The 72,089-nt window shown below is 36.9% G+C and overlaps 1 protein-coding gene across 1 annotated transcript; it reads left to right on the plus strand.

Annotated features, from left to right (window-relative positions):
* The first annotated feature begins 43,224 nt into the window (after positions 1-43,224).
* LOC131073802 (DNA replication licensing factor MCM4) lies at positions 43,225-52,242 on the plus strand. The gene is made up of 22 exons (XM_058010314.2): positions 43,225-43,381; positions 43,545-43,665; positions 46,546-46,645; positions 46,833-46,997; positions 47,120-47,293; positions 47,434-47,488; positions 47,593-47,721; positions 48,376-48,457; positions 48,549-48,681; positions 48,770-48,841; positions 48,946-49,086; positions 49,167-49,280; positions 49,369-49,581; positions 49,692-49,790; positions 49,915-50,075; positions 50,149-50,245; positions 50,341-50,502; positions 50,648-50,728; positions 50,835-50,913; positions 51,396-51,532; positions 51,618-51,668; positions 51,768-52,242. Exons 1-22 carry the CDS (start codon positions 43,345-43,347, stop codon positions 51,840-51,842), a joined length of 2,478 nt encoding a protein of 825 aa, XP_057866297.2. The 5' UTR covers positions 43,225-43,344; the 3' UTR covers positions 51,843-52,242.
* Positions 52,243-72,089: the final 19,847 nt, after the last annotated feature.

Consider the following 72,089-nt stretch of genomic DNA (forward strand, 5'->3'; position numbering starts at 1 on the left):
AAAGACAGAAGATATGAAAGTGAAAGAGCTTCTTGTGCGTTATCATCATTGAGCTTTATTATGGCAAGTAGGTTATGACAATCGAGGCATATGTTCGACCCAATAAGTCATTGTACCTATTTGCATGGAGATAAGACAGTCACAAACAAGGAATGCCCCAGTTCACACTAGACTCACAGTGTCCTCATATCCTTGGACAAGTCATAGCATTACTAAGAGACAATCCACAGACAGCAAATACAAATAGGTGACGATACCCCATCCTCGCCTTTCTAGTCAAAGACATCCTGGAGATAGAAGCTCTAGTTAGAGACATCCCAGAAAAGCTAAAAGACATGTCACCAAAAAAGATGAAACCAAAAGAAAACCAAGACTCGACACCAACATCCACTGTAGTCCTCAAGTTTAGTGTCTCTTGTCACTTGTATAAGTCTTATTTGATTGTGGTCACAATGTTTACTTTCACAGAAAGAATAGATAGCACTGAACCATAATGTTGTCTGAGTCTATTGAAAGATTTGATTTGTTGAAGCCCATTGTTGCTGCTGTGTCTCATCTAAAACTGACTGAATCCATGAAACTGATACTTTATTGCGGAGAAGATGAAACTTTATTGTGGATCTGTGATGCAAATGTTGCTTTATTACGGATTGTGTGTGGATAGACTGAAGGAAGCTGGAAGAAACTGTACTCCTTGAAACATGTGATGTTCTCAGTTCCACACCCATCACTAGACGTAGGATTTTGCCTTAGCCACAGATAAGATCTAATTTATTATGGATGGAAAGGGAGGTTTATTATGAATGGCTAACCAATCTTGGGTAGATCAATAACAAGCCATGATGGGAATGGGTAAGTTTGTTATGAACGAATAGGTTGTGAGTGTGTGCAAAGTGAAATGATGAAAGAGAATCCTGAAGGAGGGAGGAACAATGTCTCTACGCATGGCGCTGGTGACCCAGTTTTCACCATGGTACTTGCCCAGGGCGCCACCGAAGTGGTTTTCACCATTGGACGAAATTATTTCTCTTTACTTTTTTCAATTTTTCAATGTTTTTTGTGTCACAAGGCGCCTGTTTGCCAGGTTTTCACCAAGTAACAATTTTTTTGTTTTATAATTTTTTTTTTGTATTTTTGAATTTTTTGATTTTTTTTTTTTTGTATTTTTTAATTTTTTGGATATTCTGAAGAGCTATGTGTAGAACCTGCGAAGGTGCATGCTGTTGATAGGATCCTCCAAAGGTTCACCTTCTGTAGTTGAGAGCTGATATGCCCCAGATCCATATGCTATTGTAATGATGTAAGGACCAAGCCAATTTGGTTCGAACTTGCCCTTCTTCTCTCTGTCTTGCTGATTTTTGGGATTTTCTCTGAGAACCAAGTCACCTACCTCAAATGTGTGAGGCTTAACCTTATGATTGTAACTGCAACATTCCTTGACTGCATGATGTGTAGCTTGAGTGTCTGTCTTCCTTGATAAAGGAAATGAGATAGAATTACTAGTGTGTGGACTACACAAGCCCGTATGCGTGTCACCTGAAGAAGTTTGGGCAACACTGATAGCAAAGTCCTTCGAGGAAGCTCCATTAAAGGTCCGTGATGTATCACCAAAAGGGGATGGATGTGTGGAACAAGTGGATGAGTGATGAAGGCTTATGATTGTGAAAAGAAGTGAAAGTAGGATAGCATGATGGAGACTTAAGATCAACAAGTGTGCTTTTTGACTTGAAATTTTAGAACTTTTGCCCCCAATTATTTTGATATTAGGGGAGATCAACTCTTTCTCTTTTTGCTTCATAGGATTTTTATCCTTGACCTTGTTTTTTTCAGAGTCCAATAGCTTTTGATTTTGATTTGGACTAAAGGACTTTTCTTTATTATTGACTTTTAGATTTTTCTTTTCAACGCTTGATTTTTGATCCCCAATGAGTAAGGGCTTTTGTAATTCTTGTTGATCCAAGTCTAGAAGTGGAGTGGAAATGGAAGAAGTGGATGAAATGGTAAGGCTATGTGAGTTCTCCAGAGGGTTGGCGATACACTCAATAGATTCTTCGCTGGAACCACTCTTAGGACTATTGATATCAAGAGATGCTTGCACCACTAGAGGAGATTTGCATTCAAACTTAGTAGCCACAACACTAGGTGGTTCACACCCAATTCCTTGGCATTGCAAATTGCTTGTAGATTGTTCCTGTTGACAAAATGTGTTAGGATATAGTGGGAGTTGATTAACATGAAAGATATACTCACCACATCCCATGTCTTTAATCTTGAATTTTTCTTTTAGCTCTGTTTGTTTTGATGTAGAAGCTGTTAATGATTCTGGATCCACATATGTTGAAGATGGAACAACTTCTCGATTGGCTGGAATTGTTATTTCTGATCTAGGTTGCAAATTATTGCAATATATAAATGGATTTGGATCTGCTTTGATGGTCACTTCAACTCCATTGTGTGGAAACTTGATACATCGATGATATGTAGATGGGACTGCACTCATCTCATGAATCCATGGACGTCCCAAGAGTATGTTGTATGTGAGATCCAGATCAAGTACTTGACAAACCACATCCTTTGTAACTGGCCCAACTCTGAGAGGTAAGGTGACTGTGCCCTTGGATGAACGCTCTTCATCATCATATGCCTTGATGGTGATTTTGTTTGTAGAATTCACAGCTTTATCAGAATATCCCAATTGTTTAATTGTGCTCAATGTACAAATGTTTAGACCAGCTCCTCCATCTATCAGGACTCGTTTGATTCTATGTTTGTGTATGAAGGCTTCAATGTGTAATGGTGCATTATGTGGCTGACTTACGGAGGCGTCATTGGCTTTTGTGAAAGTAAGGGAGTGTGGAATGGAAAGGTATCCCACAATGGCTTGAAACTGGTCCATGTTCAGATCAGTAGGAACGGCGGTGTCTCTCAAGATTTTGTCAAGAATAGCTTTATGTGCGGGGGATATGCGTAAGAGCTCAAGGATTGAGATAAGCGTGGGTGTCTTCCCTAATTGTTCTACAAGGTCATACTCAGGTTTGGTTGATGAAGAAGCGGTGTTTTTAGTTGAAGCACTTGGCAAATTAATTTTACCTCGACGGGTTGTAACATGACACTCAGAGGTAGGTTCGGAAGAAGATCCAACACCTCTTAGGACAATCTTGGGTCACTGAGGAGGATTCTCAGGATTTTTGTTCTTGATGGTAATAGTAGAGATATGATTGTCCATCGAGATATGATTGATAGTTGAATCATAGTTGTAAGGTGCTCTAGTATAGTTGGCTTGATCATCTGTGACTTTAGCTTTTCCATTGTCGTGCTTTGGGAATGGTTCCTTAAACATCTCATGTTCTTGATTGGATGAGTGTCCCTCAATCTCAATGTCACCTCTATCAATGAGATCTTGTACGATGTTCTTCAGTCGATGACAATTTCCTGTCTTATGACCCTTGCTCTTATGAAATTCACAATATTCATCATCATTCCACCAATTCGGCTTAACCTTTGGTTCATATGGAGGAAAATCTAGAACTGTGATTACCTTGTTTGCCACAAGCTTTTTGAAAACCGACTCAAGTGGTTCTCCCAATGGAGTGTACTTCCTTCGTGATCTGGAAGTTGTTTGAGTATTTACTTGATTGTTTGTAGAACTTGATCCTGAAAAGATGAATTTAGGTCGCACTGTGTTGGCATCAACAACACCATCATTGATTGTATTCTTGTTTTTATTCCAAAATCTTGGCTTGTCTTTTCCTTTAAAGTCATCTTTGTTTTCCTTAAATATATTAATGACTCCTTGTTCAATTAGGACCTTTTATGTTGCTAAGCCTTTTTCGATAACATCCTTGAAGGTAGACAAACAAGCTTTCCTTAAGTCATAACCAATCTCTTTGTTAACATTTTGGGTGAACATCTCTACCATTTGTTTTTGTGGAATCTCACAAGAGCATCTACTGGCTAGATTTCTCCATCTTTGTAAAAATGATGCAAAAGATTCTCCCTCTTTTTGCTTGGTGTTGCACAAAGTAGTGACTGATATGTCTATCTCTATATTGTAGGAGAAATGTTGAATAAATGCTTCTGCTAGGTCACCCCATGACTTAATACCAGGTGGAAGTTGGGAGAACCATTCCATAGCTTGATCACCTAAGCTTTGTGGGAATAATCTCATCAAATATGTCTCTTCTGCTGCTACCTCAATGCAAGCTGTGAAAAACGGTTTTATATGTGCCTTGGGGTCCCCTTTTCCTCTATACTTGTCAAATTTAGGCGTCACAAAGTGTGTAGGAAAAGGAGGCATTGGAATGCTCTTGTCAAATGGATAAGGACATATGTCTCTCATTGTGTATGTTGGCTTCGGTGTATTTATGTCCTCCATTTTCTTTCGTAAGTCCCTGATTTGTTGTTCCAAACTGCTCTTAGGTGGAGATCGACTTCTTGGACCATATCCTATGTTTGAGGTACCCATTGGAGGAGGTGCATGTTGCATATATGGATGATATTGATCATACACATGTTCATATGGAGGAGGTCTGTAATGATGTTGTGTATATGGACCACTTGGTATAGATTCATGTTGAGGAACACCATATCTATTTTGTGCATGTATACCATATTCTACAGGCATGTCATGTTCTATTGTGTTGCCCCCAAATTTGACATGAGGTTTCCTTGTGTCCAAATTTTGAGCATGCCTTTGAATATCCAATTGCTTTGGTGGTTGTTCCTTAGCATTGGTATGTGATTGAGCATATCTGTCTGCATAAGACTTCCATAATGGTCTACGAAAGTGAGTATCATATGCTTGACCATGTGTATGTGGGACCTCTGGTTTTTGAGGCAAAGCTGATGGTGATTTAGGTACCAAGTGTGGTCCTCTATTTCCTCCACTATTAGGTCTCCTTTGATCCATATTGGGGTGAGGTTGTTGCAAAGGTCAATTTTCCATTATTTGAGACATGTCAAAATCATGAGGTATCTTGGCTCCACTTTGTGTCATCATGTGTAAGAAGTATTGTCTATCTCTCCTCATTATTTCCTCAACCAATCGATTGAAATGGGGATTCATAATGGATTCTTCCACATCTGCTGAATGTACTGAAAATTTGTCCACATTGTCATTTTGTGTAGCATTGTTGTTTATAGTGTCCATGTTCTCAACATTTGGATTGTTTCTATAGGCATCCATGTCAGGTAATGTAGTATGATCAGAATTGAAAAAGATCTCATTGTCATACTCATAAGAACTCATGTTTGCGGACTCTTGAGCCTCTTTAGTTTCTCTCCTAGATTTTTGAAGACGGGTTTCAACCATGAACTAGGTATTGACCAAGATGTGTAAGACTAGATGAAAAATGGAAAGAGTATGGAAGACCAAGAGTTGGATGAAATGTAAATGAGTCTGAAGTGTACTTGTAATGTCCAAAGTGTAAGACCAAGTATGTATGTAGTAGAGTAGGTGTGACTTCCAAAGAGAGGATAGTTTCTCTTGATGAGGTAAGTTGACCTTGACTCTAAGTAAAACCAAATGAGACCCAAAGGTAAGAAACCTTGATGGGGGACCACTTAGCAAAGTGTTGTTGTATGTAGTATGTTGACAAAGTATGATGAGGACAAGCAAGTGACCTTTTGACCCAAGTTTAGACAAGTATGAATGTAAAATGAGATGTGAAGCGATGATGGACTTTGTGAGACCCAAAGACAGGTTGAATGCTAGATGAAAACCTGGAGAAACAACCTAGGAAGCTCAAGAATTCCGAAACTGATTGCTCTTGTTTGCTGGACTGTAAAATTTTTCCAATTTGTGAAGTTGTTGGTTGTGACCAAATCTGAATGTTTGACTGTTTTTCGTGACAAGAGGACACAATGTTGTTGAGGACTCAATGTTTGCAAGTGTTTAGACTCAAAATGACTCCAATAAAAGTGTGTTGTTTGATGTAAAGTTGTTTTGCATACACTTGAAGACACAAAAGACACAATGTTTTGTTGTTTGGTCTTGAATGTTTTGAATGTTTAAAATAAGTCTTGCACAATTCTTATGGCTGGCCAAGACAATAGTTGTTGATCCCACATGGGGTTTTACCCCCGAGGCTACGCTATTCAGAGCGGATACTTAGATGCTTGACCTCACTGGCTCCACCCTCGGCACTCACTTCTCGGGTCAGCCAAGCATCAATCCCCATGAAAACTCCCCATGGCGAACTTTGTATCTCTACTAAGAACCATATGTGTGTGGGCCGCTACCAGAGGTCCGACCTCCTGCCCCAACAACTAGAAGGATTTGGGCCTCTAAAACAAAAAGGTGCTAGTAAGGGCATCCGCTCGTGTGGCCATACATGCGGCACTTTCAGCTCTGTAAATACAGAAGGCTCCCAGCCAGTAGGGGTTACACCCTACAAATGATCAAATAAATTTGATCAAACGGGTTTATGGGGAGACATAGTGTCGGTATGAACTAATCAGCACACGTTATTCATAGTTTTCACCATGAATACATTTGATTATAGTGGTTCGGAAGAGGTGGGTTTTCCTCGCTACCACTTGGGTCGTTCTCTTCTCACTAGTAGTCCTAATGACCACACGGGAAGACAGGCCCTCTAAAGATTAAACAAAAAGAGCTTATTGCTCAAGACACAAAAGACAATGATTCAATTTTAGTGCACCAATTGAAGTGTTTGCTAGTCTATGAAAACAAGGCACACAACAAAATTTCAAAACCCTAGCCAAGGACCTGCAACAAAATTTGTTAGTAGTTTGGGTTGTTTCAAATGATCACCCCTTCCTGCAAGCACACAAGTTAGGTAAATTTTAGAAACCCAAAAGACTTTGTGAAAGAGGGGCCTTCAACCAAAACGTTTTAGCTTCCAAGGCAAGCTGCACAAACTTAGTTAGCTAGATCTGAAAGGGTTAGCCCAAAAATAAACCAGATCTGAAACCCTAAGTACGAAATCCGAAAATTGAATCAAAGAAAATTTGAAAATTTTGAAACAATAAAAACACAGACGCTATTACCCACGACACAGACGCGTTTATATGACACAGACGCGGTTCTGTGACTTACAGACGTGGCCAAAAATCACAGACGTCCCTCTCCGACACAGACGCGAGCAGAAATAACACAGACGCGCTTATAAAACACAGACATTCATGTTTGAGACCTGCAAAATAAAACTTGTCAAAAACACAGACGCTACTCTAGTATCCGCAGACGCTCTTGAAAATCAGAGACGCGATCCGAAAGTTTGCAGATGCGGAAAAACCTAAAATGTCATCGAAAAAATGTCCGATCTGCAACTTCAAAAACGCAAAATCTGCAACAAAAAGGTTAAATGCAAAGGGACAAGAGTCCCACCGGGCGTGCCAAAATGTATATGGTGAAAATGGATAACAATAATAACAATATTGAAAGGCTAAATGAATTCAACCACCAAACCCTAGCCTAACAACAACAAAGATCCACCATAACATATGAAGATTACCTAAGACAATGCAAATCAAATGAAATCACAAAGATTGTACCATTACATGTCCAATAGGGTTTTGATCTCCATTCTTCCTATCTCCATTGATCTTGCTTGATATATTTGCTCTCAGATTTTATGTGCACGAGAGCTCAACAAAGAACGGAATGTGGTTGCAAGTAGGATCGTAATATAGTCAAGTCCTTAAGATCAGTGATTAGCATGCATAGAATGATTAGGATGATTGATTAGAATGCATAGAATGATTAGGGTTTGATAATGAAGAAAGCATCTCCTTAAATAGAAGACACAATATGAAATGGAGGGATAAGATTGAGAGGTGTAAAAAGGAGGTCGGCTAGGATTAGAGGGTAGGTAAAAGAAATAATAAAATAATGAAAGGGGTAGATAGTGTATGAATTAAGAGACGAATGACTTGTGTCATAGGTAGAAAAGGCTAATGAATTAATTAAATAAATAAAGATTTATTTAATTAATAGAAGAAGTGGGATCAATTAAATAAATAAGATATTTATTTAATTTAGGAAAAGGATAATTTAAATAAATAAATGTATTTATTTAAATGAGAAATAAGGCTAGAAGAGGATAAATGAATTAATTAAATAAATAAGGATTTATTTAATTAATAGAAGAATTAGGCTTAGATAATTAAATAAATAAAATATTTATTTAATTAGACATGACAATTTTAGGTGTCTACAGGTAGAATCAACTCCTCCTTGTAGAGATACTACTGGTTGAACTCTATTTACAACACAGACATCAACAACTTCGTCACTTGTGACGTTTTTGTTCCTAGGCCAAAATTTTGGCCTTTCATTGTTTGTACTTGTGGCTGGCCCATTATCTTTGTGGCGTTTCAATATCCCTTGCTCTAATAAGCCTCTTTCACACTTGATTCCTTTCTCTGTGATGTCCTTGAAAGTGCTTAGGCATTGCATTTGCAATGGATACTTAATTTGAGGCACAATATTTTCATTGAAAATGTCTACTTGCTCAGCTTCATGGATATGACTAAGACATCTGCGTTATAGGCCCCTCCATCTTTGCAAGAATGTAGAGAAGGTTTCTCCTTCCTTTTGCTTTGTCGCACATAAATCTATCAAGGTAACTAGACTATCTATATTGAATGCAAAGTTTGATATGAATACCTCAGGCAATTCTCCCCATGAAGCAATCTTGGGTGGAAGGTGTGAAAACCATTCCAATATTGTCCCTCCAATACTTTTGGAAAATAGCCTCATTAAGTATGTATCTTCGTGGGCTACCTCAATACATGCCGTGAAGAATTCCCTGACATGATCTCATGGATCATCTTTCCCTCTACACTTGTCGAACCTTGGATTTTCAAAATGTGGAGTAAATGGTGGCATGCATAAGTTTATGTCAAAAGGATATGGATGAATGTCCTCCATTGTATAGGTCTTTTTATCATTAATTGTTTGCATATTGGTCATCTGCTTCTGAAGATTCTCCATTTGTTGAGTTAGGATCTCTATTTGAGTCAATGGTGTACTGACTTGATAAGTGTTTCCCATAAAAGGGATAGTGTTGGAGTATCTTGGAGCTTGCTAAAATGCGGACTGACCATGTAATTGTGTACCATAAGTCCCACCTGTTAAATATTGGATCAGATTTGATATGTGAGTAGTTTTAAATTTATTTATATTACTTAATTCACAACTAAGCTATATGACTATGAACTCCATGTGCAGGTTGTTGCATGTATGAAGATAACAAAACTTAATTCATAAAGTATTTGTTGGACTACAAATGAAGGAGATCGATGTCTTATTGGATTGCACTTTCGATTTATGTCCTTCCTTTAGAATCGAAATCTAGCATGATATATAACACGGTTTGGGCGTGTTGATGAATAGACATGCCTCTCGTACATGGAGACATGTCGATGAATAGACATGCCTCCACGTACACGGAGACATGTCTCTTCATCGAGATGCCTCTCTAAATACTGATTCACATAACCATTTGTTTGCAAGATGACGATTCACATAAGTGTTTGTTATTATTAACAACAGATAACGATTCACATAATCATTGGTTATTATTAACAACAAGTAATGATTCACATAATTGTTTTGATATGAAAATTGACCATAGTCGATTCAACAATGATTAATAATATTGAAGTGTTTAATGTGGATGATTGATTTATATTGATCATTCCATTTGATCAATATAATTGATACTTATGATCATTTAGCAAATGATAAATAATTTAGTGCTCATATTCAATTTGATATAAGCAACGTGATTATAAATTCAATTTAATCACTAGATTAATATAATCAATATTACTTATTGATTCAACATGAATTTAATCTCATTGATTTATCAACAACATGATTAATGATTTAATATTCCAATCATTATGTATATATAAATATTCATATATATAATAATAATAAGAGTATTTATTATTATTACATATATTAATATGTATATATACATATTAACAAACCATTAATCATATTGATGGTATAATCAACATTACTTATACATATGATTTGATGAGATTACTCCGACTGAAGCTATAAATCATCAACACTCCCTCTTAGCTAGGGAGGAGGATCACAAGGTACTCATAGTAGAAATACACATAGTGTAGTAGATATCATTATATGGTATCGGGAGCAATGGTCTACAAATATCAACACTTATGATATTCACCAAAAGCTCACCAAATCCATTATGGTAGGTGCACTAGCATCAACCATATGATGCCTACCATAGGGATATAGAAGATCATGGCATACCCACAAATATTAAGCACTTAATATCCACCATGACATATCTCAACAATCCAACCTATAGATATCAACCTTATGATATACAGTCGATATTGTTTTAAGAGATATGAACTATCATGACATGTTCACAGATATCAACCATATGATATCTATCATGATAGACTGTAGAGTTATTGTAAAGTTGTCACCTTCCAATAACTACTAGAAGTACGAGTGATTATCATTCAGAAGTCGTCACTTCTTAATGATGCACACAGGTGCCCATAAAGTCATGAAATGACAAAAGGAGTTTATATTACACATCTTTAGAATATATTAGTACAATAATAATATTGAGACTCAATCTCAAAATTTACATTTCAATCATACCAAGCTTACCTTTGAAGTGTTCTACCTCTGTTTTGGCGAGAGGCTTGGTGAGAATGTTTGTTGTTTGATCTTTAGTACTAATATACCTCAACTGGATTACCTTTCTCTCCACCATGTCTCTAACATAGTGATAAGGTATTTCAATATGTTTGGATCTGTCATGAAATAATGGATTTACTGAAAGCTTTATACAACTCTGGTTGTCATAGTGGATGATGGTAGGATCTAAGGATTGTCCAAACAATCCTACAAGGAGTTTTCTCAACCATACTACTTCTCATGCTCCCATAGATGTCGCAAAGTACTCTTCTTCTGTGGAGCTCTAAGCAACTGAAGATTGCTTTCTGCTAAACCAGGATATCACAGTTGATCCTAAACTGAAGTAGCACCCTGATGTGCTTTTACGATCCACCACACTTCTAGCCCAATCTGAGTCTGTATATCCATATAAGTTTAGATCTTTATCTTTATACTCTAAGCCATATCCAATTGTTCCATAAAGATATCTCAAGATGTGTTTTGTTGTAACTATATGTAAAGTTTCTTCAGTTCACACATGAATTGTCTGAGTGCATTCACAACATAACAAATACCTGGTCTAGTATTGACCAAATACATCAATGATCCAATCATCTGCCAGTAGAAGGTGGAATCTGTTGATTCAGAACTTGCAGTTTCCTCTCTTAACTTGTGTAAGTTTGTTTCTATGGGAGTGGACATAGGCTTACAATCCATCATTCCAAATCTTTTTAGAATGTCAATAGTGTATTTCCCTTGATTTAGGATAATCCCATCAGTCTGCTAACATACTTCTAAACCGAGAAAATAGTGTACAAGCCCTAAGTCCTTCATGTCAAATTCGGATGCAAGGTCTTGTTTACACTTGATGATGAGATGCTCTTTGCCTGTGATTAATAAGTCATCAACATAAAGAATACGAATTAACATATCTCCATTTATTACCTTGAAGTAAAGGTTCGGATCTGCATCATTCTTTGAGAAGCCAATTCATGATAGATAGCGATCTATCCTTTCATACCAGGCCTAAGGAGCCTTTTTGAGCCCATACAAGGCTTTCTTCAATTTGCAAACATGAGAATGTTGTCCATGCAATACAAATCCTTTGGGTTATTCCAGATAGACTTCCTCCTCTATTACACCATTTAGAAATGTAGTTTTTACATCCATTTGATGGATTTTCCATCCCTTTGATGTAGCAATAGCAATCATAGCTTTGATAGAAGTGTATCGGGCAATAGGAGAAAATGTCTCTTCATAATCAATTCTCTCTTTCTAAGAGAAACCTCTAGCGACAAACCTTGCTTTGTATTTTTCAATGCTTCCATCTGCAACATGTTTGATTTTGAAAAGCCACTAAGAAGACACTACTGATTTGTCCTTAGGCCTAGGCACAATGTCCCAGACATCATTCTTGAGAATAGACTTATACTCATCTATCATGGCTTCTTTCCAGGCTTGATGTTGGAAGGATTCCTCAACAGTAGAAGGTTCTGAATTTATGATTTCACTCATTAGTGCAATATAGTTGGAGAATCTATTAGGTCTTTTACTTTCCCTAAAAGTTCCTTTTGGAGCTGCATAATTTTCAGCCTCCTCGATCATCTTCCTGGCCCATAGTGGTCTTTTCTTAGTCACATTGATGTCTCTAGGTTCATCCATATAGTCCATAGGTTCGATGTGATTGTTGCCTTCAATTGATTCATGAGTCTCACTCTGAATCTCAGTGGAGTGATCTTTTTCACTATATTGAGGAGATTCATCATCTATTTCATTAACATCCTTAGATCTTTTGAATGCAACATGCTCTTCAAATATTACATCCCTGCTTAGTTCAATTTGTCTTTGACCAGGAATATAGACCCTATAGGCTTTAGAAGTTTCACTATACCCAACAAAGATTCCCTTTTTTCTAGAGGGTTCTAATTTAGATCTTTTCTCCTTAGGGATGTGAATGTAAACAAGATAGCCAAAAATTATTAAGTGACCCGTGTCGGGTTTGATTCCTGTGAATGCTTCTTCAGGAGTTTTGCTATCAAGAAAGGAATGTGGATATCTATTTTGGATATACACAACAGCACTAGAGGCTTCGACCTAGAATGAGGTATGAAGGTTCTGGTCATGCATCATGGCTTTGGTTGCTTCTACTATAGTTATGTTTTTCCTTTCTACTACCCCATTTTGTTGAGGGTTGTAAGGAATAGTGAACTCCCTCTTAATCCCAACATTATTACAAAAAAATTTAAAGTTTTTAGAGATGTATTCCCCCCATTATCTGATCTAAGGGTATTTATACTTTTACTTGATATATTTTCTACTAAAGCCTTGAATTCCTTAAACCTTTTAAGGACTTAATCATACTCTTTACACTTTATAAAATATATCTATGTCTTCCTAGAATAATCATCTACAAAAATAACATGATACAAAAATCCTCCTAAGGAGGGTACTGACATAGGTCCACATAAATCAGAATGAACAATTTCTAATATATTTTTGGATTTGCTTTCACTATTATGAAATGTGCCCTTGGTATTCTTCCCTAAGGCACACCCTTTGCAGATTCCTTCATGTTCTTGAGTTAGGTTAGGTATCCTTGTCACCATTTTCTCTATAGAGGGTAAAGCATGAAAATGAAGATGCCATAATTCACAAGTGTTAGAAGATTCATGAATAAGTTCTTGTGAAGGAGAGGTGCAAATTTTGTACGGGCACCCATGTCGAATTCCAATGGTGTGTGCCTTCTTGATATTTGAGTTCTTAGGCCAGGCTAAGACTTTTCCATCCATGAAGGTGATTCTATATCCCTTGTCTTCAAGAGCTGATATGGAAACCAGATTGTGTTTGATGCCCGTCACAAATAGTACACCTGTTAATTGAAGGGCGATGCTTGATTTTAGTTGAATGGTGCAGGTTCCAATCCCTTTCATTGGGTAGTTTGAATCATCTCCAATTGTTAATTCCTCATCAGAATTTTCTATCATAGTGTCTAAGTGCTCTTTGAATCTTGCTATATGTCAGGATGCCCCATTGTCTATTACCCAGGTGTTAAGGCTAGTTGATACTTGACTGGATAGAGCTAAGTAGAATACAAGCCTTTTAGAATTTGTGTTGGCCTCACTGACTTAGGCAATCAAGGTTTGAGGCTTAGATCTGTCAGGAAACTTTACATCAATATGACCATATTTATCACATCTAAAGCATTATACTTTAGATAGGTCCCTCTTCCTTTTGAATGACTGCTTCCTAGTTGAGTCCTTGCCTTTCCTCTTCTTGGAGTTATTCCTCTTTCCTCTTTTGTGAGATTGAGAGTTTAGGGCTTGCATCTCTTCACTTTTGGAGTTAATTCCAGTCCCTCTAGTGATCAATCTGGATTCTTCTTGTATACAATCCATTTTCAACAGATCAAATTTGGGAAGTTTGGATTGGGCACTAATCCCTTGAATAAACAATTCCCAGGAAGTGGGAAGCACTTGAGTGCCAGCATGGTCAACTCCTTGCTATCGAATGTGTGACCAATTATAGATAGTTGGTTTCTTAGCTCCATCATCCTCATGAAATATAAAGTGATAGTTTCACCTTGGTTCATTTTGATGTGGTGGAGTTGTTGTTTCAGAGCAAGAGCCTTGCTAGTGTTATTTATCTCAAACATGTTCTCTAGTGTTGAGAACATTAGATAGGCAGTGATGCCTCCCTAAATGGACAAGGTTAGCAAGTGATAAATAACATAAAAAGACACAAAACCGTTAGTGTTAGTCAATCAAAAACTAATCTAAAAAGGCATACCAAGAGAGACACTAAAAACATGCTAATATATCTAACTAAAGAAGCAAAGATAATGAAACATCTCCAAATGCCTCTTAGCATGGTCTTGGTTCCTTTCTCCCTTGTTCCTCTCCTCTCCAAGTTCCAAAATAGTGTAGCTCTCAGCAGCTTTTTGCACTATGGATGCTTATGGAGGATTGAGATTGTAGTATAGCTCTAAATGTGAAATAAAAAGCTAATGCTATGCTATTGATGCTAAAATGATATATTTTAACCAAAATAACAAGATATTAGTTAATTATGCTAAAATGCTCTCTTAAAATGTCTATAGCTTAAATGCATACAAGTTTTCAGGATCTGGATTATGAAGAAATGGGCTCTATTTATAGGAAAAATGGAGCAATGGATGGTTGAGATTGAGCAATCTCAACAAGGGTCAGGATTGAATGATTTCAAATCCATGTAAAGGCTTTCAACCCAATCCCAGGATGACAAGTGTCAATGTGAGATAGGTTGAGAGGGGAGGGAATAAGCATTAAATGCTTGATATGACTTTGGGAGTTAGAGTCAAGGTTGGTTGAATGAATAAACTCTTTATTCAAAGAATAAAGCTTTTATCCAATGGATAAACTCTTGTGCAAATGTGAAATGGATGAATATGGTCAAAACAATAAATGTTTGGGGGGACAAGTTTGAAATAATCATAAATGGTTATGTAAGAGCCATAAATGGTCATGTAAGAGCCATTAGTGGTCTTGGAAGACTTTGGGGGTTAATTTGTTGAACACACAAAGCATTAAATGCTTTTCAAAGACTTTGGAGTCTTTGAGAAGTGGCTCCATTTTGCTTAGGAATGTGACAATAATTAGGAGATGGATTAGGCTAATTAGGAAGGGGTTAGAAGAATCTAGAAGGGGATTAGATTTTTGCAAGTGGATTTGGTGGGTGAGGGAAAATAGGATTTTATTAAAATAAAAATTCATTTATTTCAATAAATGTGTGCAAGTTGCATTTGTAGGAAAATGCAAGTGGGGGGGGATAATGATTTAAATAAATGTTTTATTTAATTTATTTAAAAGAGGAATAGGGGGATTTAATTAAATAAATAGATTTTATTTATTTAATTGATTGAAATTTGATTTAATGAATTAATTAAAATAAATTGAATAATTTATTTAATTAATAGAAGAATGTTTGGGGATGAATTAATTAAATATTAATTTAATTAATTGATGGCTAGTGGATTTTTAATCAAATAAATAGCGAATATTTATTTAATTAAGCTGGACAGATTTGTGTGACTACATTTGCCCCTCTTTGAGACGGTGCGGTTTATCGCGTCGTTTCAAAGAAAGAAAAACTGGTGTGAAGAAATGCATCCATTCCGCCAGGTCCTCATCTTGTGTTTCATCCTCTTGACTCTTTCCAAGAACGAAAGGCGTAAAAGCACATGCCGGTATGTTTAGTGGTTGCGAGAGTCCCTGTTGTGGTTTACCATGTGTTCTAGGAGAAGTGGGCATTTGTCCCACACAAAAGAGTTGACTCAAGTTGTATTCCCCAGGACCCTCCTCTGCTATCTTCATCTTAAGCTTTTCTTGCTTAGGTATAGTGGTGTTTGAACGGGCAAGAGAGGCGGGACTTATATATGATGTGGAAGAAATGGCTTCTCTATTATTAGGAATGGTAATCTCTAGTTGATGACTGATATTATGGCAATATGCAAAGGGATTTGCATCACCCAGAATTGTGATCTCTACACCATTATGTGGGAACTTGATACATTCATGGTAGGTAGAGGGAACGGCTTGCATGGCATGTATCCAAGGTCTTCCTAACAATAGATTATATGGCAGAGGAAGGTCCAGAACCTGACAGATGATGTGCTTTACCACAGGGCCCACTCGAATTGGTAGTACCACAACTCCTTTGGATGAACGTTCTGCATCATCATAGGCTTTGATTGTGATCTTCTGACGAGTATCCACTGATTCTACCGCATATCCCAATGTTGTGACCAACTGTAGTGTACAAATATTTAGGCCTGCTCCATTATCGATCAAGACTCGCTTGATCCTATGCTGGTTAATAAATCCTTCGATGTGGAGTGAGGCATTATGTGGTTGTTGGAAGGAAGAGTTGTCGCTTTCAGAAAAAGTGAGACAAGGTGATGACTTTAGACTTCCAACCATGGCTTGAAATTGGTCTGTATTCAGATTTGCAGGGACTGACACCTCTTGGACTGCTTGATCCAAGATAGTTTTATGAGAGGGCGATAGGCGCAAAAGCTCTAAAATGGATATAAGCGCAGGGGTTTTGTCTAATTGTTCCACAAGGTTATACTTCTTTGGGATGGAGGTGGTGCCTTGTGGAGCTGCCTTGATGGTAACTTTGCCGCGACGCATAACAACATTGCAATTTGAGTTGGGATTTTTAAAGGTTATGGTTGCAACTTGTTCACTAGCATCATACAGATGATTTACAGTGTAATTATACGCAGCCTGCGTATAATCTGTGGTATCAGGACCTCGCCTGGAAGTGGAAGGACCCCTTTGATCTTGTGATGGAAGTGGATTTTTGAACATCAGATGATCATTATTGGTTGTTTTTGGGTCATGTCCTTCAATTTCAATTTCTCCTCGATCAATAAGATCCTGAATAAGATCTTTCAATCGGTGACAATTACTTGTCTTGTGTCCTCTTCCTTGATGGAATTCATAGTGTTCAGTATCTCTCCACCATGCCGGTTTGACCTAAGGCTCATAATTTGATAGTTTAGCTAGAGTGACCAAATTTTGAGAGATGAGTTGTTGCAACACTATTTCAATGGGTTCCCCTAAGGGAGTGTATGTTCGTTTCTGTTTTTGCTAACGAGGTCTTGGTTCATCATGAGATGTGATGCGACCTTGATTAGAAGGAACATTTGTGTTATTCTGAGGTGGAGGATTTTGTCCTGCAAACCGAACCACAGGTTGTGCGTTTTGGATAGTCTGGGCATCCACAACCCCATCGTTGACGATATTCTTGTTTTTATTCCAGAAGTTTGGTTTATCGCTATTGAAGCGCGGACAAGGACTATCTTTTGGTTCATTAAAGATTTTGATGAGTCCTTTCTTGATGAGTGCCCTTTCACATTTTAAACCCTTGGTGATCATATCATTAAAAGAGTCTACGTCTTTGACATCCAGGTGAAATTCCATTTCTTCGTTTAAGTTGGAAATGAATATTTCCACTAGTTCTCGTTCAGGTAACTGAAGAGAACGTCTGCTAGACATTTGACGCCATCGTTGCAGGAATACTGAGAATTGTTCACCTGGTTTTTGTTTGGTGTTGCACAGATCAGCCATGGTGATGTCGCGTTCAATGTTATGAGAGTAATGAGCTAGGAACTTCTGGATGAGTTCCTCAAATGTTCTAATGCCACCTGGTAGTCGGGAAAACCATGATGTGGTTGTTCCTCCCAAGCTTTGGGGAAAAAGGCGCATTAGGTATGTGTCTTCATAGGCCACTTCAAGACAAGCGAAATGAAATTCACGGACATGATCACGGGGATCCCTCTTTCCTCTATATTTTTCAAATTTGGGTGTTTCGAATCCTCGGGGAAAGGGTGGCATATAAAGATTCCTATCAAAAGGATAGGGACAGATGTCATTGAGGGAGAATTGGTTAGTCTTGACACCACTATGAAGCTGTTGGGCGAGAATCTCGACTTGTTGCCGCAACATCTCCATTTCATTTGGAGGAGGAGGTGGTGGGTTACCTCGAGGAATGTTATATCTGATGGGATCTCTACCTCTTTCCTCTTCATGGCGACTTTGTCTTTCTGATGCTTGTCTTAATTGGGCAAGATCAAAGTCAGAGGGGAGTTTTTCTCCTTCTCGAGCGAGTCTTAAGAAGTGAGCATCCGCATTGCTCCTGAGTATTTCGTCAAACAATCTGTTAAAGAGAGGGTTATGCTGAGCCCTTTCTATTGTTGCAAGAGTGGGAGTACTTGGGTTTTCGTCATCTGCATTTCCTCCAAGTGCTTCTTGAAATTCATGGAGATTTTTCTCTTCTTCTTCTTCCCTTTCTATTTCTCGTTGCCTGGACTGTGATTGGGTTTGGGCCATTTTGAAATTGAGTGAAAATGATGATGAGTTTGTGATGAAATGAGAAATTGATGATTAGTGGATTGTGTTGCACGTGGATCTCTAGCACTTTTAAGGTGGATGTAACCGAAATTCCTTCTTTGAATTGCTTGTTTGTTTGATAAGTTTTGATGTGATAAGGTGTAGAGAAATCTGAGATGTGTTACAGATTTAACTACCTAGTAATGAGAGGTTTCACTCATGAACTAGTTTTAACCTGCATAGATGTGTCTCTTAGGATGAGCTTATCCTAGATGTAGAAACAATCTAAAAAGTGATGTGATGTGTTTGATTTCAAGCAATATCTAAAAGAGAACTTGGGACAAGAACCTCTTAATGTTTTGAGAGTTGGAACGGATTGATGATGAAGTGATGATGTATGAATAAGATGATGGATGAAATGTTTTCAACTTCAATAAAAACTTTGTGTTACAAATGGGACAAACTCTACCTCTTCCCTTTCAAGTGTTGGAGGTATTTCTCGAGCTGCGTTGTAGGTGATGCAGATGTTTGGGAAGAAATTGGGATTAATCTTTCCTCCTTTATTTTTGTGATAACTCAGAGCTCTATATTGCATAAAAGCTCTGCGGTTCAATGATTCGGAATCAAATTCGTTTGTTTTGCCTTGAAGGTATAGACGCATGCAATGTAGAAAAACTCTATGGGAGACAAAGATTTGTCGATTGATATAAAAGAATTTCCTCTTTTTGATCAAAGCCTTTGAGCTCAATGGTCTTCTTTTCAAGTTGATATTCTGATGACACTTCTTCTTTCGCAAGATGTGAAGAATGGTCATAAAGTTTTTGCCCCTTTGTTTGCACTTTGTTTTTGATGTTTGGGGTTGTTTTGACAGATGTTTGGTTGGATGAATACTTTTTTTTTTTGGGGAAGTGATTGTCTGATTTTTCTTTGACAAGAAAACAAAGCAAGCACACAAACACAAGAATGTTGCTCAAAGAGCACAAATGAGTATGGGTCTAGATTAACCCAATCCTTGGACTTGCATATGACCCTTCCTTTAGATGTATTTTAAGGTGTATTTCCAAAGCCTGAAGTCGGCTCAATTTGCACTTGGTCTTTAAAACGAACACACTTCAAACACTTTTTATCCCTAAGGTCAAATGGCCAGTTGTGATAAATTTAGCCCACATCTTGATATTTCTTCGACTTTGGTACTACATACCTTATGAATCCCGTTGTGGTAGGTAAGGATGTGATATACTAAGTCTTGTGTGAGCATAACAAATAGATGATCCCTATGATGGGGGAGTCACCACTTTTATCAAGTCACAAGTGACTTTTCAAAAAGCTATGTTTCTACTCAAGGAAATATGTATGGTGAGTATCTTGGGAGCAAAACCATCTATGCTCTTGCACTAAATTATATCGCAAATATCCTCAATCAATAGAACGGGTGGGCTACTACTTAAAGGTGTTTAATCATGTTCGATGTTTTTGGATATAAGTTCATTCTGCAGTGACTCACTTAAGAGCCTTGTAACTAGTGGTGGGGCCCATTTGTCCTTTCGGCCAGTTACACTATAGGAACAGCTATACCCAAGGCTACAGCTTTCACTCTCACCTGATTTCTATAGCGGCTCGAAGGATTTACCACGCGAGGTCGTTCCCAAGAGTGATGTGTCTCTCGGCAAGCCTCTCTTAAAAAGATAAAATTTTGAGTGTTACTAACACTTTTCTCTTGCACCTATGACCACAAAAGCCAAGGGAGAGGATAGTGTGTGTTAGAGGTAGGACCACTTGACCGACTTTGTGCACAAGCGTGCCAAACACGTAAAACACTTGTTCTTTTTAATCCAGCATTTGCGAATGTGATCTAACTATTTGGAGATGTTGCTCCAACAGTCATGGTGTTCTTTTTAACTTTCAAAGACAATGTGTTTTGTAATCTAGAATTCGAAAATCCTTGTCAACTTAATGAAAAACACGTTTTTTTGCTTGAAGTAAAATTCGTTTGTAAAAATAAAAAACAAGTGGTTTGTTCTTTTTACTTGCCCAAAAATTGAAGTGTGGATTGTGAGTTTTAGCTTGATGCAAGAAAAGAAATTTTGTGTGTTGATTTTAAGCACCAAAATAAAGATGAATCCTAACTAGAAAGCAATATAATTTTGTGATTTTTTTTTCAATTTTTTTTTTTTTAAGCACCAAAGGACGAATTTGTGATTTTTATGGTGAGTTTTTAACCTGCACAAACAAAAACATATTAGTAAAATCGATGTTCAAGGGGGGCTTCCACAAGCCTAATAATTTACATTTTTGTGGTTACAATGCGATTTGGACGACACTCTGTTGCAATAGCGCTAGTCTGCGTTTTAAACAGAAGCGCTATTTCACACAGAAGCGTTGAAAGAAGGTGTGAGACAGAGAGACAAAAGCGCTAGAAGTTTTCCAATAGCGCTAGAAGAACTACCAAAGCGCTAAAATAGGTGCAAAAGCGTTGAAACTTTTACGATAGCGCTATTTCAAGAACAATAGCGCTAAAAGAAAAAGTGTCGGTAGCGCTAGATCGTGTTCAATAGCGCTAAAGCGCAACCTGTGTGGCACTTTCAACAATCAAACATGTTAGTAAAAAAAAATGATATGTTTTTGGTGTTCGATTCACGTCGGGTTCACCAAATGATGCCTCCCTAAATGGACAAGGTTAGCAAGTGATAAATAACACAAAAAGACACAAAACCGTTAGTGTTAGTCAATCAAAAACTAATCTAAAAAGACATACCAAGAGAGACACTAAAAACATGCTAATATATCTAACTAAAGAAGAAAAGATAATGAAACATCTCCAAATGCCTCTTAGCATGGTCTTGGTTCCTTTCTCCCTTCTTCCTCTCCTCTCCAAGTTCCAAAATAGTGTAGCTCTCAGCAGCTTTTTGCACTATGGATGCTTATGGAGGATTGAGATTGTAGTATAGCTCTAAATGCTAATGCTATGCTATTGATGCTAAAATGATATATTTTAACCAAAATAACAAGATATTAGTTAATTATGTTAAAATGCTCTCTTAAAATGTCTATAGCTTAAATGCATACAAGTTTTCAGGATCTGGATTATGAAGAAATGGGCTCTATTTATAGGAAAAATGGAGCAATGGATAGTTGAGATTGAGCAATCTCAACAAGGGTCAGGATTGAATGATTTCAAATCCATGTGAAGGCTTTCAACCCAATCCCAGGATGACAAGTGTCAATGTGAGATAGGTTGAGAGGGGAGGGAATAAGCATTAAATGCCTGATATGACTTTGGGAGTTAGAGTCAAGGTTGGTTGAATGAATAAACTCTTTATTCAAAGAATAAAGCTTTTATCCAATGGATAAACTCTTGTGCAAATGTGAAATGGATGAATATGGTCAAACCAATAAATGTTTGGGGGGACAAGTTTGAAATAACCATAAATGGTTATGTAAGAGCCATAAATGGTCATGTAAGAGCCATTAGTGGTCTTGGAAGACTTTGGGGGTTAATTTGTTGAACACACAAAGCATTAAATGCTTTTCAAAGACTTTGGAGTCTTTGAGAAGTGGCTCCATTTTGCTTAGGAATGTGACAATAATTAGGAGATGGATTAGGCTAATTAGGAAGGGGTTAGAAGAATCTAGAAGAGGATTAGATTTTTGCAAGTGGATTTGGTGGGTGAGGGAAAATAGGATTTTATTAAAATAAAAATTCATTTATTTCAATAAATGTGTGCAAGTTGCATTTGTAGGAAAATGCAAGTGGGGGGGGGATAATGATTTAAATAAATGTTTTATTTAATTTATTTAAAAGAGGAATAGGGGGATTTAATTAAATAAATAGATTTTATTTATTTAATTGATTGAAATTTGATTTAATGAATTAATTAAAATAAATTGAATAATTTATTTAATTAATAGAAGAATGTCTGGGGATGAATTAATTAAATATTAATTTAATTAATTGATGGCTAGTGGATTTTTAATCAAATAAATAGCGAATATTTATTTAATTAAGCTGGACAGATTTGTGTGACTACAGGCAGTATCTAATTTTGAGATAATAAATGTTGACAATTGACACTCATTGGATTCATATGTTGTCATTGATGTCAACAAGATTCTCTAGAAGGCATATACCGACAGATACCGGCAGATATCGGCATTGGAGGCATACACCGACATATACCAGCATTAGAGTAATTAGGGTCATCACCAGCACCGACATCCTGCACTTCAGTGAAGCCGACATCAGTTTGGGATCCAAAAGGCTTTATTTGTAAAATCATTTTGTAATTATTGTATAGAGACGATATTGAATATCTTTTGTAATGTATTGTAAGCCGACATAAGGCATATTGTTTATAAGGGTATATAAGTCAGTTTATTAGGTCATTTTGATAAATGACAAGGAAGTAGAATAGTGTGATGCGAAGGATATGTATGTAGGTCATTTGTATGCGAAAGTTATATCATGCAATGATCAGTAGATGGTTTGTAAAGCATTCCTGGAGGAGATGAGATATCGGTAAAAGGGTTTGGGGTTTTATGAACCGATACAGAACAAAGCTATAACCAGAACTCTTTTTGGCATTGCAGATGCATTTTGTGAGTTCACCATTACTGTATTATCTCAATAGAAGCTTGTAGTCAGTGAGAATCTTTTGTGTTGAGCAGTGTGCTCTAGGCAGTGTGCCTTCCTGCATGTGCAGGGCCCCATGCTATGTAATATCTTTCATATGGCCAGTGAATTGATATTGTGGGTCACAAATCCCATTGTGGTTTTTCTTCTTTGAGGTTTTCCACATATAAATTCAGTGTGTTATGGTGTTCATTCACATGGCTGGTTCATTTACTTCATGTTATATGTTTCTTCATTTACCGATTTATATGTGTATGTTGTTATAGCGTCGTAAATTGTACGCACTTGCCAGGGTGGTACAATTTCACACCTAGTTTAGCACCCGCCTTGGCGCATTTTGCATTTTGCATTGCATTTCCCCTTTAGCACTTAATTAATTAAATTAATTAGGTCTAAGGTTCTATTTTATCATCTCCCATATCATAAAGTTGGGCCCTTTTCATTAAAGTGTGCCCCTTTCATTTTATTTCTCTAATACATCATTTAATCAAAAACCCTAATTAGGTCCTATTTTGAACTTGGGGGCTTGATTTCGGGGGTCAAAACATCTTGAAATCAGCTGTAACTTCGGGATTATCTCTAAAATCATCATATCCGACGACCCTGAAAATTTGGTGAAAAGTTGTCGGGACCATGGCGCCCCGCGTGCACATGGTCTCGGACATTTTTCCCGAAATTTTAGGAGCACGATCCAATCATAAAATAAAGCTTAACCCCAAGAAATTGGCGGGAGATTCAATCTCTAGGTCGGCCAAAAGTTGAAATTAAGACCTAGGGTTTCATATATAAAAGCTCTCTTTCTTCATTTGAAAGGATCCAGATTTTGGTTTCAAAGGGCCTTCTATGCAGCGAAAGAGCAGATCTTTGAAGACTTCAACAACATTCAACATCCATCCATCAAGCATTCATCAATTTCATTCATCCATTTAGGGCTTTGAAGACATTGAAGAGCAATAGGGGATTACCGACTGAAGATTGGCTTGTACCCCTCCCTTGGGGTTGGGTATGATTTCATGTTGTTTTCATGTCTTTGCATAAGCCTCATTATATCATTTGCATTCATGCTTTAGATCTCTTTACATCTTGATTTGGAGCATTTACATTATCATTTGCAAGCAATTAGGGTTTACTTTATAGGTTGCTCTAGTTTGCTTACTTGCATTTTAGGATCTTGCACACACACAAGGTCTGCACACACACTACTTTTACAATACAACTTGGCTAGTCGTGGAGGTGGAAATCACCAAAGTGGGGGTTTGACTAAGGCAAAACCCTATATAGCCGCCCACCATACCTTTTTAGATATAAGTGCAGGTTTCGGGATTCGAACGACGCCGCAAGTTGCAGATCCGACGGAAGCAGACGGAGACAGAACAACACACCAAATTTCAGAGCAAAAGACCAGGACAGGGGCGTGGGGCGCCCTGGTCCTGCCAGGACAGGGGCGTTGGGCGCCCTGGTCCTTGGGACAGGGGCGCTGGGCGTCCTGGTCCTTCTGTTAGACAGCAAGTTTCAGCATTTTTGACAGCTTTTCAGGTTGCAAAACAACAGTTTCAGGAGCAGTTTCAGGGGCAGAATCAGGACAGTGGCGCCCGCGCCCCCGTCCCGAACATTTTCACTCAGATTTTAACACCAGGTACGTATTTACATTCTTGTCTTGTCCTTGTGTTTACAACTTTCCATTGTTTAAGTTCAATTCTGCAATCTTGTTATTAGTTCATACTTGCACTTTGGGGTTAGGGATTGAACTGGCATCATTCTATCTATCATTTGCAACAAAGGAATAGAAATCCTAATAGGTAGCCCGTGGCTCTCTCTTCCACAAAAAGAAGTAGCCAATTGTGTGATACCTCTAGGCTCTTTTGTATTCCACAAATGTGTGATTGAAAGTGAGATTAGGGCATGTTTGCTTAGTGTCACTTTTTCCCCCACACGTTTTGGTGAACCCGACGTGAACTCCAATCTTCTCTAATTCTGATTTATGTTTTCAAATTTGAGTGTTTATGCTATTTCAAATTCAAATTTGTATTTACAAGTTTTAATTTCTTGCAAGATTCAAAAATTTAGAGGAATTTTTTGCTAAAACCCTAATTTTTCAATTCAAAGTTGAACTTGTGGATAGCTTAATTGGGATCACTAATTTCAAATCTGATTTAGGAACTCATTTGAATCATAAATTTAATTTTCTAAATTTACATTCTAAGTGCTTGCATTGGTTAAAATTAAACATTTCCTTCTATTTTGCATGTGTTATCATTTGAAAGAGGAAAATTGTTGTCATGATGCATTCATTTCATAGATGTGATAATGGGTTAGCTTCCCTTGTTTCAATTTTTCCTTCTCCTAAAGAACCTCCCCCCATCTATAACAAAATTTTAGTACCTAAAAGAGTTGCTACCAATCCCTTTGAGACTCTCCCATGCTCTAAGGATGAAGACTTTAAGAGTGATCTTGACAATTCTCCTAAAATGTGCCCTTCCTATTTAGCTATCCTAGAGGAAGAGAATGATATCATAAACACCTTTCTTAATGTTACTTCACCTCCCCTACATGATGCCTCTCTGAGTGAAAAGGTATTGATGGACATTGACTTATTTTCTCCTAAAGTTGGTCCTTCCAATGGGGGCATGTTAGTGCAACAAGAGGTTATGAACACTTCTTTCAAAGATCTCCTTCCTAAACATGAATCTTTGGAGAAATATGTTCATGTTCTTCCTAAAAAACACTCCCTTCATGAGGATCCTTTTGTGCAAGAAGATGACATTATCCCTACATTTCCTAGTGATGGCATTTCCTTTTCCAACAAAATTCCCACTAGAGATGATGAATTAATGATAAATGCTTACCCTTCTCCTAAAGTTTGTCTTACCCATAAGCATCCCTTAGAGAAAGAAGATGAAATAATATGCAATTTCCTTAATTCTCTCTCCCCTAAAGATCATATTGAACATATGTTGAGGAAAGAGGATGAGTTTAACACATCTATTGATGCTCTCCCTCCCAAGGATGAGGAATTAATAAACAATGTTATCTCCTCTCCCGAAATTGACAATACTTCAAACATTCCTTTCAACAACCTCACTATTTGGGATGAACCATTAGAAGAAGGTGTAGATTATTCTCTTCCCCATGAGAGAACCCTAGCCAAAGGGGATGAAATCAAGATTGAAAACTCCCTTGATAGTTTCTCACCTTCCTTGAATCTCAATCATTCTCCCTCTAAAAATAAAGCATCTCCCTCTCCTCAACTTGGTTCTACTCATAAGGAAACCCTAGCTCAAAGCAAGATGGTTAACATCTCTTTCAAAGATCTCCCTCTCAAAAGTGAGACTTTAGAGAGTAATGTTGATTCTTCTCCTAGAGAGTTTATTCCCCATCTAGATCCTTTGATGATAGAGGATGACATGACCTTTCGTAGTATTACTTTTCCTACTAGAACATCAATGCCTACCCCTTGTCTCTCTCCTAAAATTGATTTAATCCGTGATGAGATTTTAGTGCAAGAGAAGACTATCAATAATTCTTCCAACACTTTTGTTCATTCCTCTAAACCATCCTCAATCAATTTGATACATGTGAATGAAACACCTAACAAACCTCTCTTCGCTGTCCAAGGTGCTTGTCCTTCTCAAAATTCTCAGCCTTTAAATAAGCCTATCTTAGTGGTTCAAGGTGGTTATGCTAATGATTCTTTTTGCACTCCTAAGAAATCTATTATTACTGTGCAAGGAGGTTATTCTACTAAGAGCCCTTATGAGTATGCTAAACAACTGACTAGAGAGAGTTATCATGCGGTTGCTCATACCTATAACACAAGAAACAATAGGCAACCTAATCCTCCTCTAGTTAGCCCAACTTCACTTCCTCCTTCCCAACCTATTCTTCCTCAAGCTCCACGTATTTCACAAGTTCTTGGTAAGGAATATGATCTCATAGAACAACTTAAAGCTACCCCTGCTAAGATATCCCTTTGGGATTTGATCCAAACTTCTTCCGCTCATCATGGAATGTTACAAGATGCCTTGAAAGATTTGAATGTTCCTCCACCTAATACATCTAGTAATATAGTGTCTTTGGTTAACTCTGTGATGAATCCTAAAGCTCAAATTGTGTTTACTCAAGATGAGTTGCCTACTAGTGAAATTCAACATCAATATGATCCCTTGATGATTGCGGTTATCATAAATGACACTGCTATAAGACGAACACTGATAGATAATGGTTCTGGCCTTAATGTGTGTAGCATTAATCTATTGCATAAGATGAATGTGGATACATCCCTTATTGAGCCTGACTCTCGTCCCATTCGAGGCTTTGATAATGTGGCTAAGTCTTCATTAGGTATTATCACCTTACCCATCACAGTGGGACCTGTTACTTTGCCTACTCCTATCCATGTTATGTCGGGAAATCTAACATACAACTTGTTATTAGGGAGACCTTGGATTCACAGTATGCAAGTTGTCCCCTCTACATTGCATAGACAAGTTAAATTTATTTATAATAATAAGACATATACCTTGATAGGTGATACTAATTTTCAAGCTTGTTTGCAAACATCTACTTCCAAAGGGAGTTCTTCTAAGCCTTCCTCTTCCAGTGATGACTCGTTAAACAAGATACCTATGGATGAATCATCACCCTCTGATAATCAAAATTCTTTGGATGAGTCTGAAGTTCCTGAAAAAGATTCTTCTCAACTTGAATCTACACATGAAAAGGCTTTTGATCTTGAGAAGGTCCTCACAGAAGACGATTAAGGATCTCTTTATTTCAATCCCACCTTTGTAGGTGAGTATAGGGTTCCTCTTAGAGAGCTTAAAGTTAAAAAGAAGGAAGAAACTAGAGATCAATCAGTCTTACCTGAAGCTATGAGCAATAATTTTGTGGCCGCTTCTCAAACTTCTTCTCCTCACACCTCTAATTCTGAAGAATTTGATTCTTTGTCTTATGAAAAATCACCTTCTCTTTCTGAAATGGCTAATCGTTATGGTCGTGGTTTTCACATTTTGGCTAAGAGTGGCTATAGTGGAAATGGTTGTGGCACAAATGAACAAGGAATTAAAGTTCCTTTAGAACATAACATGCATGAATATTCATTTGGACTTGGATATAATCTTTCCAAGCCCACCAAAGCATCTAAAAGACCATCTCTCAATGTGAATGCTATATTTAGTAGTGATGATGATCTCACTTCAACTAAATCATCTTCTACTTCTATCAACTCTCATTCCCCCCATAAGGAAATATTGGCGATGAACAAATCTCTTTATGAATCCCCTCAAATTTCTAAATCCACTTATGAATCTTTATCTCCTATTCATCATAAAGTCCTTTCCTCCAGGGATAAGGCTCTAATAAATTACACTCATCTCTCTTCTAAGATTTCTCGTAACTTTCCTTCTCCAAATTTTATCACTTTATACATGTTTTTGATCTCACTTATAGTTGAGCATTCAGCATGTCATATTCAAATACCTCATTCAATCTATCATGTCTTTAAATAGCATTAATGGCTATTATGTTGCTCATCATTATGTGACATTGGTAGCTCATTTACTGGGGGCTCATTGTCATTCATGATGGTACAATTTCAAGTGCAATCATATTTTTGAAGCAACATAATAGCCTAATTTTTCTATGTTATCTCTTGTTCCTATGGGGTAATAGTGTGGAAATATTGATCATCTTTTCTTTAGAATCCTCTTTTCCTAGATATGGGAGAAGATGTGTATTCTCTTTCTTATCCTACCCACTTCTTGTGAGGAGCATTTTACATACACTAATGTCTTGCTTGCATGAACTCATGTGAGTATGTAGTACATTTTGCTTATGTCTAAATCTCTCCCTGGAAGATTGTGTAAGTCCTTCTCATCCTTGGGAGGCAATGATCTTTCCTTATTTTTTTTCTAAGGATCCACTTTTTCCTATTTTGTGGATGGTGTGAACTTTATTACTTGATGTTATTCCTTGTATGCATTTGTTGTTGTTTGTTCAAGGATTCTCCCTTACAAGAGGTGTAAGTCCTTGACTACAACCTCTTTTGCACTTGGTAAAATACATCCATAATGAATTCACTCTCCCAATTGGGTTAAAAAGAGCGTCATCCTTCATTAAGAATCACTTTCACCTCGCAAAAGAAGGAATTATTGCATTCTTATTCTCTTCTTTGTCTTATTCTAGAAGATGTTATATTTGTCTAAGACAATTCCTCTCGGGGATAGGTGTCTTTTGTACAAAGATCCCTTTTCCTCTAAGGATCTCCTTTACACATACTACAAGATATCTCTTTTTCAACTATCTTATCCTTGTTTAAAGAGTGCAAAACTCTCTTGCTTGGATCTATGACATTGTTGCATTTTTGGGGTATCTTCTTTTGTGATGAAGGTAGGTATCCTTGTTCTACTTTGCTTATGACATAAACATTACACTTTTTGAGCAATGGGTCATTCTCGGAACCAGAGCACAGACTCTTAGAGCGAGATGTCTCCATTTTTCTTTTATGCAAGGTGATAATTCTCGGAACCAGAGCACAAACTCTTAGAGCGAGATGTCACGCTTTTGTTCTATACATATACAGGTTGTAGCATACTCGGGCATAGACTCCTATGAGGTGCTTCTAACCTCCTGTACACACACATGCACGAGGTTGAGTGGAACTAGTGGCATAAGGCTAGACTTTCTCACTCTCCTCCCTTACATGGATCACCTAGACAGACTCTAGGGGCTAGTTTTCCATGTCCTTTTTCCCATGGATCACCTAGACAAGATCTAGGGGCGAGAAGTCCATGTTTTCTCTCTCACTATTCTTCTCATGGATCACGAATGTGTGTATTCATGCTTTTTTTCCTTTCTTTTCTTCTCTTTGCATTTTGTTTCCATTTACATCCTTCATCTTGTGCTAGAGAACTCTCAAATCCTCACACTCTTTGTTGTGTTGGAATTGAGATTTAGTCCTCTTTCTTACCAAATGATTCTCCATTAGTTTTGATCTCATATCGAATCCTCTTGTGAGCATTTGTCATCAATATTCTTTAACAATTCGAAGTGGTAAACATGATACCCTGTTTCAACTCACTAAAATTAGCAAGCCGAAACAGGGGGGGCATATAGCTACCTTCGAATTTTCATCACCTTCCTTAGTAAGCATTAGGTGATTTTGTGATCTAACGTGTGTTTTGTAGGGTGCGGTTCCTAACTGTGTACTGCAGATACTGCTGGGGGCTTCGTTCGACAGACTTATGGATATATCCTTTTTCAAATAATGTTTACTTTTCTGTACTTTAGCTTACATATGCACGTAGTTTTCATATGACCGCTAAAGTGGGGGCTAAATGTAGCGTCGTAAATTGTACGCACTTGCTAGGGTGGTACAATTTCACACCTAGTTTAGCACCCGCCTTGGCGCATTTTGCATTTTGCATTGCATTTCCCCTTTAGAACTTAATTAATTAAATTAATTAGGTCTAAGGTTCTATTTTATCATCTCCCATATCATAAAGTTGGGCCCTTTTCATTAAAGTGTGCCCCTTTCATTTTATTTCTCTAATACATCATTTAATCAAAAACCCTAATTAGGTCCTATTTTGAACTTGGGGGCTTGATTTCGGGGGTCAAAACATCTTGAAATCAGCTGTAACTTCGGGATTATCTCTAAAATCATCATATCCGACGACCCTGAAAATTTGGTGAAAAGTTGTCGGGACCATGGCGCCCCGCGTGCACATGGTCTCGGACATTTTTCCCGAAATTTTAGGAGCACGATCCAATCATAAAATAAAGCTTAACCCCAAGAAATTGGCGGGAGATTCAATCTCTAGGTCGGCCAAAAGTTGAAATTAAGACCTAGGGTTTCATATATAAAAGCTCTCTTTCTTCATTTGAAAGGATCCAGATTTTGGTTTCAAAGGGCCTTCTATGCAACGAAAGAGCAGATCTTTGAAGACTTCAACAACATTCAACATCCATCCATCAAGCATTCATCAATTTCATTCATCCATTTAGGGCTTTGAAGACATTGAAGAGCAATAGGGGATTACCGACTGAAGATTGGCTTGTACCCCTCCCTTGGGGTTGGGTATGATTTCATGTTGTTTTCATGTCTTTGCATAAGCCTCATTATATCATTTGTATTCATGCTTTAGATCTCTTTACATCTTGATTTGGAGCATTTACATTATCATTTGCAAGCAATTAGGGTTTACTTTATAGGTTGCTCTAGTTTGCTTACTTGCATTTTAGGATCTTGCACACACACAAGGTCTGCACACACACTACTTTTACAATACAACTTGGCTATTCGTGGAGGTGGAAATCACCAAAGCGGGGGTTTGACTAAGGTAAAACCCTATATAGCCACCCACCATACCTTTTCAGATATAAGTGCAGGTTTCGGGATTCGAACGACGCCGCAAGTTGCAGATCCGACGGAAGCAGACGGAGACAGAACAACACACCAAATTTCAAAGCAAAAGACCAGGACAGGGGCGTGGGGCGCCCTGGTCCTGCCAGGACAGGGGCGCTGGGCGTCCTGGTCCTTCTGTCAGACAGCAAGTTTCAACATTTTTGACAGCTTTTCAGGTTGCAAAACAACAGTTTCAGGAGCAGTTTCAGGGGCAGAATCAGGACAGTGGCGCTCGCGCCCCCGTCCCGAACATTTTCACTCAGATTTTAACACCAGGTATGTATTTACATTCTTGTCTTGTCCTTGTGTTTACAGCTTTCCATTGTTTAAGTTCAATTATGCAATCTTGTTATTAGTTCATACTTGCACTTTGGGGTTAGGGATTGAACTGGCATCATTCTATCTATCATTTGCAACAAAGGAATAGAAATCCTAATAGGTAGCCCGTGGCTCTCTCTTCCACAAAAAGAAGTAGCCAATTGTGTGATACCTCTAGGCTCTTTCGTATTCCACAAATGTGTGATTGAAAGTGAGATTAGGGCATGTTTGCTTAGTGTCACTTTTTCCCCCACACAGTTGTAATAAGGTAAAATCTTATATTACCGACAAAGCACTGATTCACCCCCCCCTCTCAGTGTTCTTGTATTCCTTGTAATCCAACAATAGGAACAATATGATATTTTACTCCATCCACCAATAGATTCATAGCTTTATTATTATTCCTTGTCCATAGGAGTTTCTCATCTTCTTCATTGAGCATGGGTAAGGCCTTTTCCACAAGAGTGTTCAATTCATATTCCTTTAATGCGAGCATCATTCTAAACTTCCATGATACAAAATTTGCAGCTCCTTCAAGACGATCCTCAGGTCTAACTCCATTCACCATTTTATCTAATATAGAATTCTAGAAACTTTAATGGATGTTAGTTGTTTCCTTTTACAAATCTAATTGGATCTTTTCTTCAAACTATCTCTGATACCATGTTAAATTTTGGATCAAATTTGATATGTGAGTAGTTTTAAATTTATTTCTATTACTTAGTTCACAACTAAGCTATATGACTATGAACTCTATGTGCAGGTTGTGTATTCAAGAGAACATAACTTAATTCATAAAGTATTTGCTGGACTGCAAATGAAGGAGATCAATGTCTTATTGGCTTGCACTTTCGATTTATGTACTTCCTTTAGAATCAAAATCTATCATGATATATATAACACGGTTTGGGCATGTTGATGAATAGACATGCCTCTATGTACATGGAGACATGTTAATGAATAGACATGCCTCCATGTATTTGGAGACATGTCTCTTCATCGAGATGCCTCTCTAAATACCGATTCACATAACCGTTTGTTTGCAAGATGATGATTCACATAATCATTTGTTATTATTAACAACAGATAATGATTCACATAATCGTTGGTTATTATTAACAACAGGTAACAATTCACATAATCGTTTTGATATGAACATTGACCATATTCGATTCAACAACAATTAATAATATCAAATTGTTTAATGTGGATGATCGATTTATATTGATCATTCCATTTGATCAATATAATCGATACTTATGATCATTTAGCAAATGATAAATAATTCGGTGCTCATATTCAATTTGATATAAACAACGTGATTATAAATTCAATTTAATCACTGGATTAATATAATCGATATTACTTATCGATTCAACATGAATTTAATCTCATTGATTTATCAATAACATGATTAATGATTAATATTCCAATCATTATGTATATATAAATATTCAAATATATAATAATAACAAGAGCACTTATTATTATTACACATATATATATCAACAAATCATCAATCATGCTGATGGTATAATCATCATTACTTTACATATGATTTGATGAGATTACTCCGATCGAAGCTATAAATCATCAACACCACCGAGTGGTGTAAAGTATGCAAATTGTGTATTGATATTCGACTTAGCTGAGCTAGTTGTCCCTTGATTCACATTTTTTCCACTGTAGGTGGATCCAACTGAAACTGAAGGTTGAATTATATTTGTTGAAGCAGTGTTTTGAGCTATGGTAGCTAGCATTGTTATGCTAGGCATTGTCTGGGATGTAACTTTAGTACTTGTTGATGTCATTGTTGATTGTGCTGAAGTTGTAGCAGCTTGAGTATTTTGAGATACACCCTGGGTTTGATGTAGCAAATATTGCTTGAGTTTGTGTAACAATAGGCACTTGAGGAGCATTTTGATTCAATCTCACACCTGGCGACAATATTACGAAAATGTCCACCCCTGGAGGTAACTTGGCCCCATTTTGGATAAAGAGTGTGAGATATCTGTCTCTATCATCGTTGATGTGTCTCTATCATTATTAATGAGGGCATTGAGGATCATAAGTGTTGCTGGATCTTGTTGGGCTACTTCCAATTCTTCTTTTGTCAGTTTATGTTGTATCTCATCAATGGAAGGTAGCCTGTTTGTGTTTGTTGATAAGGTTGCGGGTCTCCGATCTCGTGTTTGTTGATTTGTGGACAGATTCATGTTCCATGTGGGGTTAACCGAAGGGTCATTGTTAGGATCCATTTGATGTTTTGCCTTTTGAGCACGTGTTAATGGCATGAATGTTATTCCAAAGTGATCTTGACTATTTAAGACTCTCTAAAATGCGAATGCAAGACTCAGCTAAATGGAAGGTCCTATAAAGACACACTATTGAAACCGACCATCTTCTTTCAAACCCATGCAACTAAGTATGCTTCTAAGACTCTCTAAAGACTAAAATGCAATCTATGAATGAAGACTCACTACCAAGGATTTCAAAATTCAAACACAAGGCTTTCAGCGTATTGCCGAAATGCTTCTACTTCTGCCTCTTCTTTGATTTGATTTTCAAGGTTTATGTCGATTTGTACTGACTTCCAAATTTCATCATCTATGACAGCTTGAACTATGTCATATTGGTCTTGATCAACTATCAACTCCTCAACTAGAATATTCCAACCATCAATTATTTATAATTGAACGTTGTTTGGCCCAATATTGGGTTGCTCAAATGGGAATTTATCATCTTCTTTCAGACCCATATGTTAAATACTACAATGCAGACTATGTAGAACCTAGAAATGATTGACAGTTTTCTTTAAGAACTCTAACGAGGATTTAGACACTCTGTTATGGTCTTTTCGACCAATTGTCTGACGGCTTCCTTTTGAGCTGCCTTTTTAATCTTTTTCCTCAATTTTTCATCAAGATGAACAGATTTCTGGATCTCATTGTCTATGACAGTTTCAACTATGTCATACTGGGCACGATTAACTTTCATATGGAAATTTTCCATCTCCTTTCAGACCCATGTACTTAGGTATGCTTCTAAGACTCTAATGCAATACTGAATTCTATATGAGTGGATGCAAACTTGATTGAAGACTACTCTTTTGTGATGTGAGGACTTGTGCAAGGACTTTGTGTAATATGATGACACTAAAGGACTATGCATGAACTAAATGCCTAGGACTTAAGATCACTTGAAAATGCCATGTTTTCCATTTCTAGAGTATTGCAAAAGTTTGAGTTTGATGTTGATATTGAAACTTGACCTTGTTGATGTTGAAACTTGACTTTGTTGAGGTTTTGATCTTGTTGATGTTGAAACTTGACTTTGTTGGGGTTTTGATCTTGTTGAACTTTGGTATTGCAAAAACACAGTAGCAAGAAAAGAAAACAATCTCAGACAAAAAGAGCACTTGTTTGAAGGACTTTTTCAAATCCCTATGAATGTTGAGATCTTTTTCAAGACCCCATTTTGTTTTTGATAGTATTTTTGGCAATTCGATATCACATCAAGCAGACTCTCTTAAGATCAAAAGGTCGCAAGTATTACCACAACCCACATCTTGATACTCCGTCAGCTCAAACATCCCTATCACACCCTAGGGTGCGCCCATTTTTTTGCCTTTTTTCCAGAAATTAGACCAAAAAAGATCGCTCCTCAATTAGCTCATTATCCTAGGAGATATGTGGTGAGTGTCTTGGGGGCAGATTCTTCCCCACCCTCGCACTGTGATAAATCCAAGTGTCTGGTTACTGACTCGGTTTGGCCTCTATTGCTATAGTTTTTAGTAAAGGCTTATGTTCAAAGATACCCTTTGAAGTCGCACAAGTGCGATTGAGGCCTATAACCCAACAAAGTACGAAGCAAGATGTAGTCACACAAGCGTGATTGAGACCTCAAGGCCCTACAATGTGCTCGATATGAGATAAACTCAAATGTGCTCCGTCCCTCGAGATTTTCATCTCAAAAAGGCGATTTGATTATAGTGAGTTAGAATACTTGGCTTTAGCCATACTCACTTGGGTCATTCTCTTCACACCGATCTCCTCAAGGCAACTCAGGAAGGCAGGCCCTCCAAAGGATGTAAGTACAAAAATTAAATGAAAGCATAAAAGAAGAGAGTTTGGTTTTCTGATCACCCATTGAAGGGGAGAGCATAATACCTATCACTTCAAAGACACGTGAAAAATAATTCTTTTTATCCCCTCATTGCAACGATTCTCTACTCTAAGTGGAGATGTTGCTCCACATAGGCATGGTAATCATTTTTAATCCTCATAGCAATTTGTGAAGTAAAGAAAAGATTTTTGTTTTGTTCTTTTTAAAAGCACCAAAAGAAAGTTTTCTACTCTAACCCTGCAGATGAAAATGATGTTTGTGGACACATGGTGGGCTATCTTGTCTATCTTTCCCTCGGTTACAAAGCTCTGTCTTTTTACAATCAGAGGGTAATTCTGACAAAAACAACAAATATCAAAGACAGAGTGAAGAAAATTTCAACTTGCAATTGCGAATTAACTACTAATCAAATGTGAATTACCTATTGATCAAGTGCGAATTACTGTGCAGTCAATTGGAAATTACTGTGCTATCAATTGCGAACTGATCTTTGGGCAATTGCGTATCACTATCATGTCAATTACAGATCAGTTAACAAACAGAGTTTAATTTAGACAAAAGTATAAGACAGAAGAGAGAAGTTTATTCTGCGATGATGTCACACTAGATCACGCAAGCCATCACTTCAATATCATCATAAAAGTTAAATTTGGTAAGGAATCGATGAATGTTTCTATGGTATTGAGTGATTGCCTCTCCCTAGACTCAATTTCACGAAGTTGTCTTTCTGCCTTTAGAAACCCTTGGTATGTTCTTTGTTCTCTTCTATGTTGTCTTGCCCTCTTGGCACCTTAAATTTTTAAAGTCACATTTCCTGCCACCAGATTAGATACATTTCATGCAAAAAAGATGAATTTTCCATAATTTAAATATATTGATGGGTTAGGTGCGCAAGACCAATTAATTAAGAAACGACAAACAAAAATTGATTTTTGACCCCTTTTGGCAATTGCGGATCATTTTTAGCAATTGCGAGATATTTTAATAGCAATTGCGAGACATTTTAACATCAATTGTAAATTGATATTAGCAAGTGCGAATTTTTGCACTAGCAATTGCGGACCTGCATTTTCTAGGCTCGTATGGATTTGCAAAAACAAAAAGAAAAGGTTAAATCTGATCATTCACGTCAAGTTCACCATTGTTTCCATGCTTGAAAATGTGTTGAATGTTGATTAAAGAAAAAGATGACCACAAATCTATCTAATCAAAACATACAAACATGTGCAATGAAAATAATAAATCTTAATGGAAATTGAAGAAATTAAACTAAATTAAGAAACTCCCTATTCCAGATTTTGCTTCCATAGTTCTTCTCCAAGTCGCTTTTTGATGGCTCTTAGGTATTGCACTAGGATTTCCTGCATAGATTAGCAACTATTTTGAAGACTGTGATCTATCTTGAAAATGAGAAAAGAGATTGAATTTATAGATTTTTAACACATGAGGGGTGAGAATTTGAACTCAAGTGTTGATTGATAGATAACTAAAATTGGTTGATCACTGAACTCAATAGATTGATCTATTAACAAAGTTGATTGATTTGTTAACTCATTTGATTGGGAAGTCAAGTAAATAGATTGGCTAGTGAATTGAATAGATTAGTTAGTTGACTAAATTGATTGAGAGATGACTGATTAGATGGATTATAAGACTGAATTGATTGATTAGTCAGAAAAAAGATGATTTTGAGTGAAAATGGGTGATTGAAGAGTTAACTGAGTTAATTGATTTGATCAATCAGTTTGATTTCAACATGTGCTGTAGGATTTTGAAATCGAATTTGATTTTAATTTTCAATTTGGATTTTAATTTGGACTTTCGAATGCTGAAATGCACATGAAATTAACTGAAATAGATTTGGTGATATTTGAATTTGATGATTTGGAATTAGATGAAATTAACTGAAATTCACATTTGGGGAAATATGAATTTGAAAGAAATGAAATTAGATGAAATTATTTAAAATTCGAATTTGGGGAATTTGAGGAATAAGTTAATTAATTTAAATAATTTAAATAAAATTATTTAAACATTAGAAATAGAATTAATTAGATAATAAAGATTATTTAACTAAGGAATAAGTCATAATTAATTAAATAAATAATATTTAATTAATATTTGAGAAGGGTTTGATTGATTAAATGATGAGTTGATTAAAGAATGGCAATAGAATATTAATTATGTTGAATGTGATGATCAGAAGAAATAAATAGTTTAATCAAATAATTAAAGAATTGCTTAATTAATTAGATGAATAATTAGTGTATGATCGACGAGACATTTTTAGGTGTCTACAAGAATCACACTCACAATATGAATAATTAATTACAATAGTTTAGGCTCAAGGCTAAGGTAGCTCATTGCTCTCGATTTTAACATGTAGGACTAAGGTGCACAACCTTAGGGAAAGATACAATGAACTTGCATTATTGAGACGCACAATCCTAGGGCAAGATACAATGGACTTGCATTATTGAAACTCACTTCTTTAGGGAAAGATACAAATCTACACAAGTTGCCAAAAGGACACATTACCTTTTGATAGGCATAGAGAAATGAAGAATTGAAATAAACAAGATCTTTTGATCATGAAACAATACTTGAACCACTATGTCAAACAAACAATATCATGACAAACATAACTCATGCATTCATCGTCTCAAAAACTCTATCACACTGAAAGATATGATCATCAAAGCTCATCACAAATTGAAATTCACACTTTTGCTTCTCCACATTTGCTTGCATATCATTCACTATCAATCCATATCCACACATTTAAATATACTAGGTTATTAATTGAAGCCCTCAAATAGGTCGACCACAAACAAAATATACATGAATTACACAAAGTCAACCACAAATAGCAACTACACCAAATGTTGTCCACTCTAGGAGATAAAGGGGAGCTAAATACATCAAAACAAGTCTTCCAAAGCTGATTCCAATGAACCACACACACTAACACATCCTCTAAAGTCTGCATCAAATATAAAATGTAGACAACCATAAAGTACATTAACCAATCAACCTAAAAAAAAAACATCGTCCGATGCAAATTGCCAATGTGGATTTTCACATGCTATAGTAAGACCCATAACAACATCTTCATTCAACCTCTAATGCATGTATGGACCAAAAGAGTATGATCCAAATAAGATAAATCAACTGAGTCGACCAAAGTTCCACACAACTGACCACACCAAACAACAAAACAACATAACTTCACTTGTCGAGAAAACTGACACATGAAATCTAAACTGGAACACTACACAAACCATATGAACATGTCCTCCAAACTGCAATACTTTAATCATCATAGCGAAGCATTCTCCATACCAGTTTTGACAAAAACCCCCCCTATCAACAAACTACAACCATGAACATCACCATCTGAGCAATAGAGGACCTGAAAACATGATAATACAACATCCACAAAATGTAGACATTGTATTCAACCATCATCATAAAAAACCAGAGCATCCTCCATAAAGACATTAAATACTCTTTCCTGCATATTGTAACTTACACTACTTTTCATCTTCTAGAAACACCTCATACTTACTCAATGTCACCTCTACACAACATAATAACATCTGAACACTCATTTCCAGACCACATACCACAATTGCACAACTAAATAATTACAAATTCTTCTACACCTTTGTTACCACTACACACAATCACATACATCACAAGAATATATTCACTTGTGACATCAATGACAACACAACCATATTTGCAACACAACAACCCTTCCAAAAGATAATTCATCTCCTAATCAAATATTATCCATGGTTCTCATGTAATTAAAATACACACTACAACACCAAAAACTTTAAAAGATCCAATATCTTGAAACAAGAATATAGAAAACACTGCAATAGCACAATGCTCCCACTAAAAGTGATATCAAGCTATGCATGACATCTTGACCATCATCATCACCAAAAATCTACTAAAAGTGAATAAATCTTCTCACGCACCACATCCAATTGCTATATGTCCAATATCCAACTATATCAAGTACTCTAAATAACCATCTATTTGTCTCATTGCAATAAACATACCATTTGAACAAGATGCCTAAGAAAATCCAACCAAACATAATATTCATCATAAAGTCCACATCAAAAAGTAGATTCAAATGTCTCATTAGTAATATACATAATAGAGGCAACTAGAGATCACATGCAAATTCCAAGTCTCAAACACAAAATCACTACTAGACCCACTTTTCCAAGAGAATCCATAGATAGAGTGACAACAGTAGTAGGGACCCAACTAAGGGACCATGCAAGCCTATAAATGTCTTCATCCAAAATACATCCAAAATAAGCTTACTACAAATCTACACACCTTGTTTAACATGTTACAAAACCTACAAAACCATATTTATAAATTTGAAATCCACTTAAGGATCTAGACATTCACAACAAACATGTCATTTGAATAATGGATTAGGCACACATCTACAAACTCACAACTTTTCAAACAAGAGAGATTGTAAAACCTACAAGAGAACCAAGTTGTTTAGGAGATTATAACATATGAAACATATCATCTCCACAACCCACAAAGTAACAAGTGAACTAGGTTTTCTACGAGCTTACGAGAAATACTAGCTCCACAACCCATGAGCTATATTCATTAACCTAACATAAGCATTCTATTTCATAGTCCGAATAATGGGCATTTCTCCATGTGATTGTGGTGTCAATAGTAACAATCCAACATGAACACCTTCTCCATGTACATGACCACAAGGTAAAGTAACAAAAACACTAGACAAGAGGATACTCACATATTGCCAAACAAGAGCTCTAGATTATTGTTGTGTAAGAAACATGACCACCTCCAAGAAGATCCTCAATCATGAGCTTTCAATGCCCAACATAGATCACATTGACAATATGTAGAGTTTCCAATCTCACAAATGTGCAAAATAAGATTATCTCATAAAATATTCATTGCAACCCACAAGTGTCCTTGACATTTCAAGAAAGTTGGCAAATCCCTCTTCTTTCTAGTCCAATGCCTATTACACCAAATTAGGTTTGATACTAGTGGGTAAGAAATTTTCAATCTCTATCCAATGAATTAACATTAAAGTTATGTTCCCACGTTATGACATCAATTGGTGAGATACCAAGCTTAGACTACTACAATATGAAAAATTGAAATTAAGTAATCTTAATGCATGATTACCGTGATTAGATCCATCTTCTTTATGATGCTAAAAATCAACCAACATAAGAGGCTTAAGAACACCACCTAATGTGAACTTATAATAGCAATAAATAAAAGATAACATCACCATAAGATAGCAGCAAAAGATGCAAATCAACAACATAAAATCATCACATGACATGGTATTTATATGGAGAAACCCTTGTGAGAAAAACTCCACAAGGAAGAGATGTCAAGTACACATTATCTTTAAAATAAGATTACAATTTGTTACATACTTCCACTCTCCTCCTTGTGTCCAATATGGAAACACTTGTGTAGTTGTAAACAAACTCTTTATGCTCCAACCTATTTCTTCTTAGTTTCTCGTACTTACAAAATAATTCCACTTTCAACTGTTCCACTCTTTTTCCACATCCAAGTAGCTAAATTTATGAAGTTGTAAAGAGGCCTTATGCATTGAGCTTGAAAATCTTCATTTCAAACATCCCATCTTTTGATTTTCCCTCTAGGAATGTGCAAGGACATGGGTTATGCCTAAAAAAAAAATCCCTCCAACTTAGGCGCCTAGACTTGGAAATTAAACAATACATAAAATGCCACAAACGAAGGAATATCAAGAGACACTTTTTGCCTCTTTCCAAACACCCACTTTGAGAAGCTCAACAACCACCTTTTTGCCCTCTTCACTTGTCTTTTACCATCCCATTCTAGGCATCTTCATTTGGAAAAAATCAATTAAATATTTATGTGCACAAGTCACCTTTACCATTGCTAGTGGAATCTTTCATCCCTTATGAATGCATTATAAACAAAGGTGAGAAAAAAAACATTTTAAACTATTTTCCCTATAATGCACTACAAACAATGACGAGAAAAAAATATTACAATTTTTTTTTCCAACAATGCATTACAAACAATGGCGAGAGCAAAATATTAGAAATTATTTTTCCAATACACTCTAAGTGCCTAGGGACACTTTCCAAGGTTGGAACCATGCAATATGACATAATATTTACAAGGTAGATGACACCTTAATCCTAATAGACTTTGCATGAGAAATATAGGATTTTGCAACTTTGGTCTAAGGTGGCTCATCAAGTCCTAGAATTGTTTAAAAAGTTCTTGGTGTTGCATCTCCAAAGCAACACTAATCATTCATTGAATGTTGGCTAAAAATTTAGGAGAGTGTTCATTGGCCATTTCTCTTTGATGTTAATTTGAACTTTCATAATTTGAATTATATTTGTTGAAATCCATTAGCTATTGTGCCTGTTTGAACCATGCGTTAGATGTGTATGGTGCCACTTATGTAATCATGTTTTGTGTTATAGAGGCAACTAGATAGTGCACACAGGGTAGCATAAAACATGGTTGTGAATGCTCTAGGTGGTACATACACATAGTTTGGTATGTGCAACAATGTACAAGGCCACAAGATATGTAAGAGTAGTGCTACCCAAGAACATTGCTATGTGTAGATCCATGAATACTACATTGTGCACATTAAATGAAGCTAAAAAAATATATCACATTACTAAAAAGATGTACAAAATTACACTTGAATTTATGCATATATATAATAATATCAACTTACAAACTAAAAATTATAAATTAAAATCATAACTTAATACAATTTTTTTTAACAACATAACAATATTCAAATTCTTTTGAATTTTTCTCAATCGTGTGTATTCTGGATGGGAAAAAAATACACACAATCGAATCCAAAAAAATTTAAAAGAATACAACATGGATCGTGGAAATCTCATAGCATTAATATTCAAATTGTTTCCATGAAATCATTTAAAATTGTATTTTCTTCCTCCAATGATAAAACAAAAACAAACAATTAAATTTCATATACGTAAATAAATTTTAAAAGAAAACATTTTTTTTATTTTTCTCGATATTCCTCTAAGAAGTGTTTGACGGCCATAGATGGCCGTCAAATTTATCAGTTACTCAAATCAGGAAAGATGCCACGGTGGACTGGGCAGGCGTTTTCCCGCCAAAAGATTGGCGGGAAAATGCTTGGGCTTTCTGTCCATGCTAAGAGCAGTGAGAGCAAGCAAACCCTTACCTCTAACAAATCTACGAAGCGCTAGTTTGGGATAACATTAAAACATTCATCTCAACTGCAACTGTCTAAGCCTTTTCACTTGCAATGGACAGCACTTCTTCACCAATTGCGCCGAGAGAAGGTAAGATTTCCAAGTTCAGACGAATGCAATTTTATGTTTGGGAAAACAGTGTAATAGATCATAGTTCTTTCACAGCCTTTAGATTTAGAAAGAAGGCTTGTGAGTAAGAAGTCTGAATTTTAATGGATGAGATGTGAATGAGTTGTGATGGTAATGTTTGCAGGTCATTCGTCTCGGGAGTCCAGTCCTGTGCGTAGACGCAGCAGCAGAAGGAGGTCAGGGAGCGTGTCTTCGGGTTATACAACTCCTCTCGACTTTGGGACCCCTGCTACTGCCAAAGGAACGTATCTTTTATTACTAATTCCCCATTGATTTTATTCTTTTGATTGGTTTATTGAAAAAAAATTGGGTACTGGAGACAGTGCCTGATTCTGTAGGAGAGATGTTTGGTCATAGGAATTTTTTTCTGGAAAAGATCTGTTGTAAAGTCTTGATATGTTTGAATGACACTACCTGATTCGTCGTTGGGGTGAATATGTGTGCTGGATTACAGATGGTTTATTTGTTTTTTAGGTTTTCCCAGCTGTATAATGACCCTTTAGGGCAGTCTTCTGGGTTGGTAGGGCAGTCTGCAGATGTGGAACTATTTGACTTTTACTGTTTGTAAGGCCGGGATTATCCCTAATCTTGTATCAGTAGGCTCTATGATCATCCGTATTCCATCCTGAAGGGTTTAACCCACAGTCGAGGTGAAGCTCAGACGTCATAGTAAGCGTGCCTTAGTTAATCGGTTTTCTAGACTCGTTGGCTTAATAATGTTACGTCTCAGGTTCGAACTCAGTAGTGACAATCTCTGTACAAGTACAGGTCAGTGAAGCGTAGAGGGGTACCGATTTGGAGTTGAGGTTTTATTATGGAAGTCCACAAGAGGGGTTGTTTTCCATTTGCCTCGTAAATGTATCACATTTTGTACTCCTAGTTTTTGGTGGTTTTGAACCCGTCTATTCGGTGTCCAATTTGCATACCATGTGGAAATGGCTTTCTGGGTAAAGAATTTGTGATGTCTTTGAAAAAAACTGTGTAGTAATTTAATCTCCAGGCTGTGATCCAAAATTTTGATGTAAAAATTATCTCCAGAAAATTTACAAGCTTTACAAATTGTTAATGCTCCTAATTATCCTTTTTTTCTTCGAGATGCATCCTTGGGATTTAGATCACACAATTGGAGGCGTACTAGGTCTTCCCATTTGTATGCATTTTCATATGCACTCTTTTTCGGTGCCATTAGCTCTCCTTGGCTACTTGTGTACATCATTACGCCTTCCTTGGTCCAAAGAGTAAACGGGGGTTTTGGATTCCACTGTCATTTGAGCATTTCTCTCTAAAGCCACACGAGTAATTCGTTCAATTAGGCTTCGAGTCGTTTTCTCACGGTTTGCACGGGATTTCCTCTGTATATCAGGAATGTCGAAAAAGCTTGTATTGAGAAAAAATGATTATATTATATATGTTAATGATCTCTTAGGTAAAAGAGGGCTCCTCTTAGGGAGCAGTTGTAGGCGAAAGTACCTACAGAAGTATATAGGAGATCTGTCCAACGAATAGCCCCTTCTTAAGATGGCCTGCCACCAATAGTTTCGTTCAAGGTATACAATCAGAGTTTGCCCCATATTGTCTACATACATCTCCCATGAGCAGTATATATTTCCAATCAGAGTTTGCCCGTATATATTTCCATGGCAAAAATTCAGACTTGAAAATATTAGTTCTGCTTTAACATCTATATCTACTGACCCTGTAGATATAAAATATGAATTGAGCAAGGAATACGTCTGCTGATCAGATATTGTCACAGAAAATAATCTGACTTGAGAATTTCGTTTTGCTTAACTATCTACATTTTCTGAATTCATAGATGAAAAGGATGAACCGGGCATTGTTTTTGGATATTAGTTCGTAACTTTGTTGCAGTTTTCTTTTCTAGATCTTTTCATGAAATCACCCTAAAGATTATGTCTATGAGTTTGGCCAAGGCTTAGAGTTTTTAGATGGGCTTTCCGTGCAGCAGTTTTCAGGCTAGTGTCACATCTAAGCTCAACTAAGATATTGGTGGTATATCTCAAACATAAACAGAATTTAGTTTGTACATATTTATGTAACTGTAATAACCCTTCTGCAATTTTATATCAGATTTACAAAATTCCAATAACCCAACTCAGATTTACAATTTGCAACCAAATGATGAAATTGGGTATGCTGAAAAGTGCAACAATGAGCTTATAAAAACTTAAAACCCTCATAAAAACACAAGAAGATTCTATAGAAATTTCGGCATTATAACAGTATACAAAATATGTTTATAACAATCTACAAATCTGCCATGAAGCATTATAGAGTAGACTCCAGAAATGGAGCTCAAAGCTTCACAGATCCACTATAAAATCCAAAATACTCTCCAAACTCCTCGCACTTCCCCACAATAGAAAGATGCATGAAATAAATGTCTAATGATGGCCAAAAACAACAATATGTTGTTATTACTAGAAATGCAAATCTGAAAATGAACTAAGAAACCACTACACACCAACGATTACAACCCCTGCCAAACACACACATAAAAATCTCTTTGAAGCACAACTGCAAGCCCTGAATGTGATTGCCACTAGAGACCTGTAAACACACTGCCTGCAAGCCTCTATCTCCCTGGTTAATCAGCCTTGGAGATTTTACCTTCTTTGGGTTTACCAGTCTCTGAAGGAAAATAGCTTTCGCCTGTTGAAAATGATCAGATACAATGAATGGAAAAGCAAGCCAAAAACTTGATAAATGAAACCCACATTCAAAAAACGCCTTGGGCGCCAAAACCCATGCCAAGGAAGAGGGAATATTTTCATTAAAGATTTGAAACCTCTTTTCTAAATTTGCACCTCCACTTCTTCCACCCAAATATGGATTGCCAATTAATTCCATTTTTTTAGTAGATTCTAAGAAGACACAAATTTGCTAATTTGAACCCCACTAAAATCCTCACCCTTTTTGGCATTTGATTTTATTTCAAAATTACTAAATATTTGTTGCCTGTTTTCCTATTTTTTGGACAATTGGCCTTACTAAAAATAGAAACTGCTATTTTTAGAAAGAAGCATTTTTTAGAAAAAAGGGACATGACAGTGACGTTAGAGGTTGGTTTTGCACCTGTTTGGAGAGACCTTAACTTGTTTCAGACCTTCATATGTCAATTATCGCAATGATATCAGCAGTTCCTCAACAGGGAGGCGTCAAAGGCAACCTGTTACTCCCAGCAGTGGTGGGGATGCGACAGAGGTAGGTTCCTCTGCTATAATATCCGTACCATGGTGTTGTTGCATTGTAGTTTCTTTTTCTCTTGCTTACTAATGAACTTGTTTATCTGGACAGAAGATTACCTGTGGACTCAATCGTTTCTTTTGAATTTGTATCATATGTTATGTTGAATCACACTGTAATTACCTCTTTTGGCTGCAATAATCAGATGCCTCAGTCTTCCGAGGGTGACCTTGATGGCAACCCCCCTATGCTTGTTTGGGGCACAAATATAAGTGTTCAAGATGTCAATCAAGCAGTTCAGCGCTTTCTGAGGAATTTCAGGGATGATCCTTCGGATCTTGAGGGGAAATACATGCGGCTATTAGAACAGGTTCGAATTTTGCCCTGGTGGCTTCTTATACTTACTATTTAGTCTCGGAAGGTGCAAGCTTTTTGTCTTGAATTATTGCTTTTGTTTTTGTATTCACTGCATTTAGTTGATTTCTCATTCAGACAATGGAAGTCGAAGGTGATTCGTTGAATATTGACGCAATGAACATCTTTGAATATGATGAAGATCTTTATGGGAAGATGGTCAGATATCCTCTTGAAGTTCTTGCCATTTTTGACATTGTATTGATGGATGTTGCTGTTCACCTCAAGCCTCTGTGGGAGAAGCACATACAGGTGATTGGATTGTATTTGTTTCTTTTTTTTAAATGCGTCATCGGTTTGTATGTTTTCATCTCGTGATTTTTTTGTTTCAGATTGTTTATATATGGATATAAACATGCCTCAGACTGACATCTAACTGGCATTGCATTCAGGCAAGAATATTCAACCTTAGAGATACAGTAAACATGAGAGAACTGAATCCATCAGGTAGGCAGTGGCCTTTATTGTATTATGTCTTCAATGCTGTTTAAAACATAGCTTCTGTTGTTCGACAAATCTAATTGGGGGGATTTGTTGCTTTCGAAATCTAGATATTGAGAAGATGGTATCAGTGAAAGGAATGATTATTCGATGCAGCTCAATAATACCAGAAATCAAAGAAGCATTTTTCAGGTGCCTTGTTTGTGGATATGCTCCTGCACCAGTGCCTGTTGATAGAGGTAATTCATTGGATTGCAATTGAACTGCTAATATCACATTCAGTTGTGTCTTAATTGTAGTTCTGGTCTGATTCTCATGTTCTTTTGCATAAACTGTGGCAGAGTGAATCTACAATGCCTTTAAACAGATTCATGCTTATGAAACTGATCTCAGAAGCTTTTAAATTCCAGAAATTGGAAAATATGATCTTACTACTATTTGTAGTAGGAAAAGAACTCCGAATTGGCAAGGCCTTTCTCCGGCCTAACGTTTGAAAGTGCTCGTTCTTTTAGACGATGGGCCACTGTTTGACCCGCTCTCATAACCCTAATTGAACCTAAATAGAGTTCTCTGTGAGGTTCTGCTTGCATTGAGATGTTTGCTTGATGAGAATTATCTATAAGAGAACAATTTTATTTTTTTGAGCAAAACTATGTTGAAGACTTTGACACCAACTTTTACGATCATATTCCAGGAGAATCTTTTTCCGATTTTCTCAAACCTATTTAATGTTTCTTTTGAAAATCTCATATTCTGTTTTATTACTTACATTGTTACTTGCTGTTTAGAAAACAAGCTATGGTATCTGGAAAGGGTTGGTTTTCCAAAATTCCTTGGATATTAGTTTTTGCCGGATTTATATTCTCATCCTATTTTATGCTTTGAATGCCCAGGTCGCATTGATGAACCTACACGTTGTGCAAGGCCAGAATGTGCTGCTATGAATTCTTTGACATTGATGCATAACAGATGCAGGTAGCAACTGGTTGATTATAGTTTATGCCCGATTAAGAAACTGCATTTAAAAATCTTTGAAGACAACTATTTCCCTTTATCATGTGGTCAGGTTTGCCGATAAGCAGATTGTAAGGCTGCAAGAAACACCTGATGCCATTCCAGAGGGGGAAACCCCACACACTGTTAGCTTGCTGATGCACGACAAACTAGTTGATGCAGCCAAACCTGGTGATCGAGTTGAGGTGTGTCTGAGATTGCATGATATGTGATTGCTACACTTGTTTTCATTGCAAAATGTTAGCATTTTGATCTTGACATTTTATTGTGTAGGTTACTGGGATTTTCAGAGCTATGACAGTTAGAGTGGGACCAAACCAAAGGGTTGTGAAATCTCTTTTTAAAGTAAAGCCCTTAAGCCTATCTTAGTCATTTAAGTTGGAAATGTGGACCTTAATGCTGTATTCTATGATTTCTGTTTCTAATTTGAAAATCATATACTGTTGCAGACCTACATTGATTGTCTTCATTTAAAGAAGGCAGACAAGACAAGATTGCGAGCTGAAGATCCAATGGAACGTGATGCCAATAGTGACAGTTTTGCTTCTTTTCAAGAGGGTGATATGTCACCAGCTGATTATGAAGCTAAGGTATCCACTCGTACTTCTACCTTTTGTATGTTACATGAATTTTGAAATTCTGAAATTGACTTTTGGCTACTAATTTCCAGATTGAGAAGTTGAAAGAACTATCACGACTGCCTGATATCTATGAGAGGCTAACCAGGTCATTAGCACCGAGCATTTGGGAGCTAGAAGATGTAAAAAAAGGGCTCTTGTGTCAGGTATTCTTGCTTGCATTTTTGTTCAATTAATTAGTAACTTGTTGCATGTTCTTTGAATCGTCTGTTGAACTTTCTGTTTCTTAAACAGCTTTTCGGGGGAACTGCAGTAAAGCTAGCTTCAGGTGCCACATTTCGTGGTGATATTAACATCCTGCTTGTTGGGGATCCGGGTACGAGTAAGTCTCAACTACTTCAGTATGTGCATAAGTTGGCCCCTCGAGGCATTTATACAAGTGGTCGTGGAAGTTCTGCAGTTGGTTTGACTGCTTATGTATCAAAGGACCCTGAAACTGGTGAAACAGTAAGTCATCCACTCAACTTGTTGATCATCGAGATCTTTGGATAGTCTGCTCCACCACTGTTGCCCACCATTTGTCCCATTTAAACTGCTTTTTTCTTTGAACACAACAGGTTCTGGAAAGTGGAGCATTGGTATTGAGTGATAGGGGTATTTGCTGCATAGACGAGTTTGACAAGATGTCAGATAATGCTCGTAGCATGTTACACGAGGTGCGATTATCCTTTGAATTATTCAAATTATGTGCTTCTAGTGGTTTTATTGTATTGCCTTCATTGCATAATCTATGCTGTTGCTTGACTTGTATATCAATGTCTGGTCTTTCATTTGAAACAGGTTATGGAACAGCAAACAGTATCAATTGCAAAGGCTGGGATCATAGCATCTCTTAATGCAAGGACGTCTGTTTTAGCTTGTGCCAATCCTAGCGGTTCACGCTACAACCCTAGACTTTCAGTTATTGACAATATCCAACTTCCTCCAACATTGCTTTCCAGGTGGAGTATTTTCTTGCTGGAGAATTTTCTTGCTGTCATTCAAGTTTGAAAAACTCACAAAACATTTCTGCAGGTTTGATCTGATCTACCTAGTGCTTGATAAGGCTGATGAACAAACAGACAGGCGCCTTGCAAGGCATCTTGTTGCGTTGCATTATGATGAGCCTGAGGTAAAAGTTCTAACTTGGTTGATAATATGCAGTGCCAGTAATTAATGGGGTCCAGTGACCTGGTATATTTGATGTGAACTACATTGCTATTTTAGGACCAAACGCTGGATGCATTGGACCTCCCGACCCTCACTTCGTATATCACTTATGCAAGACAACATATACATCCTAAAATATCTGATGAGGCTGCAGAGGATCTGATCCGTGGCTATGTTGAAATGCGTAGGAAGGGCAACTTCCCTGGCAGTAGCAAAAAGGTTAGATCAATATATATTCAATCTTTTTAAAGTATGCTTACACGGATGTGAAAAAAGTAGCGGGACCCCATTGAAGAATGCATTTAAATGCAGGGCAATTTCCATGTTCTGTTAATCCATGTTCACCTGAATGATTTGTTGGTAGGTTATCACAGCAACACCCCGTCAAATTGAAAGCTTGATAAGAATTAGTGAAGCACTAGCTCGCATCCGATTCTCTGAGTGGGTAAGAAAGTCCTAAGATATATAGAGCCCATGAGTGGGTTATATTCTTGAATGTTTTAAAGCAGATAGAAAGCAAAGAAGAGATATCTAACATTCCAGTTCTACAGGTCGAAAGATGTGATGTGGCAGAAGCATTCCGGCTACTTGAAGTTGCACTTCAACAATCCGCTACTGATCATTCAACTGGTAAGCATTCGGCTTTTTTTGCAATGGGGATTGCTAGTTCATGTAGTTGATATTGCTATCAGGATTCAATTGTGTAGTTTTTAAGTCAAATTCATTAGCCCATTTTTCACGAGTAGTGGTTTACAGGAACCATCTGTCATGAAAACGGTTCACTTAGCACTCATTACATCTAGGTGATGCTCACAGAGGTGAAACATTGCACCTTCTCCAGATGTCATCTATCCCAGTATTACTTCTACTCAAGTGTGGTTAACTGTCGAGTTTCTCCAAGATTAAGCCCACTTGCTTGCTATCCCTTTTGTAAAACCTTCAGCAAGTTTTATGCCCTACCAATCATTCATTATAGAGCCCTTTTAGCTAATCAATTGATAAATTAATGTAGTTGTTCATCGAACACATTGCAATCACAAAAGTGGTTAGTCGGAGTCCAAGGACAATATTGATTTAAAGTCATTGAATGCATTTGAGTGTCATGGTTACAGGGACCATTGACATGGATCTCATCAATACGGGAGTCTCAGCCAGTGAAAGAATAAGACGAGCCAATCTTGTTTCATCAGTTAGGATTCTTATAATGGAAAAGATGCAGGCAGGGGGACCATCAACCCGTATAACAGAGGTAAACATTCTTTATACTACCCTAAGTAGTGTTGATAAAATTGTTGGTATGGTACCTAACCAAACATAAACGGATGAAATCACAGTTAATGGAGGAAATGCACAAACAGGGATCCAAGGAAGTCAACCTCAATGATGTAAGTAATTCTTTTTTGTGGGTAACTTTCGAGCTATATCCAACTTCATTTTCATAGGGGAATTGTATGCTTAATGAGTTTTTTGCTGTTCTATTTCAGATTCGGAATGCAATTGGAAACCTTGTGAGCGAGGGGTTTGTTACAATCCACGGAGACAATGTTAAGAGAACCTGAAGGGGTTTTAAGGATGGTACATCACCTATATGATAATTAGTAACGGTGTATTTCATAAGACTGATGTCTTAGTGCTGTGACAAACTGTTTTAATATGCTCCGAGCTTCATGCTTTGTAGTACATCGCTGGATGCTTTCTCTTGTAACAAAATGCTGAATTTGGATTAATGCATAGCGTGGGTGTACAACCTGATGACAAAAAATGACATCACTGCGTTCGTTGTGTCAATTTTAGCTTCAGTGTTGCATAGATTTCACATGAGCTAATGATGGATATCTTATAATTCTTGCTCAGATAATTATTTTATTAGAACCATTGGTGTTCTGTTCTATCAAGTTATGGTAAAAGGGATAAGTAATTGCAAATACAACAATACAATGGTATACATTTACAGAGTTAGGAATGTTATTACAAAGTCATTTTTATGAAGAATTACTAAATTAACTTCTAAATTAATTCTTATTTCAAAGTTTTTTAAATCTGATTTTAAAATTCTAAACAAATATTGGATTATTAGTTCCTGCTACGCATGGAACTATACCGGAGGGTGCTACAGTAAACAGCGATTAAACCAGTTTTTAACAGCCAATAGAATCCTTTCATTTCCTTGTGGTATTTTATACTCTAATCTTTCATAAGAGAAACCGATCAAATTTTAATTATTGACTGTTAAAAATTAATTTTGTAAGTTTATGATTGGAAGATGTAGAGGATTCACATTTCACCATGCGAGAGAACGCACGACTAGCCAAGGGCTGACAAAACAAACAGGCATGTTGGGCTTTCATTTCTGGGGTTTAGCATACCTGCAGGAGGCTACACGTAATAAACCTTGGTGGCCAAGTGGCATTTGCAATGTAGCTCACGTGTCTTGACTCTGCTATCACCTTGGTGGCTGAGTGGCATTTGCAATGCAGCTCACGTATTTCGACTCTGTTATCACTGCTATCCCAGTTTGCTTACATGTGAGGGAGCTCAAGATTGAAGCAATACATTTGGTAATGATCATTTTGTTTCCTGCAAGTTTTGCCCAGCAAATATAGTTATCAACACTTTTGCTCGTGTTGCAGAATGAGCTGATAAATCCTTTTTTCCTACAATTGATGAGTTCATCAAACCTTGTTATTTGTAATGTGACCTTGCATGTAATTTCATATTTTCATACTGAGATATTATTTCTTTCAGATGGATCTAACTGTCTTTGTATGTGACTGCAATCAGAGCTCTTGCAGCTACATCTTCCCCACTAGGAGTTGTTGGAGGTGCAGTAGCTGGCCATGGTGTTGCAACCTTGGTACTTCAATCATTCTAATAGGTGTTTTATTGCAAATAATTGAATGAATATCTATTATGATTTTGCAATAATCATTCTAAATGCATATGAATGCCAGCTAATAAAATTTAAAACAAAAACATTTTCTCATTTTTGTTGTATTTATCATTATTGGATATAATACATGTCTCATCCTTATCCTCAGCACAAATGTAACGTATCATATGAAAATTACTAGCTGTAAAGATACCAAAATGAGGTGAAAGCTTCATGTAAGAAATCATGATTTGAAGATTAATAGGAAAGGATCTTGGTTTAAGTTTGTTCTCAATTTGCCCAGAAATTCCAATCAGATTAACATTGACTAAAATGTTTCCATTGGAAGATTTAAGTGCTCGAGCAAAGCTTATATTATTGTTCACAAAAAAGGCAGATCATGAGATGTTGATAATTTCTGTTATTACCTTCACCGCACTTCACATTACACAATAACTTAAAATTAGTTATGCTCCAAGATTTCTATTAGAAGGCGTTCATAAAATGTTTCCCAAGGAGAATAGGAAATGCACCACCTATTTTCTTACCTTCATATAGGATCTTTTCCAGTATTTTATACATATGAAGTTTGTGAAGGACTGCTACATGGCAGGTTAGATGTTAGTGATTTCAGAATCTTATTCAATCGATCGGTCTAGTGAACTTCTCACCACTTGCCCTCCAAGAATTTCTGCACCTACAAGGTGCCAGGTGGTACCAATGATTCTGGACTTGGTTTGCTTTTATTAAGGCTTTTTAAATGCCCATGCCATGCATTTTCCGGTACCCTTCTGGTCTCAGTAGGTTGTTTGGTTTTTGTTTTTTTGTTGGATTAGATCATGATGATTTGGTATGCTCCGGTATGTTTGGGTTATGGAATTGGCTTATTCATGCTACTCAGAATCATGTTTAGTCAGTTGGTTTTGATCTAGTGATCGAATGTTATCTTGTATGCTGACAAGCTTGGTTTGTTGTTTCGGCGAGGGTTTCACCGACAGAGCTTTGTTGAAGATCTTTGATGATATGCATAAGTGGTGTTGGTGCGGCTTCTAGTGGAGATTCAGGATGTTGATGGTGATCATGTTCGAGACTTAGTTGATTGGGATCATTGCCGTAGCGTGTGTGGACCTATATTGGGTCCCGACATTATCTAGGTTATGGATCGGCTTAATGTAACGTGTGGATTGGACTTCTTGTTAAGTGTATAGCTTCCTTTGGATTGAATGCATAAATATATATAGAAACATAAATATCAATATATGCATAAATGTTCATAACATATATTAAATCGACATGGTCTAAATAGTGCCGATAACTATCAGTTGCATCGTTGTTAACTAATGCAATGAAGGAGGGGAGACAGAAAGTCATGTCCTTGTAGGGTCATGACTCTACATGGCATAAAGCCACGTAGAAGTCATGCCCCTACGTGGGCATGACTCTTCGTCCCCATATAAATATAAACATCGACACCTTCAACAAGCGATCAATTACCATGGAAATCGCAAGTATGAGAAAACCGTCGACATTTCAGTAGAAATAATATTGCAGATTTGTATTTAGATATAAATCAAATCTCAATTAATATTCATTCTTATTAAACATCATAAGACTATTATCTTCTCTATTTCTGATCAGATTCCTTAACATGGTATCAGAGCCAAGTTGGTAGAGAAATAATAAAAAGAAAGACAACTTTTTTCAGACTTGCAGTCAGAAGCAAAGGAAAGCAATCATGGTGAACAGTGTTAGAGTGGAGGATAGACTTGAAGGCGCATCCAACTTTGTCTCATGGAAAATTCAAATAACAACAATTCTTCAAGAACTCAAATTAGATGCATACATTGAAGAAGACACGAAGATGCCTAAAGACGAGCCAGAGAAAACAACCTAGAAAAGACACAACAACAAGGCTAAGAAAATCATAATTGACGCTGTTAAAGATCACATTCTTCCAACCATTTCAAAACTTACTACAACTTATGATATGTTCAAAACCATCTCAAATTCATATGAAATAAATAATGCAAGCAGATTGCTCACCTTAAAACAACAATTAATGCATATCTACATGAACAAAGGAGAATCAATTACATCTTATTTCATGAGGATTTCAGAGTTGAAAGACCAATTATCAACTATTGGAAATAATGTAGATGACTTGGAGCTATCTCTAACAACATTTAAAGGATAACCATCCAGTTGGGAATCCTTCATTCAAGGCATTAGTGCTTGTCCGACACTACCAAAGTTCGAACAACTCAAGAATGATTGCACTAAAGAAGAATCTCGGCTAATCACAAGAGGATTGGGTCCAAACAAAGAGGGAGAAATTCAAGCACTACATGCTAACACAAGCAACAAAGGGAAGAAAAGGAAGTTCAAACGGAAGAGAGGAAATAACCACAAAAGCAGAGACTTCTCCAAGATTCAATGCTACAAGTGTGATAAGTTTGGACACGCTCACAGATTCTATCCAGAAAGGAAGAAAGCTCAAGAAACCATAGCCGAAGTTAAGGAAATAGAGAATCCTCTATTCTTCTTAGCTCTATCAAGTGAACTAAACTCAAACAAACATATGTGGATAATCGACAGTGGAGCCTCTCGTCACATAACCGGATTTAGAGATCAATTCGAAACCTTTGAAGGCCACTCAACTGAAGAAGTTACAATAGGAGACAATTCTACCTATCCAGTGAAAGGAATTGGGACCTGCTCAATTCAATTAAGAATAGGGGTTACACTACAGTTGAAAGATGTTCTTTTTGTACCAGGTATCAAAAGGAACTTAGTCTCTATCTCAAGACTAGCTGATTAAGGGTATCATGTCACCTTCCATGAAGATAAAGTTATACTTTGGCCTAAAAATTCTAATATAAAGAATGCTATTCCTATAGGATCTAGAGATGGTAGTTTATACAAATTATGTAATATTAAAAAACAAGCACTAAACCATGAAGTATCAAACTCTAATGTAATTTGGCATAGAAGGTTAGGACATCTTTGATTTAGTGCCCTACCTTCCATAGGAAAGATTACCAAACCTAAAAACTAATCATGTTGGAACTTTTAAAGGATGTCTTTTAGGGAAGAACTCAAAGAAGTCTTTTCCCTCAAGTGAACACAAATCAAAGGTTGTACTAGAACTCGTCCACACTGATTTGTCTGGTCCAATGTCATTACCATCACTAGGGGGTTTCTTGTATTACGTGATATTTGTTGATGACTACTCTAGGAAAACTTGGATCTATTTCATAAAACTCAAGGAATCAAATGAAGTATTCCCAAAATTTAAAGAATTTAAAGCCTTAGTGGAAAATCAAACTAGAAAGAAAATAAAAACTCTAAGATTAGATAATGGGGGTGAATACATTTCTGAAAATTTTAAAGAATTCTGCATTTATGTTGGGATTAAGAGGGACTGTACTGTACCTTATAATCCTCAACAGAATGGAGTTGCAGAAAGAAAAAAACATAACCATCATCGAAGCCGCTAAAACCATGATGCATGATCAAAATCTACATATCTCATTTTGGGCTGAAGCCTCAAATACAACTATGTATATTCAAAACAGATGTCCTCATTCAATCCTAGAGAATATAACACTTAAAGAAGCCTTTACAGGAAATAAACCAGATTTAAGCCATCTAAGAATCTTTGGTTGCCATGTGTATATTCACGTTCCTAAAGAAAAGAGAACCAAGCTAGAACCCTCTGGGCATAAAGGTATATTTGTTGGCTATAATGAAACCACTAAAGGATATAGAGTCTATATTCCAGGACGAAGATACATTGAAATCAGTAGAGATGTCAAATTTGAAGAAGATGTTGCTTATAAACTCTCCCTAAGTACAGAAGATGATCAAACCACAGAATCAGATGAAAATATTACAGTTGAGAATCAGAGGGAGAATAACATAGAAAATCATGAACTTCAATCACCTAATTTCGAGATTGCTGAAAATCCTAACAACAAGAAAAGACCACTATGGGCAATAAAGATGATTGAAGAAAATAATGTGGAACCTGATGAAATCTTCAAAGAGAATAAGAAAACAAGAAGTCAATCATACTATGTTGCACTCATGATCGAACTTACAAAATTTGAACCATCAAATGTTGAAGAAGCCTTAACATGTCAAGCTTGGAAAGAAGCAGAATACCAATCTATATTAAAGAATGATGTCTGGGATATTGTATCTAGACCAAAAGACAAATCAGTTGTCTCATCAAAGTGGTTATTCAAAATCAAATATGCACTAGATGGTAGTATTGAAAAACACAAAGCCATATTTGTTGCTAGGGGTTTCTCTCAAAAGGCTGGAATGATTATGAAGAGACACTTGCTCCAGTTGCTCGATATACTTCTGTGAGAACAATCATTACCATTGCAACTTCCAAAAGGTGGAAAATACACCAAATGGACGTAAAGACCACATTTTTGAATGGTATTATTGAAGAAGAAGTATACATAGAACAACCTGAAGGCTTTGCTACACAAGATAGAAACCTCTATGTGTATAGACTAAAAAAAGCTCTCTACGACCTTAAGCAAGCTCCCAGGGCATGGTATGGAAGGATAGACAATTATCTCTCCAAACTAGGATATTCCAAAAATGAAGCAGATTCTAACATATACTTCAAAATATTGGATGGTAATATGTTAATACTTGTTCTCCATGTTGATGACTTGTTGATAACAGGAGAAGATCACCTCATTGCAAAATGCAAACAAGATCTTGTGGCTGAATTCGATATGAAAGATCTAGGTCTACTGCATTATTTTCTGGGCCTAGAAGTATGGCAAAAAGAGAACTATATTTTCATAAATCAAGGAAAATACACTACTGATATTCTGACTAGATTTGGTATGATAGATTGTAAACCTCTCTCTACTCCAATGGAAACAAATCTTCATAAGCTCAAAAGTGAAGCAGCAAATTCAGAACCTACAGATCCTACATACTATAGACAAATCATTGGATCTCTTATGTATCTAGTAAACACCCGCTCAGATATTTGTTATGCTACCAATGTGTTAAGCCATTTCATGTGCGAACCTAAGAAGATTCACCTAATGGCAGCTAAGCATATTTTGAGATACTTGCGTGGCACTATTGGACTGGGCCTGAAGTACAAAAATGTAGAGATACAACTCCAAGGGTATTCTGATTCCGACTGGGCAGGCAGTTCCATTGATCATAAGAGTACAACAGGGTGTTGTTTTAGTCTTGGATCAGCTATGATATCCTGGTTTAGTAGAAAACAGTCAGCAGTTGCTCAGAATTCCACTGAAGCTGAATATATGGCTACCTCCATGGGAGCACGTGAGGCAGTGTGGTTAAGGAAATTGCTAGTTGGACTATTTGGGAAACTACTAGACTCCACTGTGATTCACTGTGATAATCAAAACTGCATCAAACTTTCTGTAAATTCAGTCTTTCATAATCGATCAAAGCATATAGAGATCCCATACCATTACATAAGAGATATGGTAGACAGAGATGTCATCAAATTGACCTACATCAACACTGAAGAGCAAAGTGCCGACATATTCACCAAACCCCTTGTAAAATTGAAAGTGGAATACCTTAGAGGTAAACTTGGTATGACTAAATTATAATGGAAATTTCTAATATTAATATTGTTCATATATGATTTTTATATTCATGAATATCTTGGATGTAATATTGCATGTATGTGTAGTGTCATGAAAGATGACGATCTTTCATGTGAGTGTAAGATCGCTATTGTAAGGTGACGACTTTAACAATAGCCTGGTCTGTTATCAAGATTGACTACATTAAGTTGATGTCCCGGAATGTGCCAGAAATATTGATACTAAATTCCCTATGATGAGTTACTGAGTTATTATCATTAAATGGTTGTTCTGAAATATGTTGGAAATTATGATAACAACAATATCATGATTGACTACATTAATTGCTGTCCCAGAATGTGCCAGATATCATGCTACTAAATTTGTTTCACCTATGATAATGACATGTTATAATTGTCACTAGAATCAAGGTGGTAATCTGATAAGACTTCAACTAGTTGTTGTCCTAGAGTGCTGGATATCAGATAATCTATATCTCTCTGAGATATGAAATGTTTCCTTAGTAAATATTTCTGGGTGAATGATCATGTCAAATAAATATGTAGAAAGTTGTTCCTTAAAACTCAATTGAGAAATTCAATCCTCTTTTCCTAAGAGGGAGTGCTAAGTGTATAGCTTCCTTTGGATTGAATGCATAAATATATATAGAAACATAAATATCAATATATGCATAAATGTTCGTAACATATATTAAATCGACATGGTCTAAATACTGCCGGTTGCATCGTTGTTAACTATTGGTTGCATCATTGTTAACTAATGCAATGAAGGAGGGGAGATAGAGAGTCATGTCCTCGTAGGGTCATGACTCTACGTGGCATAAAGCCACGTAGAAATCATGCCCCTACGTGGGCATGACTCTTTGTCCCCATATAAATATAAACATCGACACCTTCAACAAGCGATCAATTACTGTGGAAATCACAAGTCTGAGAAAGCCGTTGACATTTCAGTAGAAATAATATTGCAGATTTGTTTTTAGATATAAATCAAATCTCAATTAATATTCATTCTTACTAAACATCACAAGACTATTATCTTCTCTATTTCTGATCAGATTCCTTAACACTTCTCGATGCGTTTCAGGGATGTCTTATGGGTTGGATATTATTTGTTTGGTATCAAACCGACATGGTTTGTAATTATGTAATTGTTTTATTGTCTGGTGACTGACCTTATTGTTTGTGGTCGAGGGTTTGTATATATATATGATGTAAGATTTCATTGTAGATCATATGTGTAAGCGATATGTGAGGATGTAATGAACGAATAATGTAATAATCATTCAGGCAGAGGATTTGGTCGATCATTGGTGATCAAGTTGGGTTTATGAGATGTTATCTTTGCAGTTCATTCATTCCTCCGGATTGTACTCTGGATTTTTATATAGTTAGTGAGACTCCTTTTGTGATGAATAGTGTGCTCTAGGCTGTTGGCCTTCCTGCAAGTGCAGACCCCTCAATTGTAATCACATACTTACTGCAGAAGTATTATTTGACTGTGGGTAGGCTTCCCACCATGGTTTTTCCCTTTATCGAGTTTTCCATGTACGAATCTTGGTGTCATGTGGATGGTATTTATTCTCTGATTCTTGTTTATGCTTAATTGGTTTATCTGCTATTTTGGTATTTGGTTTATGCATTCCGGTATTGATCTTTTGGGTTCCGATATTAAAGTTTTAATTGCTTAAGGTTTCGGTAATTTGGTGACAATTGAAAGTCATTTGCTCTAGGCTATTGGCCTTCCTACAAGTGCAGACCCCTTAATTGTAATCACATACTTATTGCAGAAGTATTATTTGACTGTGGGTAGGCTTCCCACCGTGGTTTTTCCCTTTATCGGGTTTTCCATGTACAAATCTTGGTGTCATGTAGATAGTATTTATTCTCTGAATGTTGTTTATGCTTAATTGGTTTATCTGCTATTTCGGTATTGATCTTTTGGGTTCCGATATTAAAGTTTTAATTGCTTAAGGTTCCGGTAATTTGGTGACAACTTCATTGCTATATCTTTGTGTGGGAGATTGTTGGCTGTCTTCCATTGGGGAGACTTGTTTGGCATTTCTTGGCACTTGGATTTTTTTCACATCTAGTGTTGCCATCAATGTCAAAGGGGGAGATTGTTGGCCATTTGGAGGAATTGATTATGTGTTGCATTGATGTTTTGTCATTGATGTCAACACTAGCTGTTTTCGTTGCTTTACCGACACCCTTCTGGTCCCGATAGGTTATTTGGTTTCTGGTTGGATTAGATCATGATGATTCGGTATGCTTTGGTATGTTTGGGTTATGGAATTGGCTTATTCATGCTACTCAGAATCATGTTTAGTCAGTTGGTTTTGATCTAGTGATTGGATGCTATCGTGTATGCTGGCAAGCTTGGTTTGTTGTTTCAGCGAGGGTTTCACCGGTAGAGCTTTGTTGAAGATCTTTGATGATATGCATAAGTGGTGTTGGTGTGACTTCTAGTGGAGATTCAAGATGCTGATGGTGATCATGTTCAAGAATTAGTTGATTGGGATCATTTCCTTAGCGTGTGTGGACCTATATTGGGTCCCGATATTATCTAGGTTATGGACCAGCTTAATGTAATGCATGGATTGGACTTCTCGATGTGTTTCCAGGATGTCTTATGGGTTGGATATTATTTGTTTGGTCTCAGGCCGATATGTTTTGTAATTATGTAATTGTTTTATTGTCTGGTGGCCAACCTTATTGTTTGTGGTCAAGGTTTTGTATATATATGATGTAAGATCTCATTGTAGATCATATGTGTAAGGATATGTGGGGATGTAATGAGTGAATAATGTAATAATCATTCAGGCAGAGGATTTGGTCAATCATTAGTGATCGAGTTGGGTTTAAGTAAGAGGATTTAGCCCTCTAGTATTGAGCTTAACCAAAATTGTATTTAGGCATAAGAGATGCTATCTTTGCAGTTCATTCATTCCTTCAGATTGTAGTCTGGATTTTTTATGTAGTCAGCGAGACTCCTTTTGTGATGAACAATGTGCTCTAGGTTGTTAGCCTTCCTGCAAGTGTAGGCCCCTCAATTGTAACCACATACTTACTGCAGAAGTATTATCTGATTGTGGGTAGGTGTCCCACTGTGGGTTTTCCCTTTACAGGGTTTTCCACGTACAAATCTTGGTGTCATGTGGATGGTATTTATTCTCTGATTGTTGTTTATGCTTAATTGGTTTATCTTCTATTTTGGTATTTGGTTTATGTATTTCGGTATTGATCTTTTGGGTTTTGGTATTAAAGTTTTAATTGCTTAAGGTTCTGATAATCTGGTGACAACTGATTCACCCCCCCTCTCAATTGTCTTCTGGTTATTTGAACTGTCTAACAATAGCTTGCATGGTTGGCAGGTACTATCCTTGAAGAATAACATTATAGACCTACTCTTACTTGTATTTACCTTTAATGGTGTCATAGATTCAAACTTATGCAATAAATTAGGAAATCACATGTAATATAATAGCTTGAAAAAATTAAAAGTAATGAGATAACTTACCTTGTATATATAATTTCCAGGAATAATACCTTATTATTTTGCCCCTATTTCTTTCCGACTATGAACTCTCTAAATGAGATATAAAACAGATAGATTAGTTAAAAAAATATAAATCTAAAAACACAAGTAAATAGTAAATGATGATGTTGGTTAACAAATTTGTCCTTTGAAAATAATCCATAAACTAACTCGCTATGCCTAGAGGAAGGACAAACCAAAAACTAACAGTTGGATAAATCTTTAACTAAATTAGTAATTTTTCTTTGAATTTTAGAGGTACAACTCCCTCGTAAGATGTAATTTGGTTTTATCTAAATTGGGTATGCTTTTCACTAGAAAGTAGGGAAGGCAGAGCTTTTTTAACCAAAAAATTCTTTAAAAAAAAGGGAAGGTTTACAATGATCATACAAAGGAATGGAATAAAATGATTCTATCTTTTTGATATATAAGGGACGAGGCATTGCTGTTCCATTTATCCAAAGCTAAATTTTATAATGAACACATGCAAATCCCAATTTTGTCGAACATATTATAAGAATAAAAATTTGAACACATAATGTTTTAACATAAGAAGAAATACACAATTCATCAACCATAACTCAAATTTTATCATTCATGAAATTGCATTCAAATTCCCATTAGGCATCCATTCAAATAAAATGTTTTTAAGTCCTTTTTGCTAAGAAAAAGAAGCAAAATTTCTTCCTCTGTCTTTGAATACTATTTGACAAAAATATACAATAATTTTCGTAATCGTTTGTTTAAAATAACGATCTTTAAAAATGACCAGTCCAAGAACTAAACAACTACCCAAAATAAAAAAAAACAAAAATGGCTTTTTAAAATCCAACCTATGATGCCTAATTATAAGTCTAAAGAATGTAACTTATTAGTTAGTGGGAGGCACATAGTTTCTTCCGTCCAGGATTGCCAACTGGAGTTACACAACATGTATTTCAGCCTTTGCTTCCTCATCTTCCAACACAAAGATGATCCTCATGTATTCTACGTAATTCCTTTTTCATTTACACGCTAAGGAGTCAATCTAGAAAGGATGTGTTCTTGTAGATCTTCGACTAATATTGGGTTGGATTGCAGTATAGTGGCAACACCTTCTCTAGAAAGAACCATCTTGTACCGCGTCAACTTTGCTGAGCACTAATTCAATTTTCCTCCAGTGTTGGAATTATACTTGCAACAATTTCTCTTTATAAAAGCTGATTATAGATGTCAACTTGCCTCTCCTCCCATTACAAAAAAAGAAGATATCCTTCTTTACTCGGTGCAGTCGACTTTCTCTCTCCAGGCAACTCTACTCAATTGACCAACAATGTCTCCTTGTTCATATTGAATCAATTCAAATCAAGTTGGACTATGGGGATTTTTTCTTCATTAGGGAGCACCATGATATTTAAAACATGGAACATCCATATGGAATGTTGGTTTGATAGTTTTTGAAACAAAAATTATTGAAATCTAGAAATTTCATTTCCCTAATAAATACACTAGCTTGCCAACTTGCCATTTTTCTAACTAATCCCTAAACAAAGAATGAATTGGGAAAATTCACCACCTTTCAAGTTTATGTATAGGGCTATCACCTTATTAAATTTCCAGCTGCAAAAATAATATTCCCCTCTTCAAAAATCATGTTAGTAGATTTAAATGCTTCAACTACTTAATTTGTCATTAAGGAGATGTACCTCCCATATCTTCAAGTGGATTACATCTCAGAAAATAAAAAATCCTATATAGTCGGGTGATTACAAAAGCTCTTGATCTTTGCAGGGAGACCAAAAAATCACCTAGTCAGGTGACATCAACCTGGGCCGTGAGAAGCATTTAATGCGATTAGGTGATGCGCGAGTTCAAGAACATTTCAAGACAAACAACGTAAAGGGATGATCTTTCAAGGAAAGTCAGCTAGTCAGGCACACTTGGAAATTTGCGAACTAGTACTAAGGTTCGTAAAAACCCCAACCATCTGACTTTGTGCATATCAATGCTGCTATGTTGGATGATTTCCCCTTAAAAGGGAAATCAAGAAGTCGATGGCTTTCGGCACTCACAGACTATAATAAGCAGGCTTAAAAGGGAAAGAAAGTTGCGACTTAGATAACAAACTGGGAGAGCGGGTGAAGGGGCTAAGCTTGAGAGTCATCTTTGATGAGATTGAAGGAAAGTTTAAAATTAGGGGTAACATATGATAAAATAAAATTAAGGTAAAAGAAGACAATATAAATTATATCAAAATATGCATCAAATCACTATGATATAGGATGTGCTCCAAATATTTGTGGATTCTCTTTGTATTTATGTCACGAAATACACAAAATAAGGATGCAATAGATGATTTGATTATGAAATGAGTGTAATAAACTTAGCATGAATGTGGATGATTAAATGGGAGGGAAAACCTCTCATCATATACAGTTTTTCCAATGGAGAATGGAGGGTCAAGATACAAATATAGAATCAATTTCTAGAATAATTTATTGAGAGTACAATTTTCATAGTCCACCACTTAGTAGTTATGATGTACAATATATTATTATGTAGTTGGCAACTGGTTTTCAACTAGTTTGTAGTGTATAAATATATTTTGCAATTAACAATTAAGATCATCAAGTTTTTTGGCTTTCTCATATTGGCATGAGAGTAGGTGCAGGGCCATGAATATTGGTGTTATTGTTGTGATAGTAAGATGAATGTGTTTAAGAAAGAAGTCTTGTAGGCATGGAGAAAGCTCACGGTTGTTTTTCAGCATAGGGATGTTGCGGTAACATAGGACTTAGCAAGGTCTTGTGAAAGGGGAAGGTAAAAGTATTATTAATTTGTGCAATTATTGTTGCCATATCCTTGAATTCTTCATTGTCATTATCATGAGCTTTTTTTTGCAAGAACTCACTATTTATTTTGTGATTAAACATTTAGAATTTTCAAATAATTGTTCAAAGGAGTTATGTTAGAATAAGCATGTATATATAAGTATTGTTTGGAAAGCTCAATTTTGTATGCTATGAGTAATTCATAAAGAAATCAAGTAAAGCAAGGGCATAAGAAAGAGTAGCTACGAATTTGCAATATTTAGTGGATGTTGATCTCACTAGTTGATTTCAATAGTGCTATGAGAAACCATGAAGATGAGAAACAAAGAGGTCAAGATGAAGCCCTAGAAAGCACCAACTTCTACTTTGTGTTGCTATACTCTCGAAAACATTGATTATCTACAACTAGGAAAATTACTTCGAAAAAGACTAAGCAAACAGGATCCATGCCAAGCTCGAGGAAGGCTATGTTGTAAATGATAAATGTGAGGTAAACCACTCACACAAGCATCCCTATCTCTTTGAAATTGACATGCATGACACTATAACCTATTGGTATACTAGCTTGACTCAAGGCAGTTCCAATTGTAAGGAAGTTAAGTAGCGGAAACAACTTCCTACACTAACCTTGAGAGGAGGGTAATGCAAAACTTTTTCAGATCATTACAACAGTTACAAAAAATAGAAATAGATATAAAAGCATTCATACCACAACATAGTGATTTACGTGGGGAAAACCCTTTCGGGAGAAAAACCCCACCCTCCAAAAGCAGCTCAATATTTTATTCAGCAATCAAAAACAGATTACAACATACTTGCAGAGCAAGCTCTTCGCAGGAGTAGCACTAAACAGAGATTCAGAGGCAACTCAATAGCCATAGGACTCTTACACACAACCTCTATCTCTCACACCTCATAAATAGGAGATACAATACAAGAAACCGTCAAACGGTATTACAAAACCATGGGCTAAAACCACCCAATAAGGTGTAGCCGACCTTATCTCCCTTCTATGACATGTTAAAGCACACATCAACACGTGTCGCTCCCTTTTTACAGCTCATTTATGTATCCGATACAAATTATTTTTCCTATTTCAGGAGTACAAACTTCTGGAGGCCATAACTTGAGAACCGGGTGTCCGATTGACGAACCGTTTGAAGCGCCGGAAAGCTCGCGAAGTGCTCTATCACCTCGTAACCTGCTTCACCGGTTACGAACACTTTTCAGGGCATTTCGGAGCCTCTAAAGTCCCCAAAATTAAGTTTAAATATTTTATTGCACACCCCAAGATGAAAACTTTAATATCTTCAAAACTAGCTCTGATCTTGCGACGAAACTTTACCAGAATGCTTATCTAGCCAACCAGAAGCTTCAGGGAGAGTTTCGCACCATTTCGTGCTCAAATGAAAACTTACTATAAATAGTAACCTCGCATAAATGCAAGGTTGAGACACCATTTTTCCCAACAAATCTCCCACTTGTCGAACACCTTGCAAGAGCGAAAGGGAATGTCAACACAATGAATCAATTGCTAGGGGCCATAAGGCCCATAGACTCTGAACACCGTCTGAACTTCTTTGTGCTCACAGCCTTAGTTAAAGCATCTGCAACATTCATCAAAGTTTCCACCTTAACCAGCTTCACCCTACCATCTTCGACCATATCTCTAACAAAATGATACTGAACATCAATATGTTTGGTCCGGGCATGAAATGTCGGGTTCTTAGCTAGGCTAATTGCACTCTGACTGTCACAGTAAACTGTCACTGTACCTTGCTTTATTCCAATAACGGAACACAGTCTCTTAAGCCAAATGGCCTCTTTACAAGCATGAGTAGCTGCCATATACTCTGCTTCAGTAGTGGATAGAGCAACCACAGCCTGTCGCTTACTCATCCAACTAATTGCACCACCAAACAAAGTAAACACATAAGCACTGGTGGATCTTCTGCTATCAATATCACCTGCCCAATCTGAATCCACATAACCATGGATATCAAGGGAAGTCATGTCTCCAACTGAATTACCATGATAACACAAAGAATACTCTGAAGTATTCTTCAAATATCTGAAGACTCTTTTGACTGCATCCCAATGAACTCTACCAGGATTAGACATATATCTAGAAAGTACTCCCACTGCTTGGGCAATGTCTGGTCTAGTACAGACCATAGCATACATCAAGCTTCCAACTGCACTCTGGTAAGGCACTCTGCTCATGTCTTCCATCTCCAATGGGGATGTAGGACAATTTGAAATAGATAGTTTCATTCCAACTGTAAAAGGAACACTCAATGGTCTACAATTCTGCATGTTGAACCTCTGTAACACTGAATTCACATACTTACTCTGGCCTAGCCATAGCTTTCTGTTCACCCTATCTCTTCTAATTTCCATCCCAAGAATGTGCTTTTCTGCACCAAGATCTTTCATTTCAAATTTAGCAGCGAGCTGAGACTTCAGTTCTGAAATCATACCTTTCCCTTTGCCAATGAATAATATATCATCAACATACAATGCAATGAATAAGAAATGATGACCATCAGATTTATAATAAACACAGTGATCTGATTTAGAACGTTCAAATCCCAAACTCAACGCATATGTATCAAATTTCTGGTACCACATCCTAGGACTTTGTTTGAGGCCATACAAAGATTTCTTCAATTTACAGACCAAATTACTTTTGCCTTTCACCACATAGTGCTCCGGCTGTGTCATATAAATATCTTCCTCCAAATCACCATGAAGGAAAGCAGTTTTCACATCCATTTGCTCAACCTCTAAATCATAAGCAGTAGCAATAGAAAGCAAAAATCTAATGGACGTCATTTTTGCAACAGGAGAAAATATCTCACCGTAATCAACACCCTCAACCTGAGAGTAGCCTTTTGCAACCAACCTTGCTTTATACTTCTCAATGCTTCCATCTGAACCAATCTTTTTCTTGAACACCCATTTACAACCAACAGGTTTTCGTCCTTCAGGCAATGGTACAAGATCCCATGTATCATTCTTTTTCAAAGCTGCCATTTCTTCCTCCATAGCAATCTTCCAGGATTCTGCATCATTATTACCTAATGCCTCTTCTACAGATTTCGGTTCATCCACACTAGTATTCAGAGCAAAAATACATCTCCAATCATCAGGTGAATACCTTTCAGGTGGTTGTCTATGTCTTATAGACCTTCGAACAAGCTGAGTTGGAGGTTCTTCCTCCTCTTCTGAAGATTCAGAGCTAGACGAGCTCTCCTCAAATTCTTGCCTATCTAGGGGTCTCGATTCAACTCTTTCAGGTGTAGAAGGAAGTTGAATCACATCTTCTTTTTTAGTCTGTTCTGGTTGCAATGTAACAGAAGGAGACTTAATTTCTCTAAAAATAACACTTCTACTGTGAATTACCTTTTGTGCAACAGGGTCCCAAAGCTTGTATCCTTTCACACCATAACTATACCTGATGAAGATACATTTCACAGCCTTGTTCTCCAACTTTGTTCGCTTCTCCTTTGGCACATGTGCATATGCCTCGCAACCAATAACTCTAAGATGTCTCAATGAAGGCTTGTGACCTGACCATGCTTCCATAGGCGTTTTATCAACAAGAGCTGATGTAGGAGACCTGTTAATCAGGTAGCAAGCAGTGGCAACAGCTTCAGCCCAAAACTTTTGTTCGAGACCAGCACCACTCAACATACTCCTAGCCTTCTCCATCAGTGTCCTGTTCATTCTTTCTGCAACTCCATTCTGCTGTGGAGAATACGGAGTTGTCTTCTGCCTGTTAATTCCACAGTCTTTACAGAATCTATCAAAATCATTAGAGCAAAACTCATCGCCATTATCAGTTCTCAAACATTTTATTTTCTTTCCAGTCTGCAACTCAACCATTGCTTTAAATTCTTTAAAACGACTAAAAACTTCAGATTTACTCTTTAGAAAATAAACCCATGTCCTTCTACTAAAATCATCAATAAATGAAACATAATATGTGGATTTTCCAATCGAAGAGACATCTACTGGACCAAACACATCAGAATGGATAAGATCCAAAACACCACAAGTTTTATGAGAACTCGAGTAAAACTGAACGCGGTTTTGTTTTCCATAAATGCAATGCTCACAGAAATCAAAGTCAAGGTTACAGTCATTCAAACCTTCAACAAGGTTTTTATTTTTCAAGGTCCTTAGACCCTTTTCTCCAATGTGGCCAAGTCTCTGGTGCCATAACATAGTCTTCTCTGCAGGTAACTTTGCTTCAGACGAAAGAGCACCCTTAGGTACCCAAAAACCATTTCCATCTGCTGAAGGTGAAACCTTCAAATCTTCCAGTGAAGTATCCGAAGATTTTTTTTTTACAGAAGTGCTATTACATTCAACAGTGTATGCTTCAAGCTTATACAAAGTGCCAAATCTGACACCTCTAGCAACTACCATAGCACCCTTAATCATCTTACATCCTGCTTCAGAAAAGACTACCTGCACACCCGCATCTATCAGTTTGCTCACAGATAACAGGTTTCGTTTTAATCCAGGGATATGCAGCACACCATTGATCCTTTTTATTCTACCATCAGAAAACCTGATTCTAACTTTACCTCGACCAACAATGTCTAGATGTGAATCATCACCCAAGTACACCTTACCTCCATTAAATCCTTCATATTTAGAAAACCAATCTCTATTGGAAGTCATATGAAAAGATGCACCTGAGTCAATTAGCCAGGCATCATTACCTGTATGAGTCGCCAAAGCCGCAATAAATGCATCGCCATCTTCCTTGTCGGACTCAGAATCAGAATCGAACCTTTTCTTTTTCTTCTTCTTCTTTTCTTCTTTGCAGTCCTTACGGATGTGACCCGGTTTACCGCAATTCCAGCAAATGACTTTGGACTTTCCAGGAGATTTCGATCTCCCTTTGGATTTGGACTTGTCGCGCTTCTCATTCTTCTTGCCTTTCTCCTTAGGTCTTCCACGAACGGTTAGGGCTTCCTTTGAACTGATGGATACCCTTCCTTCGCATCTCTTCACCGAGTAGGGCACCCACCACGTCTTCAGATTTCAAAACAACATAAGTACTACCGATAGCCATAACAAGAGAATCCCACGAATCAGGCAAAGAACAAAGCAAGATCTGACATTTCTCCTCCTCGTCCATCTTAACACCGACGGATACTAATTGAGCCACCAACATATTGAATGCTTCCAGGTGGTCTGCAATTCGTCCACCCTCTTCCATCTTCAAGGAATACAATTTCTTTCTTAAGAAAATTTGATTTAATAAAGATTTCGCTTGATACATCTCACCAAGCTTAGTCCATAGCTTCTTTGCAGAGTTCTCTTCATGGACATTGATTAGAACAGAGTCTGCCAGGCACAGTCTGATTAGACCCTTGGCTTTTCGGTCCATAACATCATACTGAGCTGCCGCAGTAGGATCTGAGGGCCTTTGGACATTCGCATCAACAGCATCCCAAAGATCTCGATCTATTAGCAGATCTTCCATCTTCAGCTTCCACATCTCAAAATTACTTCCATTAAATTTCTCCACCTCTATTCTCCCTGACGAACTCGCCATCTGAATATTCCTGCAACAAGATCAAAAAGTGTCTTTTGCACAAGCTCCCACTCAAATCTGGATTAGTTCAAAAAACCCAACTGCCCACAATTGAAACCAAAGGTGATCAGGCTTTGATACCACTTGTAAGGAAGTTAAGTAGCGGAAACAACTTCCTACACTAACCTTGAGAGGAGGGTAATGCAAAATTTTTTCAGATCATTACAACAGTTATAGAAAATAGAAATAGATATAAAAGCATTCATACCACAACACAGTGATTTACGTGGGGAAAACCCTTTCGGGAGAAAAACCCCACCCTCCAAAAGTAGCTCAATATTTTATTCAGCAATCAAAAACAGATTACAACATACTTGCAGAGCAAGCTCTTCGCAGGAGTAGCACTAAACAGAAATTCAGAGGCAACTCAATAGCCATAGGACTCTTACACACAATCTCTATCTCTCACACCTCATAAATAGGAGATACAATACAAGAAACCGTCAAACGGTATTACAAAACCATGGGCTAAAACCACCCAATAAGGTGTAGCCGACCTTATCTCCCTTCTATGACATGTTAAAGCACACATCAACACGTGTCACTCCCTTTTTACAGCTCATTTATGTATCCGATACAAATTATTTTTCCTATTTCAGGAGTAGAAACTTCCGGAGGCCATAACTTGAGAACCGGGTGTCCGATTGACGAACCGTTTGAAGCGCCGGAAAGCTCGCGAAGTGCTCTATCACCTCGTAACCCGCTTCACCGGTTACGGCCACTTTTCAGGGCATTTCGGAGCCTCTAAAGTCCCCAAAATTAAGTTTAAATATTTTATTGCACACCCCAAGACGAAAACTTTAATATCTTCAAAACTAGCTGTGATCTTGTGATGAAACTTTACCGGAATGCTTATCTAGCCAACCAGAAGCTTCAGGGAGAGTTTCGCACCATTTCGTGCTCAAATGAAAACTTACTATAAATAGTAACCTCGCATAAATGCAAGGTTGAGACACCATTTTTCCCAACACCAATAAAGAAGGCATATTTGGTCAGAGTGATTCTTGTGAATCAAAACAACAATAAAAAAAGACATAAACAACTGTGATGCACATTAAAATAAAGTTCTTGTCACTCAAAGCTCACAACTAATAAGGAATATTTGGTTGATTGACTTTAGCATCGAGGAATATGGAAAGCAATAGAAAGCTCTTTTATACACAAATTGATCAATTGACTAGATATTAGGTTTGAAGCACAAATAATGAGTATGCTACAAAATGAATTAGAAATGACATGTTTCCTCTTTGGCTAAGAAGTTATACCCTCATGGATGTGCTCTATGTTTCTAGCTTGACAAGGAATCTCTTCTCTAAGGAGAGAAAAGAAAAGAAAAGAAAAGAAATTCAATGTTA

This window comes from Cryptomeria japonica, chromosome 1 (genome assembly GCF_030272615.1).
Source record: "Cryptomeria japonica chromosome 1, Sugi_1.0, whole genome shotgun sequence".
In the NCBI taxonomy this organism is placed as follows: domain Eukaryota; kingdom Viridiplantae; phylum Streptophyta; class Pinopsida; order Cupressales; family Cupressaceae; genus Cryptomeria; species Cryptomeria japonica.

Excerpts from the sequence above, each read along its gene's own strand:
- LOC131073802 (XM_058010314.2), top strand. The coding sequence starts at position 43,345 with ATGGACAGCACTTCTTCACCAATTGCGCCGAGAGAAG. Across the intron at positions 43,382-43,544 it reads ACCAATTGCGCCGAGAGAAG|GTCATTCGTCTCGGGAGTCC; the intron begins GTAAGATTTCCA and ends TAATGTTTGCAG. Across the intron at positions 50,729-50,834 it reads GCATCCGATTCTCTGAGTGG|GTCGAAAGATGTGATGTGGC; the intron begins GTAAGAAAGTCC and ends CCAGTTCTACAG.